The sequence below is a fragment of the Apium graveolens genome, chromosome 4, assembly GCF_009905375.1.
Source record: "Apium graveolens cultivar Ventura chromosome 4, ASM990537v1, whole genome shotgun sequence".
NCBI lineage: Eukaryota > Viridiplantae > Streptophyta > Magnoliopsida > Apiales > Apiaceae > Apium > Apium graveolens.
In genome coordinates this window covers 65,692,217-65,764,305 of record NC_133650.1, presented here as the reverse complement: position 1 = coordinate 65,764,305, position 72,089 = coordinate 65,692,217, and the positions used below count along the sequence as shown (strand labels likewise).

At 37.0% G+C, this 72,089-nt stretch overlaps 3 protein-coding genes and 1 non-coding gene across 5 annotated transcripts; 1 reads left to right on the top strand and 3 right to left on the bottom strand.

Moving 5' to 3' along the window:
• Positions 1-20,091: 20,091 nt before the first annotated feature.
• LOC141716755 (succinate dehydrogenase [ubiquinone] iron-sulfur subunit 2, mitochondrial-like) lies at positions 20,092-21,964 on the top strand. The gene is made up of 2 exons (XM_074518938.1): positions 20,092-20,723; positions 21,619-21,964. The coding sequence occupies exons 1-2, from the start codon at positions 20,092-20,094 to the stop codon at positions 21,791-21,793; spliced, it is 807 nt and encodes a 268-aa protein (XP_074375039.1). The 3' UTR covers positions 21,794-21,964.
• A 2,116-nt stretch (positions 21,965-24,080) lies between these two features.
• On the bottom strand, positions 24,081-27,417 carry LOC141718029 (protein WVD2-like 7). Of its 2 annotated transcripts, none has more exons than XM_074520362.1 (9): positions 27,231-27,417; positions 26,559-27,110; positions 26,077-26,396; positions 25,914-25,973; positions 25,721-25,795; positions 24,960-25,062; positions 24,798-24,860; positions 24,601-24,714; positions 24,081-24,467 (listed from the first exon to the last, which is right to left on the bottom strand). In XM_074520362.1, exons 1-9 carry the CDS (start codon positions 27,297-27,299, stop codon positions 24,330-24,332), a joined length of 1,494 nt encoding a protein of 497 aa, XP_074376463.1. In that variant the 5' UTR covers positions 27,300-27,417; the 3' UTR covers positions 24,081-24,329. The 2 variants fall into 2 exon arrangements, with proteins under 2 accessions (XP_074376463.1, XP_074376462.1); XM_074520361.1 differs by having other exon boundaries at positions 25,914-25,972; positions 26,064-26,396; positions 27,231-27,414.
• Positions 27,418-27,793: 376 nt separating this feature from the next.
• LOC141718030 (uncharacterized) lies at positions 27,794-32,106 on the bottom strand. Its single transcript, XM_074520363.1, has 4 exons — positions 31,926-32,106; positions 28,847-28,954; positions 28,428-28,492; positions 27,794-28,320 (listed from the first exon to the last, which is right to left on the bottom strand). The coding sequence occupies exons 1-4, from the start codon at positions 32,016-32,018 to the stop codon at positions 28,173-28,175; spliced, it is 414 nt and encodes a 137-aa protein (XP_074376464.1). The 5' UTR covers positions 32,019-32,106; the 3' UTR covers positions 27,794-28,172.
• Positions 32,107-52,501: 20,395 nt separating this feature from the next.
• Positions 52,502-52,608, bottom strand: LOC141723048 (small nucleolar RNA R71). The gene has a single exon (XR_012576041.1). It is a non-coding gene; the product is annotated as a small nucleolar RNA R71 (small nucleolar RNA).
• Positions 52,609-72,089: the final 19,481 nt, after the last annotated feature.

The following is a 72,089-nucleotide window of genomic DNA, read 5'->3' as shown; positions in this document are numbered from 1 at the left end:
CATCCTTTCAGAGGGTAATTTGCAAGATTTAGGTCTAAGTGACCTTGGTCCCGAGGGTATTTCTTTTCCCTTTTTGTTCCATTTTCTTAATTCCTTATTTGTCCTTCTTCTTACGTGACTGTATCTTTCTGCAGCTAGGGCAGCTTTGGACACGATCTTCAAGAAGCAGGAGGCCCGTGCTGCCAAGGGCTCTACTGTTGAGACCCACCGCGACAAGCGGGTTAGGATTGGTGACGGCCCTTCAGTCACGATTCAGGAGGCCGTCCCTACCTTTTTATCCCAGAGGCCTCTTAGCCTTGATGAGGATACCTCTCCTTTCACCGTCACTTGGGGCCTTCAGAGGAGGGACACAGTGGTAGGGAGTTCCGAGGCTGCCGCTGTTTGGTCCGAGAATGTGATTACGCCTCGTGACAGGACTGAGATAGTAGAGTCTTCTGATGACCTACAGATTGAGCGTCTGGGTGCTCAGGCCGTGGCTTCTGTAAGCCTCTTCCTTGTCCCCTTTTGACTGTTTTTTAATTCTTTCATACTTACTTACTGTATTATATTCATGCAGATGAATACCTATCTCCAGGATACCCTTCACAATTTGAAGGATGTGAGGACTAGCCTAACCATTGCTGAGAGAGATAGGGACAGGTATCTCAAGGCTTCCGAGGCCAACTTCACTCGTTTCCGTGAGGTAGACAAGGAGCTGGCGGATGAAAAGGAGAAAGTTCGTAAGCTGGAGCTGGATGCTCAGAGGGCCCGGGCTGAGGTGATAGCTGAGTATAAGGCATCTCAGGACTTTCAGGATGTCCTAAATGCTGAGTACGATGCTAACTTCCCGGAGACCTTTTCTAGCTGTTGGGAGCAGATAGTGGAGGAGATTGGGAAGAAGATTCTGGAGGTGACTCTCACCGCCTATCCAGTCCCTGTTATTCCTGGGAAAGAGCCTCTTCTTGATGATATTCCTCTTTTACCTACTCTCACTACTTCTGCTGAGGCCGCAGTTGTTTCTCCTCGAGATGCTGATCCTATGCCCGTTCCTTCTTCTACTGTTACCGATGAAGGAAACATTGATGATGACTTTTTCAAGGATCTTTGAGTAGTTTGTTTTTCTTATTTGGCCCATCGTGGCTTTTTATGTATTGACTTAGTCATATTCGGAACTTATTACCCTTCGGGGTTTATTATGTTATTTTAAGTTATTTCTTTGCTTTTCTACTATCCTTTTCAAGTACTTGTACTGTTAGTTTGCTAGCCTTTTAAAAGCTATCCCCTATTTTCCTCATACTTGTACTAAAATAGATAAGCAAACTTAATCATATATAGTATGCACCAAATAGTTCTATAATAAGATGAACTAAACAATTATAAAATAAGTTTATGGCAACTCTTGGGATTCATCCCTTACACCACTCCTAATAATCCTAAAAAATAAAGCTAAAACATGTAAATCCTAAGCAATCAAAGCTTCAAGGTGCTTTTCAACCTACTTGTCACCTTGACAAGTGAGAATCATGTTTAATGGCTTCACACATAGTAAACCTTCAGGTTTTGTGCATGCTAAGTTCTCGGGACTTCAACACCATCCATAGTCTCCAGCTTGTAGGTTCCTCTACCTTGTACACTCTTGACCTTATATGGCCCTTCCCAATTTGGGGCAAGTTTCCATTTCTGCCCTACACCAGAAGCTTCCACCTTCCTCAAGACTAGGTCACCCAGTTTGAAGAACCTTTTTTTAACCCTTAGGTTGTAGTAGAACGAAGCCTTTTTCTGATACTCCACTATCTTCGCATGTGCCTCGTCTCGCACTTCATCAATTAGATCCAAGGCTAGTCTTTGCCCTTCCTCATTCTCCTCAGCATTGAAAGCTTGAATCCTGGGAGAGGAATGTGACATCTCTACGGGAACAACTGCTTCTGCCCCATATGCTAACATGAAGGGAGTTGCTCCAGTCGTGACTCTACAGGTAGTCCTATAGGCCCATAGTATTGGGAGTATTTCATCTACCCAGTTATTCCTCGACTTCTTGATCCTCTTCTTTAGTCCATCCAAGATTATCCGATTTTCCACTTCCGCTTGCCCATTGGCTTGCGGATGAGCTACAGAGGTAAATCGTAACTCAATTTTGTTTTCTTCACAATACCTCTTGAATTCCTCGTTGTTGAATTGTGTTCCGTTATCAATGACTAAGATGCGGGGAATTCCATACCGGCACATGATATTTTCCCACAGGAATTGTGCAACCTGCTTACTTGTGATTTTAGCCAAGGGCTTGGCTTCAATCCACTTGGTAAAATAATCGATGGCTACAATCAAAAACTTCCTTTGTGCCGTGGCCATGGGGAAAGGCCCAAGTATATCCATTCCCCATATAGCAAAGGGGATAGGTGAGTTGACGGATGTCAGCATCTCAGGGGGTTGTCTAACAACAGGTGCATCCTTCTGACAGCGGTCACACTTCTTCACATATTCTTTGGCATCCGCCATCATTTCTGGCCAATAGAAGCCTAAACGGGTTATCTTATGGGCTAATGCTCTGCCCCCAAAGTGTTGCCCATATATGCCTTCATGTACTTCTTCAAGAGCCAAGCGAGCCTCATCGGGCCTGAGACACCTTAAGTAGGGAACCACGAAAGATCTTTTATACATAATTCCATCTATCAAATAGTATCTTAGTGTTCGAACAACCAATTTTCGTGCTTCAGTAGCATCATTCGGTAACCAACCGGTTTGAATGTGAGCCTTAATGGGATCAATCCATGATGTCCCCAGGCCTATAGGAGCCACGAGCTTAACATCAATGCTCCGTGTTTTCAAAACGCGATAGTATACACTTCCAGAACTTTCTTCCATCTCAGATGAAGCAAACTTTGACAATGCATCTGCCTTAGCGTTTTCCTCCCTTGGAATGTGCTCAACATGGCATTCATCGAATTGGGTCATTACGGCCCTTACTAGGCGGACATACTTAGCCATCGTATCATCTCTTGCCTCAAACTCTCCCTTCACCTGGGATACGACCAGCTTCGAGTCTCCACAGACTTTTAAGTTCTTGACTCTAAGTGTCCCTGCTAAGCCAAGACCAGCTATCAGAGCTTCATATTCTACCTCATTGTTTATGGTTGGGAAGTCTAACTTCATGGCATACTCAATTAAGAACCCATCAGGGCTTTGTTAAATAAAACCTGCTCCACTTGAATTCATTTTTTGATGCTCCATCAAAATAGAAAACCTAGTATTCTTTTTCTTTATCAACCTTCTCTTTATCCCCTTTATCAACTTCCTTGTCTTGAGGTATGTTATCTTTCTGTCCCCCGACTTCTTGGTTGGGTATGGTATATTCCATCATGAAGTCAGCTAATGTCTGGGCTTTTATTGCCGTTCGTGGCTTATACTTGATGTCGAACTCTCCCAGCTCTATTGCCCACTTGATCAACCTCCCACTAGCCTTGGGACTATGAATGATATTTCTCAGGGGCTGATTCGTTAGCACCTCAACTTGATGAGCCTGAAAGTAAGGTCGTAATTTTCTTGAAGCCATTACCAAGGCTAGAGCAAATTTCTCAATAGTTGAATAATTCAACTCAGCACCATGCAGAATTTTGCTGACGTAGTATACAGGTTTCTAGATTTTCAATTCCTCCTTAACCAATATAGCGCTCAAGGCACTCTCAGGAACGGCTAAATACAAGTATAAAACTTCATTCAAAGCCGGTTTGGCCAACAACGGGGCCTGGGCCATATATTTCTTTAACTCCTCAAAAGCCTTCTGGTTTTCCTCACTCCATACAAAGTCCCTAATGTTTTTTAGTGACTTGAAGAATGACAAGCACTTGTCTCCTGACTTGGAGATGAATCGTCCCAGCGCAGCAACCCTTCCTGTGAGCTTCTGAACATCCTTGACAATTTTTGGTGGTTCCATATCTAGGATTGCATTTATTTTATTGGGGTTGGCCTCAATCCCTCTCTTGGAGACCATCAATCCCAAAATTTCCCAGATCCTACTCCGAAAGCACACTTTGTAGGATTCAACATCATCTTGTGGTACCTCAGGACCTCAAAAGCTTCCCTTAAATGGGTTATATGATCAGTCTTTACTAGACTCTTGAATAATATGTCATCAACATAGACTTCCATAGTCTTGCCAATAAGATCTTTAAAAATTTTATTTACCAATCTTTGATAGGTGGCTCCTCCATTCTTGAGACCAAATGCCATAACAAGATAACAATAAACACCAAAGTCAGTGATGAATGATACCTTTGGAATGTCATCCTTATGCATCCTGATCTGATTGTATCCACTAAATCCATCCATGAAGCTAAGCATTTCATTCCCAGCAGTGGCATCTATCAAAGTATCGATCCTTGGTAACGGGAAACAATCCTTAGGACAGGCATCATTTAGATCAGTGAAGTCCACACACATCCTCCACTTTCCATTGGCCTTCTTCACCATGACAGGGTTTGCTAACCACTCCGGAAATTGAATCTCCTCAATGAAACCAGCCTCTAAGAGCTTTTCTACTTCCTGTTTTATAGCTTCTTGTCTTTCTGGAGGAAAACTTCTTTTCTTTTATTTCACCTTCTTCCGAATTGGATCCACATTCAGCTTATGAGTGATCAGTTCCGGATCTATTCCTGGCATATCAGCTGCCGACCAAGCGAACACATCGCTATTTTCTTGCAAAAATTTCACCAACTTCCCTCTAAGGGGCTCCTCGAGCTTGGCTCCAATAAAAGTCACCCTCTCAGGATCTTCGGGGGCTAAATGAATTGAAACCAAGTCTTCTGCTGGATTTCCTCTTTTCTCATCATTCTCTCGAATATCCAGGTCTTCAATAGGAAGAACCTGCCCTCCAACTCTGTCTACCCTCAAAGAGGCCACATAACAACTTCTAGCCAGTTTTTGATCTCCTCTCTCTTACCCAATCCCATCTCGGGTCAGAAACTTCATAACTGAATGATAGGAAGAAGGGACTGCCTTGAAGATATCCTTGTTCTTCCCATGATAGCGTTGTAGGTCGAACTAGCCTTCACCACCACAAAGTCCAACATCTGAGTTGCTTGCCTTGGTTCCTGTCCTATGGTTGTTGGTAACTTGATTATTCCTTCTACGGGGCATTCCACTCCCGCGAATCCATATATCGGCATGTTGGTTGGGGTCAATTGGGAGTCATTATATCCCATCCTTAAAAAGGTGTCATGGAGCAAAATATCCACTGAAGCACCATTATCCACAAGGACCCTTCTTACCGGGTTGTTCCCTATTATCGGGGTTATGACCAACGGGTCGTCATGGGGAAATTTCACACCCTCCAGATCAGAATCATCAAAAGTCATTGTTACTCCTGTCCTGGCCCTCTTCGGGGCTTCCCCAACAATATGCATAACTTCTCGAGCATATGCTTTCCTGGAATTCTTGGATAACCCATCAGCGGTTGGTCCTCCAAAAATTGTGTTGATCACAGGCCCTCGGGGGCGCGGTCCTCTAAAGATTGTATTTATCACTGGTCCCCTAGGTTGGGGATTTCGCCCCTGATCTTCTTGATCTCTCCTTCGGTCATCAAAGTTTCTTCTCACGTTGTTGGTTCTATCCCCTCCTTCTCCAGTGTATTTGTTTTCGAATGAGGAACTCAATTTCATCTTTTAGTTGTCTACACTAATCGGTGTCAGGACCAACATCCTTGTGAATCTGCAATATTTGCTCTTATCTAGCTTGGCAGGATCAGCCTTCAAAGGCTTAGGCCAACGAATATCTCGATCTTTCTCAATCTCCATCAAGATCTGGCTTCTAGGAGCATTCAGCTTAGCGTATTCAGTGAACTTTTGCCCAGGTCCTCCCTTCTTGGGGGTTGAATCAGAGTTTTGCTCGGTTCTAGGATATTTATCCTTAGCAATATATTCCAGATCAGTTTTCCGCTTCTTGCCTCCACTGGGCTCATTATTTAATATGGTCTTCCTCATGCTCTCTTCCACCTTGATGTACTTCCTGGCTCTATCGTGGAGCTGCAACATACTTTCAGGGGGACGTTTGGCCAAGGACATCTTGAAGAATTCATCCCTAGTTCCCTGTTGAAGTGCTATCATGGCTACCTTGTCATCAAGGTCCGGGACTTTCAAAGCCTCCTTCGTGAAACGATTCAGGTATTCTCTCAAGGATTCCTTTGCTCCCTGTACAATGCTCATAAGGGATGCTGAACTTTTCTCATGCACTCTCCCACCGATAAACTGTTTAATAAAAGCCTGACTCAACTCTCTGAAGGACCCGATAGAGTTCGGGGGTAAACGACTATACCATCTTTGAGCCATACCCGACAGGGTTTGAGGAAAGGCCCGACACTTAATAGCGTCATTCACAGGTTGCAACAACAGTGCATTAGAGAATGTCCTGACATGATTAGCGGGATCTCCCGTGCCATCATAAGCTTTGATAGTGGGCATCTTAAACTTCCTCGAGATATGGTCATTCATTATTTCTTCTGTGAATGGCGGGGTAGGATCATCCGGATCTCCAAGGGGAAGAAGATTGATTGGGTCAGCCTTTGGGACAACGACCCTTCTCTGTATCGGACCTTCCAGGTCTATAATAGGGGGAGCATTCCTCCCCCTTGGGGGTAATGGGGGTCTGGTGTGTTGGGAACCACGGACTTAGGGTGTTACTACATTTTACGATAAAGATTACGAAAAGAGGATTACCTTGTTAATGGTTGATTCCACGCTCTTCTATTGTATTCCCAAATTCCCTTGAGCGAAGTGTGGCCTCCGTCTTCTCAAGTTATCCTCTCTTCTTGCTCCTTGGTGGCTACAATATGTTTTCACACAATTCCAAGCAAGAAGAGAATAAGAATATATATAGGCTACAATAGGGACCATGGATAATTAGGTTGGGTCTTCTAATTACATCTTGAGCCTAGCCCAATGTAATTAAATATTAATTCAATCCACTAAAGAATTAATATTTGCACTACCTTTCCTAATACCGTAATTTAATTAATTCGGTTCCAATATTATTTGTTTATTAAATTCCCCATGTTTAAAATATCATATGTCCATTAATTAAATAAATTACTGATAATTTATTTAATTAATATCTTTTATCCTTGATCATCCACTCAACCTTTATTTAATTATGCCAGAATAAATTCCACCTGTAGGGTTTCACATAATTAAATCTTTTTGAGCTTTCAAGGGGACATCATTAACCCGAATATTATCAGGACATGGATTCCTTCAATAAATAATATCCACCATGTATATAATTCCATCACCCAAAATATAATGATATAATTCAAAAGAATTATTTCATATATAAATCAAAGCATGTAAATAATATACACGTGTCAATTACTATTTCCGGATTAAGAACCTAAGCATTAATAATAACATAGAATCTTAGTTCTCCTTTTTAATCAGTATTAAGGGAACAATTCTAAATTTGATCTTGTTCAATATACACAAAGTATACTAGTATTATTTATTAGTCAATATAAACTAATCTAAATAATACTACAGCCATACCAGTGGATTGTCCAACACCACCTGTGCTGTGAACCTTATTATATTATATAACCGTATTTAACAATCTAATATTCTGTATCGCATTTGATACTAGATTGTTCACAATATATAATATTAGACAACATGTAAACATTCAAATGATTCTCAAATAAACTGGCCAGAAATAAATGTACATACTTCAAATAAATATTTTCAGTATACACTAACAATCTCCCACTTATACTCAAAATATTCTATGTGTACATCAGTGTTTATTTAATCCACTATTACATAAAAATCTATGTGTCCATCCATCTGACTCCTATCGCTTCCACATGCTTGTCAAAAACCTTGGTTGGCAAGCTCTTTGTGAAAGGATCTGCTCGGTTGTCTTCTGATGATATGTGAGCCATAACTATATCCCCTCGCTTTACGATTCCTCGTATGAGATGATACTTACGTTCAATATGTTTAGCTGCTTTGTGGTCTCGCGGTTCCTTTGAATTTGCCACAGCACCAGTGTTATCACAATACACCGTCAAGCTCCTAGGCAAATTAGGTACCACATCTAAGTCCAAAAGGAAGTTCCTGAACCATACAGCCTCCTTGGCAGCCTCAGAGGCCGCCACGTACTCGGCCTCCATGGTGGAGTCTGCAATGCATTTCTGTTTTACACTCCTCCATATAACGGCTCCACCTCCCAAAGTAAAAACATATCCCGAGGTTGATTTCCTCTTATCCCTATCTGATTGGAAATCTGAATCAGTATATCCCAAAGGAAATAGATCTGAGGCCTTGTAAATTAACATATACTCCTTAGTCCTTCTCAGGTACTTGAGTATAGTTTTTACTGCACTCCAATGTTCCTGACCTGGGTTCGACTGATATCTACTAACCATGCCTACAGAAAAGCAGATGTCAGGCCTCGTACATAACATAGCATACATTAAGCTTCCACATGCTGAAGCATAAGGAACTGTTTTCATGCTCTCTATATCCTTAGGTGTCGAAGGACACTGCTTCTTAGATAGAGTAACTCCATGCTTAAAAGGTAGAAAACCTTTCTTGGAGTTTTGCATGTTAAAACGACTAATACTTCATCAATGTAGGGCTCTTGAGATAAAGCCAACATCCTTTTCTTGCGATCCCTTATAACGTTGATCCCAAGGATGTATGTCGCTTCACCTAAGTCCTTCATGTCAAATTATTTGAACAACCATGCCTTTACCGATGACAACATCTCAACATTGTTTCCAATGAGTAAAATATCATCTACATATAGTACTAGAAAAACCACTGCATTACCTTCACTTCTCTTATACACGCACGATTCGCTTGGACTTTGATCAAATCCATATGACTGGACTGCCTGATCAAAACGAATATTCCAGTCTCTAGAAACTTGTTTAAGTCCATAAATAGACCTCTTAAGCTTACATACCAGATGCTCTTGGCCTTCCATAATGAATCCTTTTGATTGCTGCATATAGATGGTTTCTTCAAGACTTCCATTAAGAAAAGCTGTCTTGACATCCATTTGCCAAATCTCATAATCGAGATGAGCTGCTATAGATAAAAGAATACGGATTGACTTAAGCATGACTACCGGTGAAAAGGTTTCCTCATAATCGATACCTTCTTTCTGAGTATACCCTTTCGCAACAAGTCTTGCTTTCCAGGCTTTCACCTTTTTATCTAATCCCCTCTTTTTCTTGTAGATCCACTTACATCCAATAGGTTTTATACCTTTGGGTGGTTCCACGAGCTCCCAGACCTGATTAGAATACATTGATTCTATCTCAGATTCCATCGCCTTTTGCCAAAGATCTGCATCTTTGTCTTGTGCTGCCTCTTTGTATGTACAGGGATCATCATCATGTTCACCAGTGACCAAGTCTGAAGACTCACCCAAAAACATGAATCTATCAGGCTGTTGAACAACCCTCCCACTACGACGAGGCACTGGTGCGGTATTAGTGACAGGTTGTACATTATGTTATGGTTGTTCTACTTGTACTACAGCTTCATGGGTATTATTTGTCTCTCCCACTAGTTCCTCTAAAACGACACTACTCATGGGTTTGTGATTCATTATATATTCCTCCTCTAAGAATCTTGCAATGGTGCTAACAATGACATCCCGATTCTTCGGACTATAAAATAAATATCCTTTCATTCCCATAGGGTAGCCTACAAACAACCTTACTTCTGTACGAGATTCTAACTTAGTCGCGTTCTTGTTCAGCACATGTGCCGGACAACCCCATATTCGAATATGTCTTAGACTCGGTTTATCCCCGGTCCACAATTCTAAGGGGGTTTTAGGAACCGACTTAGAAGGTACTAAGTTCAGAAGATAAGCTGTTGTCTCTAAGGCATGTCCCCAAAACGACTTGGGTAAATCCGAATAACTCATCATCGATCTAACACTCTCTAAAAGAGTCCGGTTCCTTCTCTCTGCTACACCGTTCTGCTGGGGTGTGCCTGGTGCAGTTAACTGGGATTCTATCCCATTTTCTGATAAATATTCCCTAAATTCTCCAAGAAAGTATTCGCCACCATGATCTGATCGTAGTGACTTGATACTTTTATTAAGTCGCTTCTCCGTTTTAGCTTTGTACTCTTTGAACTTATCAAAGCACTCAGACTTACGGTGCAACAAATAAACGTACCCATATCTAGAATAATCATCAATAAAAGTGACGAAATATTCATAACCACCTCTTGCTTGGATATTCATGGGTCCACATAAATCAGAGTGAACCAATTCTAACAGTTGTTTGGCTCTATTCCCTTTTTCCTTGAAAGGCCTATTAGTCATTTTACCTTCCAAGCAGGATTCATAAACTGGAAATGGCTCCACTGCCAATGAGCTTAAAGGCCCGTCTACTACCAGTCTTTGAATCCTCCTCAAGTTAATATGACCTAATCTCAAGTGCCAAAGATATGTTTGGTTCAAACTAGAAGGTTCCTTTCTTTTAGTAGAGTTAGAAGATGTGTTGTTCAATTCCCTAAATTACAGTTGCAGTGCAGGTTGACTAGGATTAATTATATACAAATTATCTTGCAATGTACCAGAACATATAATTCGTTTATTCATCATAATAGAAACATTACGATCCAAACAAACATTATAACCATCCAAAGCAAGTTTAGAAACCGAAATTAAATTCCTTCTAAAAGAAGGTACATAAAGAAAATTGTTCAAAACCAAAATCCTATCAGAACCAAAAGATAAATGAATAACTCCTACTGCAACTACTGCTACTTTCGTAGCATCTCCCATGAACACGTATATCTCACCATCTCTAAGCATTCTGGATAGTTGGAACCCTACATAGAATTACAAACATGATCAGTGGCTCCTGTATCTACACACCAAGTGCTCGTAGATATAGCCGCTATAAATGTTTCTGTAACTAGAGAAAGAGACATACCAGTATTGTTTGTCTTCTTAGGAAGAGGACAATCCTGTTTCCAGTGACCTGACTGTTTGCATCTGAAGCACTTTCCCTTAGGCTTTTTCATACCACCCTGAACTCCCACAGCTTTCTGTGTCTGAGCCTTTTTCTTCTTCTTAATATCTTTCGACTTAGAGGAAGAACCTTTCTCAGCCACATTCACTTGAACACTCTGCCGAAATAATCCTTCAGCTGCCTGAAGTTCTGTCAGCAGTTCCGCGAGACTATACTGCCTCTTGTTCATGTTGTAATTCAAGCGGAACTGCTCAAAACTCTTGGACAAGCTCATAAGGATAATGTCAATCTGGGTTTCCCCGTCAAGTTCAGCACCAAGGATCTCTATCTCATTCAGATGCGACATCATCTTGAGAACATGATCCCTTACAGGTGTGCCTTCAGCCATCTGAGTGTTCATTAAAGCCTTCATGGCTACTTGCCTAGCAGCCCTATTCTGATCTCCAAAAAGTTCCTTGAGATTAAAGAGCATATCCGAAGCAGTGGCCATAGACTGATGCTGATGCTGCAAAACACCCGACATTGCTGCCAGAATGTAACATTGCGACATCTCATCATCCTTAATCCACCATTTATAATACTCTTTCTCATCTTCAGGAGCATCAGCAGCAGGCTGTTCAGGCTTGGGTTCATAAGTGCAAAACTTGTACTCCTCAGCAGTCAACACAATGTCCAAATTTCGTTTCCATTCAATATAGTTAGGTCCGGTAAGTTTGTTATCCTTAAGTATGGTAAATAGTGGATTAAAGCCCATTTTATCCTGAGAATTATGCATAAAAACATCACATAAATAAGGGTGCATTAATTATTAAGATCTAAATTATTAAAATTTAATGCACTAACATCTAAACACCATAAGCTTCTGGTACGCCACGATGTGTGACATGTATACCACCTAATTTTGTTTAAATGTTACTTCGGTCCTATTACTAAACAATATGCCACGTTGGGGTGGACTTTATTATTTTTCATAGCTAAGTGTATACCATCATCAAATCTTAAATTATTCGAAATCTATGGAACTTGGTACGCCACGATGGGTGGCGTGTATACCTTCCAATATTCGTAATTTTGCCTTGAATAGAATACTTCAATTCAATATTCATCAATGGTTTGATTTCCAGGTAGTGGAGGAGTCACATCGGTCTCGCTTAAAACCCACAGCCTTACAAGTTCGATGAACCCGTTTTTGACAAAATCGCCCCAAATCAGAAATGAAGAAAATCTGTATTTATTCTTTTCAAAATTTATTAATTTAAGAAGTTTGTTCTAGTAATTTCTATAACATTCTAGACACCACAAATTACATGCCACGATGGGTGACGTATATATAATTTATATTCGTCTTTATGTTAAATTACCTACAACCAATAATGGAGACCATGGGATTTAATTTCATATTAATTACCTCTCCCACTTAGAATTTTTTTTTTATTAAAATTGAGAAATTTTTAAATTAAATGGGGCCCTATGTTGTTATAATTATGTCTAATCATGCATTCAAAATACACACATAATTTTGCAACATATAACATTTAATTAAAACAATAAATAAATTTTATGTCCATGTCGTCCTAATTAAGTTAAACATACAATTTTAAAAGAATTACACACATAATCAACGACACACATAATCAATAAATTAAAGCAATAATTAAAATTTAATGGAAAAAATTAAAATAAATTTTCCACTATTATGGCCCTTGAAAAAAAAATCTAGCTCTCAAAAAAAATCTGCCCCAAGCGCGCCCCGACGCCCCCAGCAGCCCCAGCAGTCCCAGCTGCCGCAGCAGCCCCAGCAGCCCCATGTAATCGCACAGCGGAACAAAAAACTACCGGAATTGATTTCCGATCACACATAACTATTACAAAATACCCGGAACAATTACAAAAAAAAAATAGATCTAATACAAAACTAATTTTGTAAAATCTATTCTAACACGATCAACCCTCGTGTAAATTACAACCACGATTAAACCACGTGGAAACCAAAACAAAAATTAAACACGATTAAACCACGTGGGATCCAAACACATAATTAAAATATACATGGCCATAATAGTGGATTAATAACCTGCATCAAAACCAATACAAGCAAAACACTATATACACGCATATATAATTACGACATGGACATTATATCATAAAACGTAGAACCCATTACCAGGCTCTGATACCAATTGTTGGGAACCACGGACTTAGGGTGTTACTACGTTTTACGATAAAGATTACGAAAAGAGGATTACCTTGTTAATGGTTGATTCCACGCTCTTCTATTGTATTCCCAAATTCCCTTGAGCGAAGTGTGGCCTCCGTCTTCTCAAGTTATCCTCTCTTCTTGCTCCTTGGTGGCTACAATATGTTTTCACACAATTCCAAGCAAGAAGAGAATAAGAATATATATAGGCTACAATAGGGACCATGGATAATTAGGTTGGGCCTTCTAATTATATCTTGAGCCTAGCCCAATGTAATTAAATATTAATTCAATCCACTAAAGAATTAATATTTGCACTACCTTTCCTAATACCGTAATTTAATTAATTCGGTTCCAATATTATTTGCTTATTAAATTCCCCATGTTTAAAATATCAGATGTCCATTAATTAAATAAATTACTGATAATTTATTTAATTAATATCTTTTATCCTTGATCATCCACTCAACCTTTATTTAATTATGCCAGAATAAATTCCACCTGCAGGGTTTCACATAATTAAATCTTTTTGAGCTTTCAAGGGGACATCATTAACCCAAATATTATCAGGACATGGATTCCTTCAATAAATAATATCCACCATGTATATAATTCCATCACCCAAAATATAATGATATAATTCAAAAGAATTATTTCATATATAAATCAAAGCATGTAAATAATATACACGTGTCAATTACTATTTCCGGATTAAGAACCTAAGCATTAATAATAACATAGAATCTTAGTTCTCCTTCTTAATCAGTATTAAGGGAACAATTCTAAATTTGATCCTGTTCAATATACACAAAGTATACTAGTATTATTTATTAGTCAATATAAACTAATCTAAATAATACTACAGCCATACGAGTGGATTGTCCAACACCACCTGTGATGTGAATCTTATTATATTATATAACCGTATTTAACAATCTAATATTCTGTATCCCATTTGATACTAGATTGTTCATAATATATAATATTAGACAACATGTAAACATTCAAATGATTCTCAAATAAACTGGCCAGAAATAAATGTACATACTTCAAATAAATATTTTCAGTATACACTAACATGGTGGTCTGGTGCGCCTCCAAGTCACGCCTCAGCCTTTGAATCTTAGCCTCGTGAGCCCTGATCCTTTCCTGCACTTCTTGGGGATTTGTCCCTTGGGTGCTTTGAGGACGTTTGCTACCATCAGCCATCGGCTCTTTGCCAACACGTCTTCTTCTAGGGGCTACTTCATCATCCGAAGATTCGGAGTCTCTCTCAGTGTAAGGACCAGAAAATTCCTGATCTTCAGGGATAGGAGCCAAGCCTCGTATGTAGGGGGAGATCGCCCTCGTGCTTCACTCCGCCCATCATGTCCACTTCCTCCAACGTCGGGGTAAAGGGGCATCCCATAAGGGGGGTTAGTAGTAACAATAGTTGAATATTCGTACCCGATGGGTCGAGAATTCACAGGTGCATGTAGTTGTTGAACTTGGAGATTCGTACCTTGAGTAGCCGAGGGAATTGTCCCTTGTGGCTGAGGTTCAGTTGCCCCTATCTGGGCTTCTCCTTGCGTGGTTGCATAGGTCGAATGAGGAGGTACCTCCACAGTTGACGAAATCACTTGGGTTGTCCCCGTTAGTGTTCCTTCTTCAAGGGCTCTAACTGTTCTCCGCGTTTTCGCCATGGTAGTTGTTGTGCTTCCCACAGACGGCGCCAAATGTTATGGATAAAAAACTAAGGTTATTATTTATTGTATTTATTGCTAAGGTTCGGGAGCTCAAGGCATTTAATGGCTGCTCTCGTGTTTCGTAGCTTAATTCTGCCTATACGAGATGCCTACGTATCTCTGTGAATTAGAGAATCAAGCCAAAAAATGTAGTTCTGATTGAGGGGTAGATCCCTTTATATAGATGTTGAGAGTCCTTGAATTGGACTAGGGATAGGAGACTTGTTGATCAAGTTCTCAGACTTTGGATAGACTTTGAAGTCCTAGAATAGAGGAATCAGATTCCTAATTGGTGTAGGTGCCCTTGGAGCTATCTTTTATAGATTTATATCACTGATTGGACTCATTTAATGAGCTTTTAATCTCCCTTATTTATTAATTACGAAATTAATAAATAATCAGAGTTTCGGGCCTCGTTAATTGGGCTTCGTTACTGGACCATACCAGGTCTAATTAATTCAACATTAATTATATTTCTAGGCTAATTTTAGGCCCATATCAGATATTAAATTGTATCATTTTTATAGTTACTTAGCGGCTAAGTAATATATTTTTGGATAGTTTTGTAGTTACTTAGCGGCTAAGCAACTAATTTATCGATCCAAAACGATCCAGAATGAACCAATATTTCGTAAATATAAATAGCATATTTCTTATTTCATTTTATTCGTTTATTCATTTACAACCAGTAAAAATACGGTAAATACAGAGAAAAATCCTAGAAACGGATACGTTCCTGAAAATCAAACGCGCAAACGAAGGCGTTACCGAACTCCGATTCAAGTGTGCGATATATCAAAACGAAGCTCTCGGAATATAGAATCATAATCAATCATCAGTTTTTACCCAGAAATCAAGGTATTTTTCTAATTTAATTATTTTAATTCGAATTAATTATAGATTAAATTATGAATTTTTATTCTTGATGTTGTTGATATGATTTGATGAGTCCATCGTGTAGATAATAATTTTCTGGTCAATTTGGTATATTATATGTCAAAAATTAAGTTCAATAACATTGTTAAATTTGAGTTTGATTTTCTGATTTAAAAATAGGGTTTATGTTCATATAAATATTTTAATTCGAATTGGGGTTTTCATTTTGGTTGATTCTGGGTAAAACTGGTTACCACCACTGCATTCAGAACGTTCCCAGGAACCAAACCATGATTTTTAGTTGATTTTAGGAATTGTAATTTAGCAGATCGGAAAACTTAGTTCGGTGGCGGCGGAAATTTCCGTCGCGTTTTCCGGCGAATCAACGACTTTTCTGGCAATTTGTGCATATTCACGTTCTTGGCAACTTCTACTTCATTCCCTGTGATTTTGGATAATTTCTGGGCTAAGAATCGATCGTCGGAAAGCTTGGTGGCCGCCGTTAATGGCGGCCGGCCACCGGAGTCTGAACGGGAAAGACGATAGGGGCAAATTACAATTTGACCCCTGAAGTTTCCCTGTTCTGCAGAAATAGTACTCTATTTTTCAAAACTTTCAAAAATCATATCCTTGTTTTATTATTTTCAGAAATTGTATTCTCTTTTTTTATTATTTTCAGAAAATAATTTTCAATTATTTGAAAATTCCAAAATTCAGTATTTAATTTCTAAAAATTATTTTTTTATCAAAAATTAAATCTTAATTAATTAATTAATTAATTAATATTAGTTGATAATTAATTATTTAATTAGTCAATTAATTTAAATATTAATTTAATTAGTTATTAATTAAGTTTAATTGATTATTTAATTAGATTTAATTATTTAAAATTGATTTAAAAATTCCAAAAAATAGTTCGAGCTTTAAAATTTTATTTTAAATTATTTTCCTGGCTCGATAATTCTTATAAAATTATTTTCGGGTGTTCGAGCCCTATTATTTAATTATAAAATGATTCGGAGACCCGTTTTAATTCTGAAAAATGTTCAAAAATTCATAATAAATCAACCGTTCTTCCGTTTAATACGAAACGAACGCCTCTAGACTTAGAAAAATATTCTGCTTTCAATAAAAATACTTTCGAGACCCAAATCCTTTTGTTTCGAAAGGTCGCTTGTTTTGTAAATCGATTTTGAGTCGTATAGTGACTGAAAAATCATATTTTGACCCGATTTTAGTTTTAAACGTATTAGGTCGAACCTTTTGACGAACCGAGTCATATGTGATATGAATTCTGTGATACGTGAGTTATATGCTTATGTGCTATGTGAATTACGTGTCTACGTGGGTTAAGAGTCATGTGTTTGATTATTATAGTTATGTGTGGGCTATCGTATGGGTAGACGATAGGCTGTTGAAGCGCAGTTCGTTGAGTAATTATCGTTTAGACGATTAAAGATATATCTTTTAATTATAGATGCGGATAGTTAGAGTTGATCAGGACAAGGTATTGGATAAAGAATGGGGGTGGAATGGTATAGGATATCTGGCTTCTAGCAATCGCAGGAGCAGCATAGCAGTGAAGTGTTGAAAAGAAGGACAGTGATGTTTTGAGACAGAATGTCAAAATAGATGCGTCATTGCAAGTGTGACTAACTGCTAAAATCCAAAGTATCTCTATCATCACTTATTGTTCAAGTGATATTTATTTTGAAGCTTATTATGCAAGTATTACTTTTCCTATTCTCAGTTCAAAATAGATAAATGTTTTACATATTGCTGAATTAAATGATTCTTTTTATGTAAGTACTCTTCTGCTATTCTATGTTTAGAAAAGCTAAGTGATTTTATTTATCAAATGAATGGATTTATAAATATTTTGGGTGTTGAGAAAAATGAGTTGGTTTTGTGAGTATTCCTGCCCAAGTAATGGAGAAATAAAAGTTTATAAGGGTGTCAAGTATTATGACCCCTTTCAATAAAATATTTTAAGATTGGATGGTTGCGTAAGAGGCCATGGCGGCGGTCCAGCGGATATTTAGGTATTATACAGGATATAATACCATTAGGCCGATATGTGCCTTGGGTGCCCCATTTATTTAGTTGGATATGCTTCGGCATACCGGTGTTGCTCCGCGACTGATCACCGGCGGCAACACACTGTCGTTCGAGGATTCCAATCTAAATTAATATATTTCTTTTGATAATCTTATAAGGAATAATTTATCAACTGTTTCTGTTTTGGAATAATGGTAAAATGCAGTTTTGATTCAGATTCTGATTTATGTTGATACTTACGTTGTTGTTAAATATCAAAGGTGGTATTAGTATAGATGATTGATGTTGACTTCAGTAGGGGATGTTGTGAGCATCAAAGTTCGTATTGATATCTAATTTGATATGACAGCAAAATAAGTATTAATTTCAGGGGTTCGGTTTTGAGTAAAGTTTATGATTCAATCCATAATCATTGTTTCATGTTATTATGGTTTACGATATTTCCGTAAACACTGTTTTACGAGTTTTATTCTCGTCAAGATTCAAAGTATTGCCGAAGCATTTCGCTCGAAAATATCATAACGATTATGAATACAATTAAGGAATCAATTCTGGGGTTCCTCAACTAAAATTTTATGATTCAACAATTATGATTTTAAATATTCTGCTGTAATGCAGATGTCAGTTTTATATCAAAACGACCCTATATATTACAATGATCTTGCTGAGCATTTCTTTCGCTCATACTTGCCTGTTTTCAAATTTAACCTCCAGTGAGGATTAACTTGCGCTGTTTAGCTGCATAATTCGAGAAAACAAAGAAAAAGCTTTTGGAAGGTGATTGGTCCAAGGTTTGCGGGCTAAGTGTAAGTTTTATTGTGTAAGGTTGTTTATATTATATTATAGTTGTGTATTTTATAGTTGGGCCTAGTATACTTCTTTTCGAAGTTATACTAGGGGGTTTAGCTTTGAGTTTGGAATTTGTTGAAAAGAGTTTTAAAAGAAAGTGAAAATTTATTTGTGGAATTTGGATTTCTTGTTTCTAGAACTGTAACCTTAAAAGATCTTAGATTAGTTTGGGGTCATAAATGATAAATATCTTCCGCTGGCATTTATTTATTGATTAAACAGATTAATGTGAATTGAGGTTTCATCGTGACGATCAAATCCTCTGACCCCGGATTTGGGGGCGTTACACCTTCTATAGATTTTTTCGCTTTCTAATATCTACAGCTTGGTAGAAAAGGACCAATCAAGCTACACAAATCATTTATTTGTATCGCATATTGGGGTTCATGGAATCAAAATAGTTAAGAGATGTAATACATACAATCTTGTAAAGTGATACTCTCTAAAGTGAAAATTTCTTTAAATTAATAAAATATCCCGGTCCCGACTCGGAATCGATATTAAAAATTAATTACCCCTTTATTGTGATAACTAATTTTTTTTCAAAAAATTTTTGTGTTAAATATCGGTCCCATTTTTTGCATAAAGCGATCTTTCAATTAAATACATATATTTCATGTCCCCTATGAATCAAAAAAATATTTGATGATACTAGCTTGTTTTGTTTTAGGATTGATTGTCCAATAACTTTTACATTATCTAATATCTTCCGAATTTTCTTCACCACATCTTTGTGCTCGCCTTTTTGTTGCAATAAAAATGTCTTTGTAACATTTGAATAACGCTAGATGTCGAAATTTTAGGTATCTCGAATAGATTCAAGTTGGATGGGATTGAATGGTTATTTAATTTTTTAGAAATTCAAGAAACTACTAGTTTTGGTTAGTTAGTATAGAAATGTATTAAAAAATCCTTTTTTTTTATAATTCTAGTTAGTTGAATATAGACATATAAAAGGTATAATGTATATTAGTAAATAAAATTAAAATAAAATTAATTCTATACTAAAAAATACAAATCTGTCTTATATAATAATTTCTCTAAATTGATAATTTTTACCGGATCTAAGAGTTCTCCTCAGAGATATAAAATAAACAGGAGTACAAATGACCCAGTTAAATTTCAAACAGATACGATAGACGAAAAATTGAGATATGAAAAAAAGCCAAATGTCAAGAAAGCCTAACCTAGCTAGGCGTCCAGGTGGTGTTTCAACATATTACCCCTTGGTCCCTGGACATCAGGCTGTTCAAGTGGATTCTCCACCCGATTTTCAAGTACAGCCTCTCAACTGTTCTGTTTCCACAATTACCCCTACCGTGCCGATATTATTACATTCAGCTCTGCACATCAACACTTGACCATTTTAATCATTTCATGCATTATCCAACACCAAAACATCAACTTTTTCATTCCACCTTTCTATGGCAACAACTTTACTCCGCCGAGCAGTAGCTACATATAAGCCACAGCCAGCATCCAAACTACTCAAATTCCAGGCTTGCGCGTCGCAATCCACCAGCAACAAATTAAAAACATTCGAAATATACAGATGGAACCCCGAAAATCCAACAAAACCCGAAATGAAAAGCTACACTATCGATCTTAACGAATGTGGACCTATGGTACTCGATGCACTCTTCCTCATTAAGAGCCAGCTTGACGCCACGCTGACTTTTCGACGATCATGTCGTGAAGGCATCTGTGGATCTTGTGCAATGAACATTGATGGTTGTAATGGTTTGGCTTGTTTGACAAAGATTGAATCAGGACCCTCCACCACCATGATAACACCATTGCCACATATGTTTGTAATTAAGGATTTAGTCGTCGATATGACTAATTTTTATAATCAGTACAAGAGTATTGAGCCGTGGCTGAAGAGGAAGACGGCGACCAAAGATGGAAAAGAAGTGTTGCAGAGTAAGAAAGACAGGGAGAAACTAGAAGGAATGTATGAGTGCATATTGTGTGCTTGTTGTAGTACTTCTTGTCCTAGTTATTGGTGGAATCCTGAGTCTTATTTAGGCCCTGCTGCTCTTCTTCATGCTAACCGGTATGTTATTTATTTTCAACTGTATGTGTAATTTGAAAATTGCACTATATGTTTGGCGTTGCATAGGCCCGTATCTGCTTCTGTAGTTCCATGCATGCTTTTTGTATTTAAACAGATTAATTAAGCATAATGTCTCTAGACATCGATAAGAGAACTATGTTTCACAGACTGCATAAATATGATTAACAGAAGAGTTGCCTAATTAATCCAGGAGAAACTAGCCATCACGTGCAAAATATACAAGTATACCAAACATAAAATCTATCTAAAAGTAAACTCTTGATAGTCGCGCGGTAGCTTCAACAAGTAGTTAATTAGATTCGATAACACATCCTAAGTAGTTAAGCTTTCTCAATCAACATACGGAGTCATGAAGGGGCGGCACCATTTTATGCAGCTATAATTCTTAGACAGGCCCAAGTTGGTAAGGCTTATCCTATATTGGTTCCCCGGGTTTAATTCTCCCTCGTCTGTAATTCATCTAGGAATGGATAACTTGTGAGCTTTTCTAATATAATAAGCACACACCATAGACCATAAAATTTTTGTAAAAATAAATAGATTAAGCATCAACAGCGGCGGAGATCTACTCCAGTCGCCCCCCAGTAACAGAATGAGTGCTGATTGTGCCTCTGCTTGGACTAATATACCATGGTATTCTTGAACAGCACAGTCACAGACACATATTTCTCCAAAATTATGCTAATTAAGTTAGGTCATTTTATAGTTTGCTAGATCACGACTAGGTCTCAACATATCTTTCTAATTAACAAACCTAGGAAATGTTGTACTACAATTGGAACATATAGTATTAGCGCAGCAAATCAAGTATTTCAAGTTGCAGAAGCTTCAAACATGCATATTATTGAAATAATTTCAATTTTTTTTAATGCAGATGGATTATGGACAGCCGTGATGAGTACACAAAGGAGCGGTTAGATGCAATATGCGATGAATTCAAATTATACAGGTGCCACACAATCTTAAATTGTGCCCGTGCCTGCCCCAAGGGACTGAATCCAGGAAAGCAAATTAACAACATCAAGAAACTCGAGGCTAAATCTGTATAAAGTAATTTCATGTAAGTTTAAATAGAATAATAACAATTCATAACTCAGTTATGATCACGGGGAGGATACAAGCTGTTAGTTTTAATAATGTTCAAATAATCCAGGAAAGCTGCTTATGACTTTAGGGCATAATCACTGCAACTTCTTTATCAATGAAAAGACTAATTTGCACTTTGCATCCTAAAACTTTGGCCGAATCTCAGTTTAGGTTTAATATTTTAAACTAAAACAGTTTGCACCCCAAAGTTTAGAAACGCCATCATTATGACTGTGTTTGGTTGAATGGAGGGGAGAGAAGGGAAGGAATTTTAATAGAGGGGAGGGAAGGTGAGGGAAAAGATATAATATTAATTCTATTTGGTTGAAGGAAGGGAGGGGAGGGGAATTAACTCATTTTTATGTTTGGTACAGGAGGGGAAGGGAGGGGTTTATAATTAAAATTACATATAAGTCCTTTAGGATATATGTAAGTGTTAAGAAGGTGTAAGGTTATTTTTGTCAATAAAATTTCTCCCCTCCAAAAAACCCCAAATTGGGAGGAAACAAAATAAGACTCATAAGGGATTTTAGGCCCCTTCATTTCCCTCCCCTCCCCTCCCCTATAAAAATATAAAAATATGAACCAAACACATTTTTTATTGTAGGAACCCTCCCCTCCCCTCCTCTCCCCTCCCCTCTATTTTCTTCCAACCAAACAGGGGCTTAATGTTTCTGACGTTAAATCAGACGTTAAAGTTATTGTCAGAGCGGTATTTCTGGTAATACATATTTTTAAAAGTTTATGCAAACGTAAATTACAGTTTGCACCCCATATTTCATCTTGAATCTCATTATAGGTCTATAACTATATACTGTAACAGTTTGCATCCCAAAATTAATTTTAAACAAAATAAATTTATCTGAAATAATTCTATTTTCTTTTACCAAGTTTTGGTATAATTTAAAATGAAGTATAATAAGTCGAAGTATAATATTCCGTCCGCCCCACCCCAATTCTTTACATTGGGGACCGGGGCTCGACACGCATTTTAGACTCGTATAAAAAAAAGTTGTGTCAATTTTTTTTTTACATTTTTTTCTTTTAAATAAAAATATAATTTTCAAATTTTTATACAAAAAAATAATTTAAAAATCAATTATGAAATTTTGATTTATTATAGCCTCAATTATGGGACGAGGGAGTATTATATTAAGAAAAATGAGTAAATAATCATTAGTTAAATAAAATAAGCGTAATGGGAATAAATAAAGATAGTCAGATCCTAATACTTGAAAATTAATTTAAACGGTCATGATTATATATTATTTACTTAAATCCATAAATAACTTATGATTTTATAATTTGTAAATTTTGTAAATAAAGTAATACCGTATTATGAAATTCTTAATCAACTTTCTCTATATTTTGGTTCCGTTTCTAGTTATATTATAACTGTGAAAAAAACACTGAATTAATCATTATTTTGTGACTTTCGTGTGAGCAGTAAAATTTTATAAATTGTCTTTTAGAACTTATAATATAACCAAAATAATAAATATTCCGCGTCAAAAAATTATATACATTAGACCAAATTAACTAATGGTCCAGTTTTAAAATTCTAATGTGAACATAATAAATAATATAACTCGATTGTTTTTTTAAATTACAATTATTTTTTATGATAATACGAATTACAAAATTCTAGGATGCAAAGTGAGATTTGAAGAAAATATTAGGATGCAAATTGAAATATAAAAGTGTTACCAAAAATGCCCCTCTGACAATTAACGTTAATGTCTGAGTTAACGTCAAAAGTGTCAGAGGGATGCAAAAAGTCATCGTTTTTTAAATTTAGGATGCAAACTGTTAAGGTTAAAAGTAATGGGACCAAAGTGAGATTCAGCCAAAGTTTTGGGATGCAAAGTGGTAATTAGTCCAATGAAAATTACGATTTGTTCTAGGATGATGCTTATATAGCTGAGGTTTCATAATGATGTTTCTGTTCGAGAGGTGTATGAGCCAACCGCACAAGATTTAAAAATGACAGAGTGATGAGCAGATGAACTTTTATATATCGAGTATTGTATTGGAAATAATGGATGATGTTGATGTTTGGTTTTTGGTTGAAGACGATAATGTGGTTGCTTGCACATTTGGTTGGCGACTCTATTAATTTGGGACTGTACAGACTTTATTTTATTTATTGCTATTACTAACGTACGTGTGTTCTTTATGTGCGTTATAAGTCTACATGAAATAAACTATGCAAATATTGATATTTTACCAGGTAGTCAAGTACAACACAGGAAAATGGAAATAGATTAATGGAAGTGGTAATTACGTTGCTTTGATAAATTTTCTTCAAACTTTACACTGTAATAGTTATAGATCTATATAGAGAGGGCAAATCAAGTTTAGAACAACTGAATAATCAGTAATCACTGATTCCGGCACATTACATCGAAAAAGATAAACAGCTCACCAGCAGCGTGATTTTCACGACTCAAAGTAGTTATTTGTCATCGTGTTGAATATTAATGCAGATTGTTTGGGAACTCATGCTTGAGTATTTTTCTTCAAGAAGTTCCTCAAGGAGTTGCTTGAGGACTTTGTAAAAGGATTTGTGCCTTGAATTGAATTAAAGTTAGCCTTCTTCCCTACTTGTCTGGGAGGCTGAGGGTGCATCTCTGGAGTCTGCAGTAATGCAAGGAAGAAATTATCTGAAATTTCCTGTTTGTCTTGGAAATAAAGATTTTATATTTGTCAAATACAAAATGCCTCGAAACAAGTTTTTTTTGTCAAATACATGATGCAATCAAAACAATACCTTCATTGTTTGTTTCTTCTTTGATGTTTCTCTTTCCCTGTAAAAATCAGGCAGAGGTCTGGCTCTGAAACAGAGGCTTGGACCAAATTTACCAACTTCTATTTCTGCTTTTTCCTACAAAAGATTATTATAAACATATAGATGATCCCATAAATTACTGTAAAGGCTGTTTCGCACACAAGAGCTTTGCGAATCACCTTCAGTTTTGCTTGCCTCTGAACATTCTGCGCCTCCTTCTCATTAAATCTGTCTTCAAGCTTCTGAAAGATGGAAAAATCGATAATTGCAGACGATAAGTTATTTGCTCGTAAAAGAAGCAAACAAGCAAACATACCATTCAAGTAAAATCGACCCTGTACCTGTTTCCTTCTTGCAGCTCTTTCCTCAGTCCTCAAGGTAAAAGGAGAAGATAATGTCGAAGATTGTAGTTTTTTACGACAAGCACTCAAGGATTTGGAACAGCTGCAATTTAAATCTAATCATCAATAGTAATAATAGGTATGAGCCTTCTTATAATAAAATTTACACCTACAAGATTAAGTACTTTGATATTCCGACTCTTCAGTTCCGTGTCGGAGTGTGGCTCAAATATTGAAACTTTGACCAATTCAAAAGACCACGTATGAGATGAATTTGTGATGCAAAAAAGAACAAAATGAGAAGAAGAAACGGAGAGATCGCAAAAGAAAAAACAGAAAAAGGAAAAGAAGAATATGCCTAATTTTCAAAGACGTTTCCAAATTACAGTTAGTTTGAGTAATATCGTCAGTTTTCAAAATGGAAATTTTGTCTGATACAGTTACATATACATTATGACATGTCCAAAAATGGGGCAGTGTCTCCGGGTTTCCAGTTAAAAGAAATTCCAATACCAACACACAAATATGGGTCGATTAGCAGATGGTTCGAGCCTCACCTGAGGCCCATGAGTATGGATAAACGAACTGCAATTCACCATAACAAGAATTTTTGACAATAGACTGTTTGTTTGTGAGCAGCAAATAGAAGTTTTTTCCTCATAGTTAGCAATGTGCAATATTAAGTGTAAATGAGCATTCAATGACAGCCCATTCGTTGTTTATGCAGCTAAATAATGTAAGGCAAGTGATATAGAACTAACACTGAAGATAAAAGGTGCCATTTTGGGCCAGTTGTTTTGCTGCCAGAGGCTAGAGGATCAAGCAGTTCCTTATACCTGATAATTAGATATAAAATAAAAATGGTGTGATCTATTAGATAAAAATAAATATAATCAACCCTCTCTTATAATATCAAACACAATTTTCTTAACATATACTGATACAATGATATACCTTTTATCTTTTGTCAAGGGTGTTACTAAAGCATGTTTTGGCATTCCACTCATTGGTGCCTGCAGATGTACAAATACAAATACGATTATTAATTCAATAATTTACAAATCTAATGCCGAACTGATTGTAGAAGATCAACAAAGAACTGACCGGAGTTTTCAATGGAGTAGGACAATCTTTATTAGCCTTGTAGATATTAATATCAGCTTCTGAACTTTCAATCTTTCTGGCAGCTGTGGTTGATAATTTTTCAGGTCTCCTCGTCGGAGTAAAATTAATAAACCTGCGCAAAGATTTTGGTGTTGATCTCTTTTTATCTATAGGCTCCATTGTAGACCTAATTGTGGCCGGAGTATAAGAGTTCTCTTTTCTAGGGTGCAGTGGTGGCATAGATTTAGCAGGTGTAGATGTCACTTTACGGAACACTGATGATTTCAAAGTAGAAAGAACTGGCCTTTTCTTCCTTTCCATTTGTACAACATCCTGAATTAGCATTGAAAACATTAACACATGCATGTATACAACCTGTAATACTATCGCAGGGTATGGTGTGCGAGGATCAGAGTCACGTCACCTGCCTTGCCTTATTAAAACTGAAAGGTAGTAATTATAGAAAAAGAAATGCGATTGCAACAAAAGTTTCACCTTCAGCAAAGAGTTATCCAGCCTAGAAACCATATTTTTGTCCTCGTGATTCTCTGGTGGGTCAATTGATCCAATGTTCATTGCAATTTCCCCTAAAACCTTGGTGTCCATATCCATCACGGCTACCTTCTCAAGTCCCAATTCATCAGGAATTGCAGAATTTGCATTTGAATTTGAATCATCTTCATTAGCACTGACCATAAAATTCTCCTTTTCGCTGTCATTCTTGATCAAGAGTTGTTCTTGTGATTCAAGACTACACTTTCCTGTATCAGGATTGGTATCAATGCATCCAAATTCCTGCTCAGCGGTATTATTGGCAGCATTTTCTTCCTCAAGCAAGGCGGCAGCTTTCTTTGCAGCAGCAATTCTCTTGTAATGAGCTTCAAAGAAAGCCTTCTTTTCTGCCACTGACCCAGGTTGAGCATATCTCTCCGCCTCTTCAACGTGTCGATTTTGAGTAAAAGTAGACCATTTTTCCCATGACAAAGAGGAGTCTGTCATGAACCTCCCAAATGAAACAGACTCTCCAAGGGCATGCAAAGGATTCTCCTACAGAACAAACTTGTGACAATTAACATTTCTCGAAAACACGAATTACCAAAAAACACTAAACATAACTAAAAGATCAAGACTTTACAAAATAATGTAGATGAAGAAAGATCAACTAACCTGATGTGTTTCATCAGAGATGCCAGAAGTATAAGAAAAAGGATGCATGACACAAGCTGCATCTCCCATTTTTTATTACAAGACAAGAACAGAGAAGTAAACAAGACAAGAGTCTTAAAAATATATATCTCAAGTTACAACAGCCGTTACACTTAAGTTTGAGTTAAGATTTTATGGGACTTTATTTTGAAGCATTTGAATTTCAAATAAAAGGAGTTTGTTTTCATGCTTTAACTAAAAGAGAAGTGTGATACAAATTTAAAACACCATGTGGTAGGGTAGGTTTTGGTTACATAGGGCTAGTTAGTGCCTCATTTTGAGGCCGTTATTCAGTCTTTTTCCAGCTTGGGCTGGGTCCACTTTGTTTGAAAAAGTGATAATACATTGTTCCAGTTATATTTAAACTGACAGGGGCTTGATTGTAATTATGGTCACAAGAGTTTGAATAGTTATGACTTGTGAGATACCGATGATCAAAGACATAACTTTCAATCACTAATCTCAGATTTATTTATTTCCAAAATAGTCATTGTTTACGAGTATAACTGTTCAAGATATAATAATCATTCTAATTAAAGCTAATCTTTTAGATTTGTAATAACACAATGACACGGTCACCTCCCAACAGACTGAACTGGTTGTACCAACTTCACTTTGTTCCCAGTTACATCATACTCATTTCTAACTGCTTGGACAGCCAAAGCTAAACACACACACCATGTGTGTCCAACACTCACTATACTATTTTCTTCTTTGATAATTCCGTATACATGTTACTCTCTGCCAATACTATGAGTAGTTCTTCTAGTGATAGTATGTCTCCCGCATTCAGTTGAATGGAAGTCTCCATTTCATTGTAATTTTTACTTCAATTCATTAAGTTTACAGCTCAAAGTAGAATTGTAAAGAAACCATATGCATCATGGGCTATTGACTTGACCACTACTTTCTTCTAGGTGGATCCCGGCTCAGTCCATGCTTCTTCAGCGTTTTGATATACTTTCTCATCAGTGTAAACTTGTTGCTCCCAATATGATACAGATAATCCCAAGTGTATATCCCAGTTTTATGAAGGTCGTCAAAAAGCAACCTACAACAGCCACCAAAGTAAACATAATCATCGAATATGAAACACGACATATTAAGTATCCCATAGTTAATACTTGTCTTGTCGATGCAAAAGTGGCCCTAGATTACCTTATCCCATAGTTTCCTACAGGTTCACCAGACATGATACACACATGGCGTCGGCCAAATATCACCTGCATAAGGGTTGGCATAACTCAGTACGCACGCCCTTAAGTATACTTTAAGTAGATTTTCTCATAGAGGACATAATTGATGCCATTTACATAAATAAATATATAAAAGGCAAAGTTTCCTGGTAATTTTATCTATATAAACACGTATAACATCCCAAAACCTCAGCTGGCTGCTTAAAGCAATACACTTTACCTGGATTGGTTTCCAAATTTTGAAACAATTACCATGTCAAATTGCTTCCAAAAAGTTTATGATAAAAGTAACTTTAAGGGAGAATAACTATAAATTCCAATCGTATAAATGGAAGAACCTTATCATGCTTGCTCACAAGATCGGTGCAGAAATTCAATTACCTTTTCACCTCCAACTGATCTGATCTTACTGTCAGCAGCTGGGCTATATATTCTTAAGAATTCGGCTGACAAATTGTACACGCTTCCATCGGCATATTCCACTTCTACCTAGCACAAAAATGTACACCCAGGCAGATCAATCCCAAAATTACAATAACGGTCAATAAGAAGTAATTATTTTTGATACTACAACAAACTAAACATCTTGATCAAAATTGCAACAATCATCATACTAATAGAAAGAATATCCTGATTCTTTTCATTTTAATCACAGTTGCAACAATCACTATTCTAGATGAGAGAACCAAACCACTAGTAGGTGCTAAAAGGCTGCTGCAAATCCTGCAGACTAAGATCCATGGTGTTTAAACTTTAAACTAGGGATCTAACAAAAGAAATTTAGAACCAAACATGAATGAGTTCTACTGTAGAAGCTTTCAACGTAGAGCCCGGGACAAATGTTAAGTTGGGGTGAGATATTTATGATTTTGTGAACTGACCTAACGTCCTGAATAAGTCAGTCAACTTACTTAGTGTTCTACACTACGGGAACTAGATTTGGATGAGTGCATTTGGCAAAGTTGGGCTGTTCACTTCATTGTTGGTGCTAAGTCCATAAGAATCAGTACTGAGAAGCTGTCGCGGAGCTCTCAACTAAGTTGTTTACTTCCGTGAATGTTAAATAATACTTCTGTTGAGCAGATAGCAGCATGGGAAAAGCACTCTGCTGCGGAATTCATAGGAATACGTAGAAGTCGTATTAAAAATATTTTTTTTCTTTCGAGTATACCGAGGCTCCTCCAGTTGTTCTCCAAAAGGAGACAACAAAAGAAGCCAGACCCGAAACAGGTCAACTGGTAAATCCAGAACCTTCCTTAAGGGCCGACTGGAGATTTCCTTTTTTTTCTGAAAATTGATTGTTCGATATGCGAGGCAAACCTAGACCAGAATTGCTATATATAACAAGGAGTGTTGCAAACCGGACAGTACACAACTTGGTTATGGAAGATATGGCACTAATGGCAAGTTACTACTTACTACATATCTCAATGAGAGTTATGCGAGCACGGCCTGTTTTGGACAGTAGAGGAGTTGGAACAACCCTATTCTATTAGTAGCCTCGCCTTCGGCTCCATACTGATTACGCCGGCCATAAAGGGACATCACGACCATTTTTTCTGGTAAAACAAGCACCGGCTAATAGACTTCTCGAGCGATAGGCTAAATTAGTAGGTTGAAGAACGAAGTCTCTAACTTCCAAAAGGTAGATGATATTGCCATATCATCCCTCTCCCCTGTTGCATCACACCCTCTTTTATTGGTTTAACAATTTATATATTAGGTTTTAGTCTTACCAAGTCCAAAAACCTTCAGTATCTAGTTATTGAAATCTAAATGTAACTTCCAACAGTAATGATCTGTGAGATGAACACCAATCTCTCTTGGTAGTGAAGTTGCCTCTCCAAGAAGACAGCTCCAGCAGAGAGAATGTGATGGAGATTATGTGCATAGATCTGAGATGAGTCACTTTTGAGTTTTGAGCAGTGTTCTAGAAAGTGGATTAAGTGGACACTTAAGCACAACCGGACCATAAAATTCTTCGGTTTTCTACAAAGCAGGTCTTTAAGCATTTTTAGGATTAAACAGCCTACCGAGCGGATTAAGTGGTCAAAGAGGTTTATAGACTTCGGATTTTTTTAATTTTCGAAATAGAAATATTTCTTATAAATAAAAGTATAACTGTGATTAGAAATAAAAAAAAACATTTTTTTAGTTTAAAACATTTTATATTTGGATTGTTATTACTTAATTGTTCTATGTTTTTACTCTGCATATACCAGTATTAAAAAAATTGAATGTATATGTATATTGTGACCCGCTTGGCGGCGCTTAAAAAACTACAAAATGGCCACTCAGACGATAAAAGGTCCTTCGGCTGCTTAGTGTTTTTAGAACACTGCGTTCAGACGGATTCTGTAACTTATTTATTCAAAAAAGTCTAGATTTGTAGCAGAGACTCCAGTTCATTTACAGGGAAAAAGAATTACTATGTAAAGATTACACATGAACTGAAAAACACAATAATTCAAAACTTGTTGTGCACACCGGTAGTCAATATGTACAACAAACGATGCTTAGTTTCTTGGAAATTCTCCTTGAAGAATAAGATAAATATTAATGATCAATTCCTCCACAAGCCATCATTCCACATAAGTTGCTGTCAAAGAAGACTGTTGTTATTTATTCTCTTCCATGAGCAAATGTGTAACAGGCAAAAGGAATCTCCCTCGTTTAATTATGAGTCGTCTGGTTGTAAAACTTATACCTAAAGATTAAAGTTCTTGAACAGTGACTTCCGCAACTAGGGGACATTGTGAGGTAATAATGAAGATAACTATGAATTTCTAACAATAATAAACTTAATAATGGTCTAAATGAAAGTTGGAAATGTGCAACTGATTTTCTTATCTGAACTACAAGACACTCCAAGCATATCTTGTGCATAAAGCATGTTAGTTTAATCAAATGGACTAGTGTCTATAATTTTGCTCAATTCTGGTCTTTTACTTCGCCACTCCCTCTCTTTTTTGTATATGGTTGCCTTGCCCCTCACTGAATCATGCAACAAACTTATACTTCCTATAGTTCTACAACATCTTTGAACATTAGCTCGGAAAATATATTTCATTGTGAACACAAGGAAGAAAGAAATAGAGTCAAATCAACAAGATAATCAATGTTTCTACAACGATACTGAATCACTAGTGTAGTTCAATCTTTACATAATAACATAAACATAGTATTAACTAACACATAAAAAGAACTCGAAAAACAAATCGATGTCACTAATTTCTCCTCTAAACCTCATTTCTAGGTTCAAAACATGAATAAATGAAATGGGTATGTGAGAAAACACAAAATAACTACACATAAATTCATAAGAAAATACATATATCAGCTAGAGACAACCACATTTCAAGAATAAAGAAAGAGGTAATGTAAAGGTGAAATCTTGAAGTTGTAAAGCAAACAAATTTGAAAAGGAGGGAGAGAGAGAGAGAGAGAGAGAGGAGCTTACAGACTTGGGAGGTTGTAGAGATAGCTTGGTGAGACGAGGGCAGTTGGAGGGCGTGTGTATGTATCTTTGTATAGCTCTCTGAAACTGCCTCATTATTCCTCTTCTTCTTCTTCAGTTCTGAACAGGTTCCAATTGTAATTTTGTTTCAAACTGCTTATGACTCATCTTTGTTGGGCATGGGTATTGGGCCTGTTCACCGTATAAAATTTCTGCATATCACGTATTTGAGACAGGTGTTTATTCGATTCGGATATTACAGGATTTATAATAATTTATAAATTTTATATGATTGTTATATATTTTAATTTTATGTTAATTTTAGTGGAGTTGTTTGAATTTTTTTGAATAAAGTCTTAAATTCTTATTGATTCAAATTCTTCAAAATCTCGTAATTTTTTCTAAACTTTCAGAAAACATATAATATACTAACATATTAATCAAAATTTACCATTTTATGTAATATAAAAAATTCCATGGACATTAAATACTATTAAAATAATAATATAAAATTGAGGGAAGGACTTTCGGATAACAAATAAAAACCAAAAACAAATCTTAAGCAAAAACCTTACAAATTGGTATCAAAGTCATCGGTTCTTGGCCACAAAAATGACACACAAAGACAAGGCCACCACTAGAGCCGGCCAAACGAGCGATTGGCTCGGCCCGTTCGCTACTCGGCTCGCCAGAAAATCGTAAAAGTTGCCCCGCTACGTGCCGAATCATTATTCGACTCGAACCGGTAAATACAGCGAACCGAATACGAATAGGAAAGCTGAAAACCGTAACCGGCCCGGAACCGGACCGGCCCGAACCTGTTAATTCGCCAACGAATAGACAGAGACTTGCACGCGAATTCCCGGTTAACCGGCCACCAGCCCGCGAATTATTCATTACAGGGGTTTATGTTTAATGGTTTTTAGTAGTATAATTGTGACATTACATCTGTTTTTGAACAAGAAGAGTGATGTCTTTTCTGTTTTTATGCAAAATTTTGAATTTTTTAATCTTCTTATAGTGTTTAAATTTTCTTGTGCTACAGTTTGATTTAATTAAATTTTTTCTTTCTATTTTCTTGTTCGGGTAATTATTCGAATATTTTGTTAATTATTGGATTTTTTTGTAAGCATATTAAAATAATTAATTATAAATATTATTATGTTGACAAACTGAGAATTTTTCAAAAGTTACATAATTAAATAATAAATATTATTATGTTGAACAACTTATTAAATAAGAAAAAGAAAGAAGATGGGCAAACTGCAATTCGCGGTTAACCGCCTACTTCCAGCCAATACAAATTCTTTTTTTATTCTGTTTAATCAATTTGTTATTCGCCTATTCGCCTCTATTCGCTGAACCGTTTTATTCGCGTGCCGTTCACGAGTAGTCCAACTATGTAACCGGCCCGGCTCGGCCCGGCTCGGCCCGGACCGTATATCCTCGCGGGCCGTTCACGATTTCAGTTGTTAACGAACCGGCCCGTCCAAAATTCGGCCCGACCCGCTCGGCCCGCTCGTTTGGCCGGCTCTAGCCACCACCTTACAAAAACATGAAAAATCAATCACCACCCTGGAAGTCAAGATAAGTACGGCTAAGGCGGTGCAGATCTCCAATCAAGCTCAAATGAGGGAAGTGAAGAATCATATAGCAGCTTTAAAACAGGAGATGCATCAACGTATAAATGAAATAACTGAAATGATGAAGATGAAGTTTCAACAAAGAAAAACCCTTGAAGTTGATGCTATTTCAACCTGCAAGACCCATGAAAATAACACCCCTATAAGTGTTCAACCCCAACCTCCTACACACTTAGCAAACATTAGTAGTCATTTTGATACTGAAGATCTAAGTGCTATGAAAAATATCAACTGGAAAGGAGATTCAAACCGAACCCCAATACCACAATCACTGGACATGGACACCAAAGATATACATACCTCTATTAGACCAGAAACAGATATATACTGATTCCCACTCCAACAACAGTACTAGACCCACTCACTAACCCTTTCTTGTCTTAGTTACAATATATGCAATCCACCTTAAACCCCTTTGCCCAACCTCTTTATCCCCATTTTACGCAAAAATCCATCTCAACACCCTTATTTCACCAACCTGTCCCCCACACTCCTATACCTCAAATTCAACAGACAGCCACATTCTCTCAATTTACTCCCATCACACATACACAACAGACTCGGAATGGTTCATGGTTGAATTCCAATGAATAAAACTATTACAAAACCCAAAAACTAGATTTACCCAGATTTTAAGGAAAGGATCCCATGGGATGGCTAAACAAGTGTGAAAAAAAATTCAGTTAAACTAAACCAATGACATGAGGGCCATAGTGCTTTGTGTTGCCCTTTCATATGAATGAAGAAGTTGACATTTGGTATAGAATGTTGAATGAGAAAAGCATAACTTCTTGTAGTCAGAATTCTCTAACCTGGTATGCAACAAATTTTCCAAGGTAGGATATGAAAACATAGTTGGTCAATTTAACAAGTTAACATAAAATGGGAAGGTTGATGATTATATCAATCAATTTGATGAGCTCAGAATCTATGTTATGATAGGGGAGGGATTTCACAGAGAATCCTTCTACGTGGATAACTTCATCGGTGGGCTGAAAGAAGAAATTTTCCAATACCCTTACAACCAAAAATCACAAACCTTGCAAGAAGCAAGAGATATGGCCAATGAATAGGAAAATTTCTTGAATGTGTTGGATATAAGGTATAAATCCTCCAGTTCCTCCTATTAGAAAAATAACTATCAAAAATCTGTGTTGACCCACTCTGCTCCATCAAACACTCCAGAAACCACTTAAAGTTCTGGAACTCTTGGTAGTGAAGGATTCGAAAGGTTAACATTGGATGAACTCAATGAGAAAAGGCAGAAAGGCCTATGTTATCATTCTGATAGTAAATACGAACCTAGGTACAAATGCAAAAAAAAAAGTTATTTGTGATGCTTGATAAGGAAGAGTGTCCTGGGAAAAAAATGAAGAAGACAACAATTTTCTGTGAAAGTACTGAGGTGCACAATACAACTAAAGAATCAGAAGGTGATGACAAGGTTTCCTTATAAGCTATGAATGAGTCAAATGGAGTTTGCACTCTTAAACGGCAAGGCACTATTCAGGGCAAACATACGCACATACTAGTGGATAGTGGTTCCATTTATAATTTTATTTCACTCAACCTAGCAAAGTAACTAAAACTCAAAACACATCCATGCTCACCCTTTAACATTGTGGTAGCCAATGGAGAGAAGATCAATTATAACACAATTATGAAGGGTTTTTAGCACATAAACGCAACGAAAACGTAAATTTAAATCTTAAAAAAAAAACCGAAACCCTCTGCGGGATCCATGCGAAAAATAATATTTAATTCGTAGTTCAGTATGTTTACCTTAAGAAACTTTACGTTAATGGAAAGATGGAGGTCTTTAATAGCGATCCAAGAACGATGAACGGAAATCCCTAGCAGCTGCTCCTCAAGTGTGAAGCACTCCACCGGTATCCACCAAGATTACAATGTGATGGAGGAGGAAGAGGTTGAGAGAATTAGTTGTCTCCCTCTTGTTCCACTTTAGAATTAGGGTTAATTATTTGGGTTGAGGTAAATAGGGTTTATAATAGTATATTTATAGGCAAAAATTTTAGCTAAAAATTTTCCATAAAATATTATTATTATTAACCCTCTAATTGATTATTCTTATTAAGCAATTAACTAATAATTAAAACACCTATTAATCATTAATCCCTTTTCTAAACACTTTAGAAAAATAATTCTCTCACTTGATTTAATTTCCAAAATTAAATTCTTAATTAATAATATTAATAATTAATTAAATCTCATTTAATCAATTATTAAATCTGCTAATTAATTATTTATTTCACAAATAAATAATTACCAGCCATTATTAATTAATTTCTCCACCATTAAATCATTCTCTTTTATGGTGTGACCCTGTAGGTTCAATATTAAGCCGGTTGTAGAAATAAATAATAATAAAACTATTTTATCATTATTTATATAAATTCTCTAATTCATTAAATATGATTGATTAATAAATTAATCATACTTATTCTACATCGTGAGGGATATTTCTCAGCATATCGCGATTATCCGGATAATACAAATTCACTGCTTAGAATACCAAGAACCTATTCAGTGAGTAGTTACCGTACAATCAATTCCTTCTACCCTGTAATGTCACAATTAAATACAAGGCATGGAACTTGTGTCAAGCCTATCTTATTTAATCATTTGCTTTCCCATTCACTATGCTTAGTTCTATTTAATGTAAATTAGAAACTCCTTTCTAATTTCATTCACTCTGGCTAGAGATTCCTGAACTAGCATAAGTGGATCAGCATTGAACATTCTCTTCCTTCACTGGAAGGGGTAGATCATTTATTGATCATACACTATCTTCGTGTACAAATTTCTATACCCAGTAGAGCCCTTATAATTATCCCTGGAGACTAAGAACTAAACCAAAGCATAGTTCAGTGTACACAAGATGACTATGATGACCTCAAGTCTAAGGATACTTGTACAACTATCACTATGTGAACAACTGCTGACACGTGAGTGAACTCCATCAGTTGTTCAGCTGTGTGAGTCATGTTCAGTGAACTTATTCTATAATAAGCACCTACATACTAGCTATAGTGTCACCACACAAATGTCTATGAGAACAGACATCCTTCATAATGAAGCAAGCATAGTATGTACCGATCTTTGCGGATTACTAGTTACCAGTTAGTAATCCTACGACCAGAAAATATTTAAGTTTAGAGTTATCATCTTTTAGGTCTCATTATTATGATCTCATCATAATCCATAAAAAGCTTTACTCTAAACTATGATATATCTTATTTAAACACTTAAATAGATAAAGCCCGCAATAAAACCAAAACAAGTCTTTTATTAATATCAATAAAATCAAAACAGATTACATAAAAGTTATTCCTAAATCATCATACATGATTGGACTTAGGACACATCTTTTTCAATCTCCCACTTGTACTAAAGCCAATCACTCTGGTATCTAATACCCATCTTGTCTTTATGACGATCAAAGTGACTTTGAGAAAGTGGCTTTGTGAGTGGGTCTGCTACGTTGTTATGTGTGTCAACTCTCTTGACGCCTCCTCTTTCAATATAATACAAGAAATGTTACCGCGCTCCCACTAACCCTTTTGTAGACACATGGTTCATCCATATTTTTGATAAAACCAAACTCTTTGATTGTCTCATCAAAACGAATGTTCCATCTACGAGAAGCTTGCTTTAAACCATATATGGTTCGCAGCAGCTTACACACTAGGTGTTCATTTCCCTTGGAAAGAAAACCCTCTGGCTGTGTCATATACACTTCCTCTTCAAGTTTCCATTGAGGAAGGTCGTTTTCACGTCCATTTGCCAGATCTCATAGTCGTAGTAAGCAGCAATCGCAAGCAAAATCCGAATTGATTTTAACAGGGCTACAGGCAAAAAAGTTTCATCAAAGTCAATCCCTTGCCTTTGTCTGAATCCTTTTGGAGCCTGGCCTTATAGGTCTCCACCTGCTCATCTGCTCCAATCTTTCTTTTGTATACCCACTTGCACCCAATAGGCTTAACACCTTCAGGCGCCTCAACCAGAGTCCATACTTGGTTGGTATACATAGATTCCATTTTGGATTTCATGGCACTATGCCATTTCTCTGAGTTAACACTACTCATAGCCTTATTATAGGTCACAGGGTCGTCATCATCAATGATTGGCAACTCATTGTCATTCTCAATGAAAAGGCCATAATACATCTCAGGTTGGCGAGACACTCTCCCTGACCTACGAATGGGCTGTTCCACAGAAGGTTGTTCAGTCTGAACAGGTGTTTCCACTTGATCCGTAGTAGTTTGTGCTTCTTGAACTTTATCAAGTTCAATTTTGCTCCCACTGTTTCCTTCAAGGATAAACTGCTTTTCCAAGAAGGTAGCATGTCTGGAGACAAACACCCGATGATCGGTGTAAAAGTAATACCCTAAAGTCTCTTTACGATATCCCACAAAATTACATTTTACAGATTGAGATTCCAGCTTATCTGGGTCAACTTTCTTGACATAAGCTGGACATCCCCAAATCTTAACGTGTTTAAGACTCAGTTTCCTTTCCTTCCATATCTCATATGGAGTTTGAGGAACAGATTTGGAAGGCACCTTATTTAGTAAACATGCTGAGGTTTCCAATGCATAACCCCACAGGAATACTGGAAGATTCGCATAGCTCATCATGGATCGAACCATGTCTAACAAAGTTCAATTTCTCTTTTCAGATACCCCATTCAACTGTGGAGTATATGGAGGAGTCCACTGGGAGACTATACCATTTTCTTTGAGATAAGCTAGAAACTCTCCATTCAAGTATTCACCACCTCGATCTGATCGAAGAGTTATAATACTATGTTTGGTTTGTTTCTCCACTTTATACTTATATTCTTTGAACTTTTCAAAGGCTTAAGACTTGTGTTTCATCAAATACACATATCTGAATCTAGATTGATCATCTATGAAAGCAATGAAGTATGAAAATCCACCCATGGCTTGCGTAGACATTGGTCCACATACATCTGTGTGTACCAATCCTAGCAAATCTGCAGCCCTCTCTCCATGTCCACTAAATGGAGATTTGGTCATTTTACCCAATAGACAAGATTCGCATGTAGGATATGATTCAAAATCAAAGGGGTCAAGTAACCCTTCCTTATGCAATGTCCGTAGTCTATTTTCACTAATATGACCAAGTCCGCAGTGCCACAAGAAAGTGAGATTTTCATCATCCCTTTTTCTTTTATTAGTATGTTTAATTTGTAGTAAATTATGCTCTATGTCACATACATACAGACCATTGTTTAAAATACCACTTCCATAAAGAATGTTATCTCTAAGAATTGAACATTTATTATTCTGAATAACAAATGAAAATCCAGCCAAGTCTAACATGGAATAGAAATAATATTCCTTACAATCGAGGGAACAAAATAACAATTATTTAGAACAATAGTCTTGCCCGTAGGCATATGTAAATGAAATGATCCTACAGCTTCAGCAACAACTCTTGCTCCATTTCCCATCCGTAGAATCACCTCCTCTTCTTCAAGAGTCCCACTTCTCCTTAGTCCTTGCAACGAATTGCAAATATGAGAACCACATGCAGTATCTAATACCCAAGTAGATATTTGACTTAGTGACATATTAACTTCGATCATGAACATACCTGAATCAGAAGCGGTAGTCTAACTACCCTTCTTCTTCTTCAATTCTGCAAGGTAAACCTTGTAGTTCCTCTTCCAGTGCCCCACTTTGTTACAGTAAAAGCAAACAGCTTTGCTCTTGGGGTCTTCAGTTTTTGGTGGAACCGGCTTTTTCTCACCTACTTTCTTCTTCTTGGAAGGGTTCTTCTTCCTTTTCTTAGGAATTGAACCTTCACCAATTAGAAGAACAGAACTCTTCTTAGGGGGAAAATTCGATTCCGCAGTCTTCAACATGTTGTGGAGTTCAGGCAGGCTGACATCCAGCTTATTCATGTGAAAGTTCACAACAAACTGCGAGAACGAACTCGGAAGTGATTGCAAGACCAAGTCTTGGCTCAGCTCCCCATCCATGGCAAAACCAAGTTGTCCAAGACGTTCAATCAAATTGATCATCTTAAGTACTTGGTCATTCACAGATGATCCCTCAGACATCCTACAACCGAACAGCTCCTTCGATATCTCATATCGAGCTGTCCTCCCTGCCACATCATACAACTCTTGTAGATGCATAAGGATAGTGTGAGCATCCATATGCTCATGTTGCTTCTGTAGCTCAATGTTCATGGAAGCTAGCATGATGCATTGAGCAATATTTGCATCATCTATCCACTTACGATACACAACATGTTCATCATTATGTGCATCGCTAGCAGGTTCAGTAGGCTTAGGCGAGTCAAGCACATATTCCAGTTTCTCAACCGTGAGAATAATTCTCAAGTTTCGAAGCCAGTCAGCAAAATTAGGACCAGTCAACTTGTGAGCATCTAGTATACTCCGGAGTGATAGTGCAGAAGACATAACGAATATAGTAAATCTGTAAATGATGAACACATAACAACACTTAGCAAATATTCAATTTCATTTCAAAACACTATATGAATCGGGTCTTTATTCATAAGTGGCTCCTACTAGTTTATCTAATTTATACAACCCCTAAGTGAAAATTAAGCGTTCATAATGCTAGTGGGAATAGGGATCCTACATTCCATCACACAACCTCAGCTGTAGCACGAAACGTCATGTGATGTTCAATAGGCAGACAACTCTTGTCAATTACATCTTATGTTATTCCCTAATAAAACTTTAGCCTCTTGAATAATTGAGTCACGGCTGTAGCACGACAAACTCAATATTCTAAGTCAAGTCTAACCCAACATTTCGTACAATTGAATCAATCTCCAACGGCCCACGGCTGTAGCACGTAACGACCTTTAGATTTTAATTCAATATACACATCTTTATATAATAGACAAGTATTTCTTATTTCGAAATCAAAGCCCTCGGATGTAGCACGAAACGACAATGATTTAAAAATAAGAACTACTTTCTACCATGTTGGAAGGCTTTGACCGACACAAGCCCGTTGTGTCATTGGCCAATTACTACTTGATATTATTTAATTTTAGAGGGATTATATTATGTTACAATCATAATAATATTATAAAGAGATTCTTCCTTTTAAATTAAATATTTCAAATCAATAATCGATAATTAGATGATTCCCAGATCGGGGGGAGCATTGTCAAGAGGCGTCACTTAATACCCCTTTCTTACATATAGAAATCTGCTTTTGACAGAATCGTCCTTTCTCTCAATATTGAAAATTCATATTTAATTACGTGTTTCATAAATACAAGAATCTCATGATTGTATTCATAATATTATTGTTAAGGCTAGAAACGATTCCTATTCTAGATTTTCTAGAGCACGCCTTATATTGATTTAAGTTCACCTAAATCTATCATCGCATGGTAAACATAGGCATATATCTCATATATAAAATTAAATAAACAAGTAAATATAAAGTGCAATAAAGTAAATGTGTTTGGTTATGGCCCCATCCTATGTGATCTTTATCAAGCTCATGATAAAGATCAAGGTCAATCTAATATGGTGATGGAAATAAATACAACTACTTATTACATAAGTCTTCTTCTTTGTTTAGACTTCTTGTATGCCTCGTCTTCTTCTTTGTATCACCTCCATTGGATAGCCTCTTGAGTCTTCAATTACATTACATAAATTGAAAGTAAAACTAATCTAATGAACTTACAAGAATAACTCGAGTTACATTCGAGATTTATGATTACAAAGATTGACGACATGCAAGTCATATTTAAAACCAAAACCAAAACCATTACACTAAGGTCGAAAGGCCATAACCATCCACCATGCTCATACAACACATAAAAGCATGTTAAAACACATAATCTGATATTAACATATCATATTATCCATGATCTAATCATAAAAAAAATATGACAAAAATCAGAAAAATCAGAATCAAATCAGAAAAATAAGAATCACTGTTTACGGGCAGTAAACGAGGTCAAACGCCTTACAGACGAGTCGTTGATAGTTTAGCTATCAGTTTTGTTCAGACGCTCGTTTACCTATGGAATAGGGTATTCGTTTGCGTAAATCGGATACCAGACCCAGATTTCAGCAAATCTGCAGCAGCCAATTCAGAATCCGTATCTAATATGATTCTCATAATTAGAACAAACATAAATCATGTATATATCAGTATATATACAGATTACATAATCATCTTATGATTATAAAACTCACATGAATATCATATATTCAAAACCATACATATATAAGCATATTATATCAACATCAAATCATGGCGAATCACGTACATGCTCATATATCGAAAACAGTTAAACACATAAACGAATTAAAAACTTTTCGCAAGTAGCTCTGATGCCATTGAATATTTTTTAGCACATAAACGCAACGAAAACGTAAATTTAAATCTTAAAAAAAACCAAAACCCTCCACAGGATCCATGCGAAAAATAATATTTAATTCGTAGTTCAGTATGTTTACCTTAAGAAACTTTACGTTAATGGAAAGATGGAGGTCTTTAATAGCGATCCAAGAACGATGAACGGAAATCCCTAGCAGCCGCTCCTCAAGTGTGAATCACTCCACCGTAATTCACCAAGAGTACAATGTGATGGAGGAGGAAGAGGTTGAGAGAATTAGTTGTCTCCCTCTTGTTCTACTTTAGAATTAGGGTTAATTATTTGGGTTGAGGCAAATAGGGTTTATAATAGTATATTTATAGGCAAAACTTTCAGCTGAAAATTTTCCATAAAATATTATTATTATTATTAACCCTTTAATTGATTATTCTTATTAACCAATTAACTAATAATTAAAACACCTTTTAATCATTAATCCCTTTTCTAAACACTTTAGAAAAATAATTCTCTCACTTGATTTAATTTCCAAAATTAAATTCTTAATTAATAATATTAATAATTAATTAAATCTCATTTAATCAATTATTAAATCTGCTAATTAATTATTTATTTCACAAATAAATAATTACCAGCCATTATTAATTAATTCCTCCACCATTAAATCATTCTCTTTTATGGTGTGACCCTGTAGGTTCAATATTAAGCCGGTTGTAGAAATAAATAATAATAAAACTATTTTATCATTATTTATATAAATTCTCTAATTCATTAAATATGATTAATTAATAAATTAATCATATTTATTCTATATCGTGAGGGATACTTCTCAGCATATTGCGACTATCTGGATAATACGAATTCACTGCTTAGAATACCAAGAACCTATTCAGTGAGTAGTTACCGTACAATCAACTCCTTCTACCCTACAATTTCACGATTAAATACAAGGCATGGAACTTGTGTCAAGCCTATCTTATTTAATCATTTACTTTCCCATTCACTATGCTTAGTTCTATTTAATGTAAATTAGAAACTCCTTTCTAATTTCATTCACTCTGGCCAGAGATTCCTGAACTAGCATAAGTGGATCAGCATTGAACATTCTCTTCCTTCACTAGAAGGGGTAGATCCTTTAGTGATCATACACTATCTTCGTGTACAAATTCCTATACCCAGTAGAGCCCTTATAATTATCCCTGGACACTAAGAACTAAACCAAAGCATAGTTCAGTGTACACAAGATGACTATGATGACCTCAAGTCTAAGGATACTTGTACAACTATCACTATGTGAACAACTGCTGACACGCGAGTGAACTCCATCAGTTGTTCAGCTGTGTGAGTCATGTTCAGTGAACTTATTGTATAATAAGCACCTACATACTAGCTATAGTGCCACCACACAAATGTCTATGAGAATAGACATCCTTCATAATGAAGCAAGCATAGTATGTACCGATCTTTGCGGATTACTAATTACCAGTTAGTAGTCCTACGACCAGGAAATATTTAAGTTTAGAGTTATCATCTTTTAGGTCTTATTATTATGATCTCATCATAATCCATAAAAAGCTTTACTCTAAACTATGGTATATCTTATTTAAACACTTAAATAGATAAAGCCCGCAATAAAACCAAAATAAGTCTTTTATTAATATCAATGAAATCAAAACAGATTACATAAAAGTTATTACTAAATCATCATACATGATTGGACTTAGGACACATCTCTTTCAAATTATGGAACCTATGAGATGGTGTATGACAGGATAATAGTTTAAAGTTAAAATGCATGTTATTCCACTAGGGGGATATGACATCATACTGGGGGTTCATTGGATGAAAATGGCGAGCCCTGTAAATTTTGATAACACCAGAGGCAGCATTACCATTAACTACATGAACAAAAGGATTTGTCAACAGAAACCAGCATTAATAGCAAGTGTAAATTTACACCTCAACAAATTTGAATTGAAGTATCACAAGGAAGAAGCCTATTTCCTAGTATAAATATCCAATCAAGATGAGGGATTCCCTAAGGATGACAACCTGCCTAATCAAGTTTCAGCTGTATTAAAGGAATATAAAGATATTTTTGCATCACCAACAAGCCTGCCACCAAGAAGGAGTCATTCCCATCACATCCCTCTCAAACCAAACTCTGGACCAGTTAACTCTTACCCTTATAGGCGCCCCATAGCATATAAGGAAGAGATTGAAAGAATAACCAGAGAAATGCTGGAAGCTAGCATTATCAAGGCTAGTACCTCACCCTTTGCATCACCTGTTCTACTAGTAAGAAAGAAGGATGAAAGCCAGAGACTAGTGGTAGACTACAGAGCATTAAACACTATTACAGTAGATAATATATTTCCTATACCCATAATTGAAGAACTCCTTGCATAACTCAAAGGCAGTCAGGTATACTCTAAACTTGACCTCAGAAGTGTATACCATTAAATTCGAGTACATGAAGGTGATTCCTATTAAACTGCCTTTAAAACACACCATTGCCTATTTGAGTTTCTTGTTATACCTTTTGGCTCAACTAATGCCCCAACTTCTTTTCAAACTCTTATGAATGAAGTATTTGCTAATTTTATTACGAAATTTCTACTTGTCTTTTTTAATGACATACTAGTCTACAGTACAAACATGACAGAATATGAACAACACCCGAGGTTGCTCTTTGAAAGATTGAGAGCTCACAAACTCTTTGTAAAAAGGAGCAAATATGTCATGGCTTGCTCTGAAGTAGGCTACCTGGGATATATAATTAGCAGTCAAGGGGTTGCATATGATAAACAAATAATTGAAGCCATGGTGAACTGTCCATTTCTGAAAACCATAAAGGGACTAAGAGGGTTCATAGGGTTGACTGGCTACTACAGAAGATTTGTAAAGAATTATGGTATCATCTATAGGCCACTGACTCAATTGCTAAAGAAAGATAATTTCAACTGAAATGAAGAAGCTATTGCAGCCTTCAACAAACTTAAAGATACGATGTCTCAGACCCCTATCTTGGCTTTACCTGACTTCTCCAAACCACTAGTGATTGAAAAAGACACTTGCAAGGGTGGTGTGGCGGCTGTCATGATGCAAGATGGCAATCCAATTGTCTACCTTAGCAAGGCTTTGAATCAGAAGCACTTGTGCCTCAGTACTTATGAGAAGGAATTGCTAGCTATCATTATCGCTACCAAAAAATGGAGATCATAGCTGCTTGGTCACCCCTTCATCATCAAAACAAACTATGAGTCACTTAAACACCTGATGGAACAAAAGATAACCATCAGTCTGCAACAGAAATGACTTTCAAAGCTCTTTGGATATGACTACATAGTTCAGTATAAGAAATGGAAGGAAAACCTTGTAGCTTATGCCTTCTCAAGGTTAAATGAAGACATTGAACTCATTATCGTGGCACATGTCTTAAAGCCTAAGTGGAAGTGGGAACTCGAAAGCATTTTAACTACCAACCAAGAAGCCATGGAGTTGATGGCTAAACTGACTCTTGACCTCCAAGTTGTTGAGGGTTATACTTTTCTCCAAGGAGAGCTAAGAAAACAGGGTAAACACTATATGGGAAACAACAAATAACTAAAAAGGTAAATCTGTGAAGTCCTCCGCAAAAGTATAGAGGGTGGACGTTCTGGTATATCTGCAACCACTTAAAGAATTGAGAAGATATTTTATTGGCCATGACTTCAAGCTGATGTCACAACATTCATTAAAAGAATGTGACAATTTCCAGATAAATAAAGTAGAACATGCACTACCCCCAGGGTTATTACAGCCAATTACCATTCCAAATGGAGCCTAAGAGGTGATTACCATGGAATTTATGGAAGGGATCCCTAGATCTAAAGGCAAGGACACTATTTTGGTAGTTTTTGACAAATTCACAAAATACTGTTACTTAATTACCTTAACACACCCTTTCACAGCAAGTAAAGTAGCTCAAGAAGTCATCCACAATATAATCAAATTACACGGTCTCCTGACTGCTATTATCTCTGATAGAGATTATATATTCCTTAGTAACTTCTATAAAGAACTCTTGACTTCTAATGGACATCAAGTTGAGGATGAGTACTGCTTATCATCCTCAAACGGATGGGTGGACTGAACGTGTGAACCAATGTGTGGAATTTTTTTAAGGTGCACAGCTAGTCATAAACCATATACTTCATGTTATTAGTTGTTTATGGTTGAATGGTGTACAATTAATGATACCCACCACACAGCCCTGGGAATGTCCCATGTCGAAGCCCTGTACACCTCCTACTATCAACTACCACTATGCAAGAACCAAAGGTCCTGAAGTCAATAACTATCCGAGGGATAGATTCTCTTCTCAGCAATTAATTAAGGATAATCTCCTTAAGGTCCAAGAATAGATGAAGTGGTATTACGATAAAAGGCGAACTGATTGAGAAATCAAGGAAGGAGATGAGGTTTTTCTTAAATTGCAACCCTATAGACAACTCTTTATCAATGACAGGAAGAACCATAAGCTATCAGCAAAATATTATGACCTTTAAACAGTTACTAAACGCGTTGGAAATGTGGCGTATCATTTGGCATTACAGCAACTTCAAGAATCCATAAAGTCTTTCATATATCACAATTGAAGAAAAAAAATGGTGCAAAGAAGACAATTTAAACTGAATTACTTGAAGCTGCAGACACAGGCGTGATTGAATCTAAGCCGGTGGCCATTTTGGAACGTAGATTGGTGAATAGAGGCAATAAACCAGTAACCATGGTACTTATTCAGTGGCAGAACGGGTTACCTGATGAAGCAACCTAGGAATTTTGGGAGCAATTATCTGCTAAGTACCCAAACTTCCATCCATGATGACAAGGATGTTTTCAAGAAGGGTCTATTATCATGATTCAAGGCGGGATTATATTATTGTTTCAAACTGATGCTACGATGTTGTTTCAGGTTCATAATTAATGTTGCGTCTTTAAATTGGGATAGGCCCAATTGTAGTTCTACGGGCCCAATGTTTAAACTATTAGTGGAGTCTGTTATATTTTAGTCCAATTAGTAGTAACCACGTGTCCAACTGGTGGCACAGAAAGAATGTACTAAAAGCTGATTCTGAACTTTTGGAAGTATGTTAAATGAGAAATCTCTTTTTATTTTTGTCATTTAATTATCATCTTCTTCCGTAAGAAAAAGCAAAAACAAATCTTAAACCAAAACCCTACAAAAACCTTATACCTCAACATTCTCATAATTTATTACGGATACGAAAGGCAAAGGTATGCTCCAAATATGGGCGCCCGTGACTGATTCTTTAACAAATACCATCAGATATTATTGTATTTTTAAAAATTCAAATTAAATTTTATCAGTTCTGTGGACTTTTTAAAATTAAAATTGAATATTCTAATATTTCAAAAAAATTACAATCCTCACTGAATACCACCAGATTTTAAAGTGTATTTTTAATCCAAATTGAATATCCATTATTTTAAAAATCCAAAAAATTCCTTTAAAATTATTAGGGGTGAGCAAACAAAAAATGATAAATCAAAACTGGACCTAAAAATTGAAAAATTGCATCAAAAAATGGAAATAAAAAACCATAACCGATAAAACGATTTGGTAAAAAGCAGTTACGATTATATCCCTTTAATTGAACCGTTTATAATATATATATACACACACACATACATATATATATATGTGTGTGTATTGATATGAATGAAAAGTAATCTGCAAAGACACATCTAATGCTGAGTTAATTGTGTCCTAAAATTGACTGGTCAACCCCGTGACGCCACGGCGAGAAGTAGGTCCTCATGGTCATGACCCGATATGAGTCTTGATAGTCCGAGCAGACTATGACAGCCACGACCCAAATTGAGTCGTGTAGCCCACGGTCCAAAATTAGCTATGTGATAGGCCTACGAGCAGACCTGGAAATGAGGTCCATAATAACAACAACATAGTATCCAACAAGGAAACGGACTCCTCCTAGGAAGGATCCAGAGTCCACCGTCTAGGAGAGTCCTACTTACCATCTAAGTAGGAGACTTTTCCACCAAGTCTCCCTACCCTAGTCTAACCCTAGACTCAATATCTATATAAAGGGTTCTACTCCTCAACCTAGAACTACGTTTTTGGCTTGATTCTCTAGAATACAGAGATACGTAGGCATCTTGCGAGGACAACTAGTCTCCACTACGAGAACAACCATAAAATCTCGAAGTTCAACAATCATAACATTAATTGTAATCACAATCCTAGTTTTAATTTCACAACATTTGGCGTCATCTGTGGGAAGACAACAACAACCATGATGTTTTGCAAGACATGTCTGTACAATAACAAGACTAAGTCAAATTGACAACCCTAAGTAAGTTGTATGGTAATATATGTTTGCTTTGTGTATTGTAATACTTAAGTCTGTAAAAATGTTCAAGGGAAGACTGGCCTATTTTTCTATAAACAGTATCAAGCCTAAGAATTCTATATGGAAGAAGATCAAGATGATCATGCCTCAGAAGAATTATGAAGAAGGTTAGAGTTGAATAAATATGTTTTGGGAAAAATATTTTAAGTCAAGTTCTCTACAAGTCACAGATTAAGTATTATAGAAAAGTCATTCGAGAACTCCAGAATGACTTATCGGAAATTCAGAAAAGCTACTAGAGAACTCAGAGATATCGACAAGCCAAATTGAAGACATGAAGATTGGAGATATCGACAAGTAATTTCTTCACTAGAGAACTCTAGAGATATCGATAAGTCAAAATATCACTAGAGATCTCTGAGATATCGATAAGTCAAAATATCACTAGAGATCTCTGAGATATCAATAAGTCTATTTCCCACTAGAGAACTCAGAGATATCGATAAGCCAAAGTGAAGACATGAAGATGAGAGATCTCGACAAGCTAAATTCTCTTATAGAGAACTCAAAGACCTCTACAAGTCAAAATTACTGTAGAATGATTAGAGATCTCGATAAGCCAATATACTTATCGAGATGTCTAGTTCTCTACATACCAAACTGGAGATCTCGAGGTAAAACTTAAAGTACAAAGTGTAGACCACTTCAATATCCAAGATTATCAATCAACAGAAAATCCTATCAGTTGGATTGACAAGTCTACAAAAAGCAGCTTGAAGAGTATAAGATCAAAGGCAAAGATTAACTGGAAAAGTAAAGTCACAGGCGTGCAATATTAGCAAGATACACTAATCCAGAAATAGAAAGATTTGATAATCTAAAAATAGGGTTTAGTACATGTTGTTGCATGTTGTGTAATAACCAGTGTTTATTGATCTATAAAGTAAACACTTGATGCTTTATCAGTTGTAATAATTTAGATAAGAAAAATCTTGTATTCTCTCAAGGAAGAAGCTAAGCTCTTTAGCAACAAAGAGCCTAGAAATTTTGTAGCAAAACATTCTTAATTTTAATATAAAGTTAAGTGAGTTTTGAAAAATTTGTGTGCACTGTTATTGCTTGTTTAATTTCAGTAGTAACACATCTTACTACAAAATTTAATTTACTTTGTTCATAATCATAAACACTTCAAGAAAAGCAAATAAACACAAAAACACATTCACTTGACAATGTTATGTACAACAACATTGTCAACTGTGACACTACTAAGCAGATCTGGGAAAAGATAGAAATATTGTGTGAAGGCACTAAGGAAGTTAGGTCAAATCAAAGAAGGATACGGATTTCACAGTATTAGGGTTTTATGGCTTAGCCAAAAGAAAGTATTACTGATGTGTTTGAAAGGTTTAACAAGCTGATTAATGACTTGCAGCTGCATGACAAATACTATAAAGCTGAAGAAGTGAGCTTGAAGTTTTTTCTTACACTCCCTGATCATTTGGAACATAAAATTTCAGCAATCAGAGAAGGGATAGACTTGAGCAGAATAACTGTGGAAGTTCTATATGAAATCTTAAAATATATGAACTAGAAATGATTCAAAGGAAATCATTAAGAGCTTGTCAAGGGCATGTTGTAGATGGTTCAAGTGCTCTAATTATTAATGAAAGCCAGACCTCTAATGATGAGCCAAGATCCTAGACTCCAGTTGCCTCAACAAGTGAGCAAATAAATAATGATTCACGGGAACAAGTCATACTGTAATTAGAAGAAGATGAGTTCTACACCCTGGATGAACTTGATGAGCTAGATCAGTCAATGGCCTATCTGGCAAGAAAGTTCTCTAACATTAAAGTAAAGAAACCAAGATTCTTCAAGGGTAAAGGACAATCTTTCACCAAAGACAACAGCTGGAAAGGAAAAGGGAAGTACACATTTGATAGCAAAAATGGTTACAAAACTGGATCTGTTAACAGATTAAAGATAAGGTGCTATAACTGTAATGAGCTAGGCCATTTTGCTATAGAATGCAGGAAACCCAAGAAAGCAATGAAAGACAAAGCTTATCTTGAACTGGAAGTAAAGTGTTGAATGGCATTTATGACACTTTATTATGCTCTAATAAGCTTTGAATTGATGCATTTGTACTCAAGTTGTTAAGTGTTTTAATGTGTTTTCTAATGTTTTTGCATTCCAGGCATTATCTAGGTAATCAGGTGAATTAGCATTGTTTTGCTGCTAATTTGGTGTCAAGGTGGTGTTGGAATAAAAGCTCGTGGAAAGCCGACTCGAAGCAGGAAGGAAAAAGATGGAATCTGAGTTTTTCCCAGAAGGACAGTGCGCCCGCGCTGTGATAGCGTGAGGCCACGCCATGCTTCCAGTATGACAACGCGCCCGCGCTGTGATAGCTCGCGGCTGCGCCGGTGCGAAAGTTTTGAATCCTGATTCTAATGCAATTCCAATTGAGAGACTTCCAGATTGATTAGGGCTGCTATATATATTCAAATAAGAACATTTTCATAGAGAGACGTACCAGAGCGCAATGAGAGCCGTAAGAAGACCGTATTAGCACAATTCAACAAAGACGAAGAAGATCTTGTTTTTACTTGTGAATCTTTATTTTAAGTTGTACTTTGGATGCTAGTTTTCTTACTTGTGAACCTTTACTCTTGTTTAGTACTTGGTTTTATTATTTAAGTATAAAGACTATGTTTGTTATACCATGCTTTCATCGGAACCTACATTGAGGATGAGTCCGATTATGGGCTAATCGTTATCGTGGGGTTATAGCGGATTTAATTATGGATTTCTTTAGTTAAATTGTTTCGATGCCTTAGTGTGTGGTGATTGTATGAGAACCTAGTATTGGTTGGGCTTATTCATCTTATAAGAGTCGTGAACTTATAAGATAGCGTGTTAATTCTTAATGAAGTGACAGTGAATTGAAAGATTTAGAACTTGCCATGCTAGCATAGGTTCATGTGTTATTGTTATGCATGATTCGTAGGTAATTTTACCCATCTTACTTGCCCTATGTAATCAAGATAGATAACTTGTGCTTAAAATGTTATGTTGTCAAATTCTATAGACATATAGGGTCTCAATATAATTGGTGTCTATTCAGCTTCTATCTCTTTTGTGGATGTCTGGTAGTATGGTACTCGTGCAACGAAAGTTGGCGTTTATCAGTTTCGTGTTATCTGATTAGTGTCATCACCATTGCATGCTAAAGTTAAGAACAATAAGGCTATTGAATGAAGTATTTAATAAAGTTAGAATCTCATGTTTGTCATATATATTAATTCAATCAATCTTATTCCCTTAGTTATAATTGTTAGCTTAATTCTTAGTTATAACAACCCAAATTGTTATCATCTTAGCATTGAATAATAACCATACATTGTTGCTTAAGTGCATAAATTAAATAGTTAACCAACGCCAGTCTCTGTGGGAACGAACTATAATAAATTATATATTACTTGCGAAAGCGTATACTTGCGTGAATTATTAGCGCGTGTTTAGCGACTAACAAGTTTTTGGCGCCGCTGCCGGGGATTACAGTGGTTGTTAAAGTTCATTGACTCGGACATTGTTACTTATTTGTTTCCTTGTCTTATTTCAGGTACTCTAGCGAGGATGGATGCATACGCGTTCGCGTACTCGTAAGAGAACACTGAATAAAGCCGAGGAAGAACTTGTGATGGTTCGAAGGGAAGTTTTTGAGGAAGAAAAGAAGGTAAAAGAAGAAGAAGAGAAATTCGAGGAACCAGCTTTAGTTGAGATGGGTGATCAAGCAGAAAATCCTAAGGCTTTGATGGACTATTCTCAGCCTAAGATTAATGACATTCAGTCAAGCATCATCAGGCCAGCCATCAGGGCTAACACTTTTGAGAACAAGTCAAGCACGATTCAGATGATACAAAACTCAGTTCAGTTTGGGGGTTCTCGTACTGAATACCCCAACATGCACATCAAGGATTTTATCGAGATCTGCGACATGTTCAAATTCAATGATGTGACTGAAGATGCTATCAAGCTGCGACTCTTCCCATTCTCTCTGAGGGACAAGGCTAAGTGCTGGTTACATTCTCTACCAGCAGGGTCTATCACCACTTGGGAAGATCTTGCTCAAAAGTTTCTCACTAAATTCTTCCTTATGGCGAAGACTACTGCAATCAGGAATGCTCTTACTCAGTTTGCTCAGCAAACTGAAGAATCTCTGTGGGAGGCTTGGAATCGATATAAGGAGATGATAAGGAAGTGCCCACACCATGGCATGCATGATTGGATGATTATTAACTGTTTCTACAATGGATTGGGTGCTACTTCTAGACCCATGCTTGATGCAGCATCAAGAGGAGCCTTGTGGGCTAAAAGCTACGATGAAGCTTATGAACTTACTAAACTGATGGCTGCTAATGAGTACCAGAATCCTTCCCAGAGATTGACTCAGAGAAAGGTAGCAGGAATTCTGGAGTTGGATGTAGCAACTGTTATAGCTGTCCAACTTAAGGCTTTGACGATGAAGGTGGACACTTTGGCTAATTATGGAGTTAATCAAATTGCTAGTATCTGTGAGCTTTGTGCTGGTACCCACGAGACTGATCAGTGCGCAATTTCTAGTGAATCAGCTCAGTTCGTGAGCAACTTTCAGCATTCGCAGCAACTTGTGCCAGCCACTTATCATCCCAACAACCGCAATTATCCTAATTTCAGTTGGAGCAACACTCGGAATGTGGTTCAACAACCTTATCAGCAGTATCCAGTTAAGCAGTACAACCCCCCTAGTTTTTAGCAACCGCAGTATGCACCAAGACAACAACTCCAGCTGTAACAAGCCAATGAAAAATATGAATTAGAGGAGTTGAAACTTATGTGCAAGAGTCAAGTCATTTCTATCAAGACCTTAGAAAATCAAATTGGGCAAATTGCCAATGCCTTGCTTAATCGTTAGCCTGGTACACTACCTAGTGACACTGAAGTGCCAGGAAAGAGGGAAGCTAAGGAGCAGGTAAAGGCAATCACTTTAAGGTCTGGAAAGGTCGCAAACCCGAACAAACTCAAGTGTTGACTGAAGAAGCAGAGGTTGAGAAAGAAATAGAGCGACAGGAAGTAGAAGTGGAATCAAGGAAGACTACTGTTGAGCACACTCCTCCTGAGGGTAATACAGGGGAGAAACAGATCTATCCTCCACCGCCTTTTCCCAAGCGGTTGCAGAAGAAAAAGCTGGACAAGCAATTTGAGAAGTTTCTGGAGGTGTTCAAGAAACTTCATATCAACATACCTTTCGTTGAGGCTCTTGAGCAGATGCGTAGTTATGCAAAGTTTATGAAATGTATTCTCTCTCAGAAAGTGAAGCTAGATGATTTAGAGACAGTCGCTCTTACGGAGGAATGCAGTGTTGTGCTGCAACAAAAGTTGCCTCTGAAGCTTAAAGATCCAGGAAGTTTCACTATTTCGTGTACTATTGGAAAAATGTCTTTCGACAGATGCTTATGTGACTTGGGAGCTAGCATCAATCTAATGCCATTATCAATCTTCAAGCAGCCGGACTTACCTGATCCAAAACTGACTTATATGACCTTGCAGTTAGCCGACCGTTCTCTTACATATCCGTGAAGTATTATGGAGGATGTCTTGGTCAAGGTTGATAAACTCATCTTCCCTGCTGATTTTGTAATTTTTAATTTCGAGGAGGATAAGAAGATTCTCATAATCTTGGGAAGACCTTTCTTGGCAATTGGCCGAACCTTGATAGACGTGTAGAAGGGTGAGCTTACGATGCGAGTGCTGGATCAGGATGTAACTTTTATTGTGGAATTGGTTGATTCTGTAGTTACTTCAGAACTTGATCAATTTTTAAGGTCTGATGCCTTAGAGAAAGCCTTATTGGGAAATTCAGATAGTGAAAATGACGAAGGTGAAAAATAATTACAGTATTTGAATGCTTCTCCCTGGAAGATGAAGATAGATATGCCTTTTAAATCCCTTGGAATGGAGGAATTAAACAAAGCTCCTAAACTCCTCAAGCCATCTATTGAGGAAGCTCCCACTCTTGAGCTTAAGCCTTTAACTGAGCATTTGAGGTATGCGTTTTTAGGTGATGCATCTACTTTTCCTGTTATTATTGCATCTGACCTTTCAGGTAGTGATGCGGAAAAGCTTCTGAGGATTCTGAGAGAGTTCAAATCGGCAATTGGCTAGACTATAGCAGACATAAAGGGAATCAGCCCTTCTTATTGCATGCATAAAATTATGCTAGAGGAAGGTAGCAAGCCTACAGTCGAGTAGCAAAGAAGACTTAATCCAATCATGAAGGAAGTATTGAAGAAGGAAATTCTTAAGTGGCTAGATGCAGGGATCATCTACCCTATTTCTGACAGTTCATGGGTAAGCCCGGTTCAATGTGTGCCAAAGAAAGGTGGTATTACTGTGGTAGCAAATAAAAAGAATGAGCTTATTCCTACTAGAACAGTCACGGGGTGGAGAGTTTGCATGGACTACAGGAAGTTGAATAAGGCTACAAGGAAGGATCACTTCCCTCTTCCTTTCAATGATCAGATGCTTGATAGATTGGCTGGGCATGATTACTATTGTCTTCTAGATGGCTATTCGGGTTACAATCAGATTTGTATCGCTCCAGAAGATCAGGAGAAAACTACCTTCACTTGTCAATTTGGTAATTTTGCTTTCAGACGAGTTTCTTTTGGTCTGTGTGGTGCACCATCCACATTTTAGAGATGTATGATGGCCATCTTTTCTGATATGATTGGCCAGAATGTGGAGGTGTTCATGGACAACTTCTCTGTATTTGGCGATTCTTTTGATGAATGCTTGCAAAATCTTAGACACGTTCTGAAAAGGTGTGTTGAGACCAATCTGGTTCTCAATTGGGAGAAATGTCACTTTATGGTGCGTCAGGGCATTATTCTCGGGCATAAGGTTTCTAGTAAGGGTCTAGAGGTGGACAAGGCCAATGTGGGGGTCATTGAGAATCTTCCTCCACCTATTTTTGTTAAGGGAATTCATAGTTTTCTTGGTCATGCGGGTTTCTATAGGCGTTTCATCAAAGACTTCTCTAAGATTTCAAAGCCATTGTGCAGTTATCTAGAGAAAGATGTCCCTTTCAAGTTTGATGATGAGTGTCTTGTAGCTTTTGAGACTTTGAAGAAGAGCTTAATCACGGCACCGGTCATAATTGCACCTGATTGGAATGAACCTTTTGAGATGATGTGCGATACAAGTGACTATGCTGGAGCAGTTCTTTGACAGAGGAAGAACAACATATTTCATGTGGTCTACTATGCTAGTAAGAATCTTAATGGTGCTCAACTGAATTACACTACTACGGAGAAAAAACTTTTGGCTATTGTCTATGGTTTTCAGAAATTTCGATCTTATCTACTTGGGACTAAGGTGACAGTTTTCACTGATCATGCTGCAATTAGATATCTCACCTCAAAGAAGGACTCGAAGCCTAAATTGATTAGATGGGTTCTTTTGCTTTAAGAATTTGAACTAGAGAACAAGGACAGAAAGGGGACTAAAAATCAAGTCACTGATAATCTCTCGCACTTAAAAAATCCTAATGCTACTTCATTGGATAAGACATTGATAAATGAGTCTTTTCCCGATGAGCAGCTGTTTGGAGTGCAAGAAGAAGAACTGTGGTTTGCAGATATTGTGAACTACCTGGTGAGTAATATCATGCATCCCGATTTATCATCTGCTCAACAGAAGAAATTTCTACATGAAGTGAAGTGGTATATGTGAGATGAGTCATTTCTTTTTCAACAGGGAGCTGACCAAATCATCAGGAGATGTATTCCTTACAGCGAAACGGGGGGGGGGGGATATTGCGAGATTGCCACTCAACGGCTTATGGAGGACAGTATGGTGGAAAAAAGACAGCAGCTCGTATTTTTCAAGCAGGATTCTTTTGGCCGACATTGTTTAAATATGCTCACCAGTTCGTCTTGAAATGTGATCAATGTCAACGTATGGGTAATATGCCCAAAAGGGATGAGATGACTCTTAATGTGCTTCTCGAGGTTGAAGTCTTCGATGTTTGGGGAATTGACTTCATGGGGCCATTTGTCTCATCTTGTAACAATCAGTATATCTCGTTGGCGGTTGATTATGTGTCGAAATGGGTGGAAGTTAAGGCGTTGCCAACAAATGATGCGAAAGTGGTGCTTAATTTTCTTCACAAGTAGATATTCACAAGGTTTGGAACTCCAAGAGTCATAATCAGTGATGAGGGGTCGCATTTTTGCAATCGCAAGTTCACTTCTATGATGAGAAGGTATAATGTGAATCATCGCATTGCCACGACTTATCATCCTCAGACAAATGGTCAAGCTGAGGTGTCTAACAGAGAGATCAAGCGCATTTTAGAGAAAGTTGTGTGCCCGTCGAGGAAAGATTGGTCTTTGAAGCTTGATGAAGCTGTTTGGGCTTATAGAACCGCATATAAGACTCCATTGGAAATGTCGCCGTTTTAGTTGGTTTATGGTAAGGGGTGTCATTTGCCTGTAGAGCTCGAGCATAAGGCATATTGGGCTTTGAAGAAATTGAATCTTGACTTGAATGCGGCTGGAAAGAAGAGGATGCTTCAATTGAATGAACTCGATGAGTTTCGACTTCAAGCTTATGAGAACAACAAAATGTATAAGGAGAAAGTCAAGAGGTGGCACGATCGAGGTCTAGTGCTCAAATCATTTGTGCCGGGGCAACAAGTTCTCTTGTTTAAATCTCATCTCCGTCATTTCCCCGGGAAGTTAAAGTCAAGGTGATCAGGGCCCTTCATAATCAAAACTGTGTTTCCGCATGGAGCGGTTGAAATTTTTAAGAATGATCCGGGCCAGGCTTTCAAGGTAAATGGTCAGAGTTTGAAGCATTACTATGGTGACATGGCAAATCGTGAGGTGGTTAGTGCTGTTCTATTGTCTGTTTGAGCTCAAGGTTCTACATCAAGCTAGCGACGTAAAAGAAGCGCTTCTTGGGAGGCAACCCAAATTTGTTGTACATTAGTAATTAGAGGAAGCAAGAAGAAAAGAGAAAATCAGAAAAAGAAAAAATTCAGGGCTCACTTCAAAAGCTTGGCGCGACCGCGCTGTCCTAGCGCGCGGCCGCGCTGATTTCACAAAAATATGGCGCCCCTGCGCTGTTACAGCGCACGGCCGCCTCGATTTGGCAGAAGTAGCACACGCCCGCACTGTCTCAGCGTGCGGCCGCTCTGTCTCAGCGTGCGGCCGCTCTATGTCCCGACTCAGAAAAAAATAAAAGGCAGTTAAGGGGGAAAAACAGGAATTTTGTTCCAAAATCAATTCCCAACCGAATTTTACTCCCCCACATCCCATAATTCCCTCTCCAAATCAAACCCATTACTCCCATTATTCCCATAATCAAAACCCACTTCTATTCCATATATAATTCTTTTTTACCACCTATATATACATACACCTCATACACAAACCTCTTCACCAATTCATAAATTCTCAAACACAAATTCTCTCTCAAACACAAATTCTCTCTCAAACACAAATTTTATTCTCTCTACTCACTTCCAATGGCACCCAAGAGACAAAGAACACAAGTCAACAGCAGCACCTCCGATTCATCAAGTGTGGGTGGTGTAAGGCCAAGGTTCTCTACTCCCGTGGCTGAAGCGTAGTACACAAGGCTTCTTTCGAAGCCAATCATAAGGAATGAGGTTTTCTGCCATCAGGGAAGGATGGTCAGCTGTTGGAGATGATTCTTGAGATGGGTTGGGTTCCTATTTGTGAGGCACCCACTACTGTGCCCATGAGTGTTGTTCGCGAGTTCTATGCAAACGCCAAGGCCGAGAAGAATGGCTTCATGGTGGTTCGAGGGAGGACGGTGGAGTATAGTGTAGAGGCTATCAGGACTATGATTGAGCAGCCCGCGAGGAAGCCCGGGCAGGACACCTGGAATGATAAGACTCAGAAGACTTTGATCTGGATCTTATTATTGCTACTATGTGCCATCCCGATACTCACCGGAAGATCAAGAGGGGCACGACCAAGTATTCTACATTCCCGGCTTCCAGAATGAACAGGTTTGCCCGTGCATGGAACACTTTTATATGTGCTAACATCATGCCATCTTCGCATGTGCATGAGATTACTGTGGAGCGTGCACGGCTGTTATGGGGCATTCTTCAGGGCGATTATATAGATTTGGAGATGGTGATTTATCAGGGGATTCTGAAGTTCTTGAGGGGGAGTACTACGGGTCTATTCTGTATGCATCCGTGGTGACGAAGCTGTGCATGGTATTTGGTGTTCATTGGCCCACACATGAGAAATTGAAGATCCCGAGTACTCCGATTGACAACACTACTTTGGTTATGATGCAAGAATAGGATGCAGGCAAGCCCGATCTGAAGGGGCTTGGTTATACTTTTGACCACCTACCTGGTGGGAGGCCAGCTTCTGGGGCCACTCAGGCGAGCAGGACTACATGGAGATCTCATCTAGGAGATGAGGCAGGGCCATCGCAGTAGGCACATGAGGAGGAGGAAGGAGCTGATATGGGAGCTGGCATGAGCATGACGCAGTACAGGCGTTTGGCGAGGAGGATGGATGCGATGCATGACATCCATAGTAGGTTCGCACGTGATCTCAACCAGGCACTTGGGACAGCTTTTAGAGCCACCGGTGTTGATATCCAGTGGCCAGTTTTTTGTGAGGATTCCATGTATCCACCTTCGAACACACCTGGCACTTCACCCGTTGAGGGTGAGGAGCCTGATTCTGATTAGGTATGCCTGAATTCCTTACTATTACCTTCACTAAGGACAGTGAATATTTTAAGTTTTGGGGTAGTAGTTGAAGGAATATGTTTTTGTGTGAGTCTCATATAGTTGCATGTTCATGATAGTTTAGTTCATATAGTTTGCATATTTTATAGTTTAGTTCATGTAGTTTGCATATTTTTCCATATAGTTTTTTTTAATTTTTGATAGTTTTATGTTATTTTGTTCATATAGTTTTCATGCATTTGCATTATAACATGATCCCTTAGATAATTTTTCCAGTTGACTTGTGATATTGATGATAGTGTAGTGATGTCGTGTTTAGAGATGTTAAGTCGTATTAAGTTGATGTGTATGCTGGAGACACTTGTATTTCACTAAGCCTTATAGGTTGCTAGAGTGCTAGATTATAGTCATGGTTTGTTTGTTTGTCAAGGTGTAATCGCTTGTTTATATTTAGAATTTAGGATATTCTCTTAATAATAAAAGACATGGATATTTAAAATTAGAGAAAATTGGATTTCATTGCTAGTTATGTGGCTAGGTGTTAAATGGCTAGTAGCCGGTTCATATTTATATGAGTAGTCTAGGGTTGAATGAGATGGAGCGAAACACACTCATTCAGAAATTTGTTGGAAAAAAAGAAGAAAAAAAGAGGAAAAGAAAAAAGAGAGAATAAGTGTTATGTATAATTGATCACGAGTGGGCTCTTTAGTACTCGAGTTATAAAGTTCTTAGAGGATTTTGTGCCTAGTGACCTAAGGTTTTTATAGTCTGGGATCCGCTAACTTAACGCTCACTACATGGGTACTATTGTATAAGTCTTTTGTGGACCTCACTTATTGCACGATCAAATAAGCATATATGTGTTGTTTCATTCTGAATAAAAGCATGAATCCGTATAAAACTCCAATATAAGAATTGAAGGGTTATAAATTATTTTGAGTCTAGCTTTTATTCTATTTATAAACTTGTGATTGTTTTGATAAGTAGTGAGTCATGATTGTCGATCTAGTTGTAATAGTATATCTGTAAGCATCTGCACACATGCACGTCTCTAGTTTGTAAGTTGATTTGTATGATTTAATTGATCTTTATGCGAGTAGCTGCATTTGTTGATATGTTGCTTGTTGAGTGGTAGAGTTATTCTATTGGGATCATTGCATTCATGTAGTTGCATTCATGCATTTTTGTTTCTTGTTCTTTGAGTCTGTTTATGCTTGAGGACAAGCATCGATTCAAGTTTGGGTGTATGTTGAGTGGTATTTATGACACTTTATTATGCTCTAATAAGCTTTGAATTGATGCATTTGTACTCAAGTTGTTAAGTGTTTTAATGTATTTTCTAGTGTTTTTGTATTCCAGGCATTATATAGGTAATCAGGTGAATTAGCATTGTTTTGGTGCTCATTTGGTGTCAAGGTGGTGTTGGAATAAAAGTTCGTGGAAAGCCAGCTCGAAGCAGCAAGGAAAAAGATAAAATCTATGTTTTTCTTAGAAGGACGGCGCGCCCGCGCTGTAATAGCGCGCGCCCGAGCCAGGATTGCAGAATGACAGCACGCCCGCGCTGTGATAGCGCGCGGCCGCCCCGGTGCGAAAGTTTTAAATCCTGATTCTAATGCAATTCTAATTGGGAGACTTCCAGATTGATTAGGGCTGCTATATATATTCATATAAGAACATTTTTATGGAGAGACGTACCAGAGCGCAAGGAGAGCCGTAAGAAGACCTTATTAGCATAATTCAATGAAGACAAAGAAGATCTTATTTTTACTTGTGAATCTTTGTTTTAAGTTGTACTTTGGATGCTAGTTTTCTTAATTGTGAACCTTTACTCTTGTTTAGTACTTCGTTTTGTTATTTTAGTATAAAGACTACATTTGTTATACCATGCTTTCATCAGAACACACGTTGATGATGAGTCGATTATGGGCTAATCGTTATCGTGGGGTTCTAGCGGATTTAATTATTGATTTCTTTAGTTAAATTGTTTCGATGCCTTAGTATGTGGTGATTGTATGATAACCTAGTATTGTTTGTGCTTATTTTTCTTATAAGAGTCACGAACTTATAAGATAGTGTGTTAATTCTTAATGAAGCGACAGTGAATTTAAGGATTTAAAACTTGCCATGCTAGCATAGGTTCATGTGTTACTGTTATGCATGATTCGTAGATAATTTTATCCATCTTACTTGCCCTATGTAATCAAGATAGATAACTTGTGCTTAAACCGTTATGTTGTTAAATTCTATAGATATATAGGGTCTCAATATAATTGGTGTCTATTCAGCTTCTATCTCTTTTGTGGATGTCTGGTAGTATGGTACTCGTGCAACGAAAGTTGGCGTTTATCAGTTTCGTGTTATCTGATTAGTGTCATCACCATTGCATGCTAAGGTTAAGAAGAATAAGGCTATTGAATGAAGTATTTAATGAAGTTAGAATCCCATGTTTGTCATATATATTAATTCAATCAATCTTATTCCCTTAGTTATAATTGTTAGCTTAATTCTTAGTTATAACAACCCAAATTGTTATCGTCTTAGCATTGAATAATAACCATACATTGTTGCTTAAGTGCATAATTTAAATAGTTAACCAATGCTAGTCTCTGTGGGAACGAACTAGAATAAATTCTATATTACTTGCGAACGCGTATACTTGCATGAATTATTAGCGCGTGTTTAGCGACTAAGACAAAGTATGAAGCTCTTCTGAAGAAACAGCAAAGCAAAGCTTATATTGCAGAGGGAAAGAGTTGGGATGATTCTGATAATGATGAAGATGATAAAGTTGGAAATTATGCATTTATGGCCTTGGAACAAGGAGAGTCATCCTCATCAAAAACACAGGTACCAACTCTTACCACCGTTGATTTAAATGTGAGTCAATATAAGGAAAATGTAGAAAAGATGAGCACAAAAAATTTTCACATTCATACAAGTATGGTTACTGCTAATGAAGAGGTTAGCAGACTAACAAAGATAAATGAGAAACTTGAAAGTGAGAAACAAGAAACTGAATTGTTGCTGGTAGAGCTTGAAGCTGTGAAACAAGAAAATGTGTAACACCCCCAGATCTGGGGTCGGGGATCCGGGTCGTCATGAGTTCCATTTCCCTTAATAACACCCAATCTTAATAATTACTCAACTACTCTGTACTGTGACCCCACAATAAACACACACACCACACGTTATAGTCTCAGAGATGAACATCCAAAAATAACCACAAGTCATTTTATTCCACAATTATCTGCCAATACACCTTAAAAGGTTTTCTGAATAAATTTACATTTCTTTGCCATTATTACAATTCATAAATATAAATAAATCTGGTACATCAAAAGTTGAAAGCCTAGCCTATTGGTAGTTCCTACCTCAGCTACGGCGGCATCAATGCTTCTAGAAAACTGCGGAACGTCTCCTAATCGCTTGCGAATCGGGAGCTTGGTTCTGTTCATCTTTTCTATCTGTTGTTGTGTGATGAAAGAAGAAAGCAAGGGTGAGCAGCAAGCCCACCAAAATAATATGTATAATGATTAATAGTATATGAGCCTTCTCATAGTACTCATGAAAGTCTTGGTCAAAAGAAATGAACCAAGTTGATATCTTAATGCGATGAAGTCGCAAAATATTCAGTATATATACATATATACTTTTCAAAATCTTGGAAGTCCTCTTCCATGCATAATACACACAGAGTTCCAGTGTATAACTGTATAAAAATACTGTTGCAAGGTGATCTCATATATCTAACCTTGTCTCAACATTTTTCTGAAAATCTTTGTCATGCATAAGATAATCATTTACTAGATATAAGTTTAAAAGATGAAGTTACAAGATACTCTAATATACTTATAACTTTTCCAAATACTACTTGAACTACCACCGTTCAAGTTATAATTAGTTCAAAAGTTCATCACATAGATGAGACTACAAGATAATACTTGAATAGATTCAACCTTTAAAATATCATCAAAATAAAATGAAGTTATGAGATACTTCATTTGATGCAAACATCATTTTGAAAACTTGACCCTGCCAACACTCAACAATCGCCCAACCGTAGCCTTTCTATCGAAGTGCTCTGGGTAGTGTTGCGGAAATATCCAATTGGATGATGAACTCATTACGGGAGTTTGCCGCGCCAGGAAGACCACTTACGATGATCAGTCGTAGTAGTACAACCCCACCATTTTCTACATGTAGAGGAGAACCTGTCGGATTTACTTGTCAACCGAACACTGAACTCCTAAGGAATGGACCGCCTTAGCGGAACTTCCAGGCCATTTGGGCCAATATAATAAGGCTGGGCCGGCGCCACTCGACCACTTACGCCACTCCTAGTTCAGATGAAATCCATGACTCTGAAACGTAAAGCTCGTTCCCCCTTTCGCCAAGTAGAAACTTGTTGATACGGCTCCACCAAGAAGTCATATCTAGTTGGAAAGGAGAACTCACCGATATTTCCCAGGCGATGCCTGTTAATGGATTAACTTGTTCCAAGAATTTTACTTCCCGAGTGTTGGGTAAGTAATCGATTCATTTAACAAAACAGCAACCTTGTTGCGAATATAAAATACACCACAGAGCCGGATCCCTTAGGTTTTTGAGCGAGTATTCAAGTCCCCTTAAAATGGAAGATCTTGAATTTGAAAACAAGTTTTGGGATCTGCTCTACCTTTTAAATTCATTTTGAAGACTCGAAAACATTTTTAAGAATATTTGGGGTAAAGCTGATTTAATGAAGTAAATCAGTCCCCATTATATTTAGAAAATGTCTGAATATTATTATTTAAATAATATTCCCATAAAGAATAATTTTTATAAAAATAATCGAAGTAGAAGTATTAAAACTTATACTTGAAATGGATATCAAATAACCAAAGATATACTTATATGAAAGTACTATCTTTATTTGAATAATCGAAAATAAGTTTGACTATTGACACCTTATTCTTTAATAAAATAAGGAATATATTTCAGTAATAAGCGGAGTCATAATACCTCGAATGAATATTATAAATAATATTCATTAAATAAAATAAAGGAGTCATACATCCTCAAATGAATATTCAAATAATATTCAATAATAAAATAAAGGAGTCATAAGTCCTCGGATGAATATTCATAATAATATTCATTAAATAAAATAAAGTTATCGAATAAACCTTATTCGATTAATAGTTTTGAAAACTATAACCATATATTTATATAAATATATATGTATATATATACATATATACAAAATCTACTCGGGATCCTCGACTCCCGGTTTAGAAAATATTTCCACCTTTTGGGTCCCTATACTAAGGGTATATGCAAGTTACCGCTATCCTCTAGCATAGGTATTATCAACTGAATCAACAATTATATATGGAAAGAATATGAAACAGGCATGCATATATATACCATAGAAGCATGCTTCAATATATTGCAACATTTGCTAATATAAACATCATGCATCTATCGCAAGATAATGCATATACATATATACATCACAACAACAGTATAACGGGTAAAAAACTTGCCTGAGCGACTGGGGGTTACGAATGGCTCGGGACGAGTCTGGTAACCTATAAACAACAAGTTGGAATTAAACCAAAGTCACTTTTAAATCTATACTTTAACTAACTTAGACTCTAACGCTTGTTTTGCGCTTACTGATTCTCTTAAGTCACTCGAGTACCCTCGGCTCCACCATTTTTAATAATTTAACCTTTACGATTTTTAAGGCGATTACTTTGCGAGTGTCTTACCAACTGCCTAACACACTTACCATAAATGTTTCATACATTAATTAACCCTTTTTGGTCTTTAACCTATGTTTCAAAGTAAGGCGAGGGGAAAAGTTTCGTTCGCGAAACGCCGTTACTTGAAACGGTCGTTTCTCCTAAACCGTGCATCGGAATCGAACGAACTACATATCAAAACGAAGCTCGTAACATGAGCTATCTAAACATGGCAGTGGTCATAATCTAGCAGGGGGTTCTCGGGTCCTAATGTTATGCACAAAAACAGTCCAAAGAAAATCGGACGTTACGACGGCTATGTTTACGCGATTACCAATGTTTAAACTACTCCAATTAACCACCAACCAACTCATAACCATCAATACAACAAAACTTCACCTAAACCATACCATATCAGTCCATAATCTCCAAGGTTTTCAACTCAAACAACCACAATCAAGACCTATGAACTATAATCAAGCTTCAATTACCAAAACACTTCCAAATCAAACCAAACTACTAATAATCACAATCCATGCTTCTCATTTCACAACACCAACCATTAAACTTACTAACAAATAAAGTAAAGGCTAGGGTTTGAAGTTTATACCTTCCTTGGGAGGTGTTAAGTTGCTAGGAAGCCTTAGGGAGCCTCCTACAAGCTTGATCTTTCCAAAGAAATCAAGAATAAATATTCGCAGGTAGATACTCTACTTAATTAGTCTATCAATGATAACTTATACACTACCACGACCCGTTTAGTGGTACTCAATCTCAACATCCATTCCAATACAACTCTCACGGTTGTAATCAGCTCAATACTCGCAGAATCATTGCTGCCTTACTATGGTCTACCACTGACCTACTGTAGTCATTCATTTTCCATGAAGTCTTAATATCTAACCATACGGAGTCCATACATGTCGTATCTAATTCTTCTAAGGAGTTAACATGATCACCGTTCATGATTCATGAAGAACACTCCTGAACTTGACATACTTTCATGACATGAAGCAGATAAAATTGCAGAAGAGTTTCAATCAAAGCAACGATAGCAGGTTAATACCATTCTTAATCGTATGCCTTCAATAGAAGACTTAACTCCAAGGTTCGTTTAGTCCTTTTTGAAATATGGTCCTGGATTATTCTCAAGAGAGGACCTTCTAAGATAGATAGCCCGCTCATGGCGATTACACGAATTAAACCCTTACCAATTACTATTACGGTTGGGTATTGCACAGTCATCAGAAGGAATGTCAATCTTCCAAACCATAATACAACCTTCACAGTTTTAACCAACATCACTGTATTCTTTTGGCACACGCGCCTATAATTATCCACTTACCTTTAAAGTGTTGGCCACCTCTTTGGCCTTTCCTGATAGTAAAATTTCCTTACAGTCAATGTCATTTTAACCACCTCCAAATAAATTTTCTACCTTATTTCAATCACAGCTTATGTGAAAATGCTTTTCTTTAATATCTGATGAGTAAATAAAAAAATCACCATTTTTCCATAAGTTATTGCCTCAGTCTTTAGAGGCTAATCACTGTCAAGACTGACTCTTAATCATACTTAGAACATCTTTCATCATAAGTCCTAATTGCCCTGAACAATTTCGACCATTACTGGTTCGATCCATACTTTCTCGTGGTTTAACACGTGCCCCACTTGGCAACATTATAATTACGTCATATTTCCTTTATCAACATTTCTATTCTTGAGAATTTTGAATATTATCTTTCTCCTTGTAAAACCTCTAAGGTTATCCTCCAATCGTTCCTCCTGTATTCCCTAGATACAGGGCATATCAAGATACCATTTATTAATACCAGAATCATTGTCTATATACTTCTGAAAAATTTCTCCACTGATTCTTAAAGGTTGTTGTTACCTTAACACTTTCCCAATCATTCTGTCAAAACTCATATTGTCCCTATTAAGGGTGAAATGCCAACCTTTATGCATTCCCCTAGGATTCATTTTAAGTTACCGGTGTTCTATCCTTAATTCCACCTTTAAAAGGTACCTGCATCCTTCCATGGATAAATCAAGTCATATATCCCTGATAAGGTTGTCTTATTCAATCATTCCCACCTCGATAATATATGCCTAGTTTCACAATAACACCTGTATTCAAAATGAGGTCAATCAATATGGCCTCCAAAGATAACAGCGGTTGTCCGCTTGTCTCGCCTAATTTGGTAACGATAACAAGGATGTTCTGGAGGATATTGGTCGTGTTCAACGTGAACTTCTTCTTAATAATTCCTTATTTACTTTTGTTGTTTATCTCAACAGTCACCTCAATATTGGGATATCTTTCATACCTGGCGTCTCCCTTTCTGGGTATCAAGCCACCGGTCTTACACTTCACATCTTTGAAGGTCACTTCCTTCATCCAATTTTCCTAATTTTCTTACTTCCTTGTCTCCTCAGTCTATCCGCGTCTCATTATTTATCCTTCGAACTATCTCAAGGTTTCCTCGAATCCTCCCAACTTAAAGGGGGTACAATATATGTATCTCTTATGCCTTCAACCATCAATTTTAACTCATGGTGAATCATCCTCATCCTGACAATTACATACTTTTCTAATTCTATTGCTATGAGTCTTTAGGGTTTCTTCATACCCAATTCCTTTATCATTCCTCAAACTCTATTACCTTTATATCCCTTTCCACTTCAGTTTTTTTTATTTATTTTCCTTTCTCTTATCATTATTTCATGAACCAACACAATATAAGCATTGATTTCAAACATCCCGTCATTCTGGATTCGTGTCCTCAGAACGAATCTTGATAACTTTTATAACTTAGATTCATAATTCATCATACTCGTCTGCCTTTGTTCTGGCTCTAAAGCTTTTACACTATCTCCTTATCTTTGGGAATTACTTTCCCGAAAACAATTGGCTGAACTTTAATCAGTTTATTATAATCTCTTGCTCCGTGCCTTCCTTGGCCTTTCACCAGCGGGTGGTCTCTCTCTTAGGAGGGTGAGTGATAAAAACAGTCTTTTGTGATTCGTCAATCATTTAGAATCTCAAATGATTCCTATATTTCCTTTATCCAGGCCCTTGCCTCGACTGGGTCAACCTGTTCCTTAGAACTCTGAGAGCTTAGCGACTTAAAGGTCATGAAAGAATTTCCTACCGCATTGTTTCCTCAAGGTGGTGGTTGGGGATAATAGTCTAAGTTCTTTTTAGACAGGTCCATGAATTGCCGTATAGGAGTACCGTCTCGGGTCTCCTTTCCTTACTCGACTTTCTGTTTCCTTAGTATGAAATGTTTCAACCTTCTCCCATAATCGGGGTTATCTTATACATTAAAAACCTTGTTTTCCCACTTCATTCTGTTATGGGTTCCTTCTATCTTGATGGCGTCCTCCCTGACTATCACATTCAGGGTTTGCTCTAACTCTTATTCCTCAAACTAGCTTTCATCTAAGATCTCATCTTTAAGCTCTTGAACATTTGGAACCCAAATTCTGAAGGAATACCTCATTATTCCCTTCTCATCTTTCTCGGTATTAATCTTTTATCTAATTGTTGGCTCTTTGCCTTCCTTCATCACTTTTTCTGGCACAATATGTTCTTTTCCGATAATTCGGTCTGTATTGCAATCTCAAATAGCTTTTCGGTACCGACTTCGGTTACCTTCACTTCTATTTCCATTTTTTTTTCAAAGTCTCTTATCAACTTTCCCAAAGACATTATCATCTTGAGTCTCTCCTTTACACTAAGGGCATCAGCCACCACATTGGCTTTCCCCCGAATGATAAAGAATCTCCCAATCATAATTCTTGATTAGCTCTAACCGCCTCCTCTGGCGTATGTTGAGCTCTTTCTACGGGAAAATGTACTAGAGTACTTATGGCTTAGGTAAATCTCGCACTTCTCTCCATACAAGTAGTGCCTCCAATATTTAGGGCAAACCTATGCCACGAGCCCAAGCTCATGGGTGGGGATATCGAATTTTTATATTCCCTTAATTGTCTTGACGCGTACGCGATTACCTTGCTGTGCTGTATAAGAAGCACCCTAATTCCTTATGCGAAGCGTCACTACACTACACAAAATCTCATTTTCCATTGGCAACGCCAACATAGGGAACGTCACCAACCTTTGCTTCGGTTCTTAAAAGTTGTTCTCGCAATTCTCTGTCCATTTGAACTTCTCAGTCTTACGAGTAAGCCGCGTTAACGGGGCTACTATCTTTACAAACTTGAACGAACCTCCGGTAGTGACCGGCTAATCCTACCTCTGGTAGTCGACCCAACTAGGGTCATCAATTCATCAGTAGTCCTTTATCCAATCTCGTCAGGATCCTCCATGGGATCCTCCTCAGCAACTATCCCTTCTAGGACAACATCCTCAACCGCTACATCCTCAATATCAACATCATCCGGTCCTGCGTTAGGACGCTCTATTGGATCCACAATCTGATCTCCAATTAGTAATAAAACATCATCGTGTTGATGTTCCTCAACTTCAGGGTTCGGAGTCCCGCTACCATATACGATAATGAACTACGCTTCTATCGCTACATTTATAAGGGTTCCCATAAGGGTTTTAACTGTCAGTACTACGTTAGGTAGTCCGACTATGAACTTGGCAAGAGTTCTTATTATCTTAGTGAACTTATTATCTTAACGTCCCATCATCTCTGAGGTTTATAACGCTTAGCTCTGATACCATTTCTGTAACACCCCCAGATCCGGGGTCGGGGATCTGGGTCGTCACGAGTTCCATTTCCCTTAATAACACCCAATCTTAATAATTACTCAACTACTCTGTACTGTGACCCCACAATAAACACACACACCACACGTTATAGTCTCAGAGATGAACATCCAAAAATAACCACAAGTCATTTTATTCCACAATTATCTGCCAATACACCTTAAAAGGTTTTCTGAATAAATTTACATTTCTTTGCCATTATTACAATTCATAAATATAAATAAATCTGGTACATCAAAAGTTGAAAGCCTAGCCTATTGGTAGTTCCTACCTCAGCTACGGCGGCATCAATGCTTCTAGAAAACTGCGGAATGTCTCCTAATCGCTTGCGAATCGGGAGCTTGGTTCTGTTCATCTTTTCTATCTGTTGTTGTGTGATGAAAGAAGAAAGCAAGGGTGAGCAGCAAGCCCACCAAAATAATATGTATAATGATTAATAGTATATGAGCCTTCTCATAGTACTCATGAAAGTCTTGGTCAAAAGAAATGAACCAAGTTGATATCTTAATGCGATGAAGTCGCAAAATATTCAGTATATATACATATATACTTTTCAAAATCTTGGAAGTCCTCTTCCATGCATAATACACACAGAGTTCCAGTGTATAACTGTATAAAAATACTGTTGCAAGGTGATCTCATATATCTAACCTTGTCTCAACGTTTTTCTGAAAATCTTTGTCATGCATAAGATAATCATTTACTAGATATAAGTTTAAAAGATGAAGTTACAAGATACTCTAATATACTTATACCTTTTCCAAATACTACTTGAACTACCACCGTTCAAGTTATAATTAGTTCAAAAGTTCATCACATAGATGAGACTACAAGATAATACTTGAATAGATTCAACCTTTAAAATATCATCAAAATAAAATGAAGTTATGAGATACTTCATTTGATGCAAACATCATTTTGAAAACTTGACCCTGCCAACACTCAACAATCGCCCAACCGTAGCCTTTCTATCGAAGTGCTCTGGGTAGTGTTGCGGAAATATCCAATTGGATGATGAACTCATTACGGGAGTTTGCCGCGCCAGGAAGACCACTTACGATGATCAGTCGTAGTAGTACAACCCCACCATTTTCTACATGTAGAGGAGAACCTGTCGGATTTACTTGTCAACCGAACACTGAACTCCTAAGGAATGGACCGCCTTAGCGGAACTTCCAGGCCATTTGGGCCAATATAATAAGGCTGGGCCGGCGCCACTCGACCACTTACGCCACTCCTAGTTCAGATGAAATCCATGACTCTGAAACGTAAAGCTCGTTCCCCCTTTCCCCAAGTAGAAACTTGTTGATACGGCTCCACCAAGAAGTCGTATCTAGTTGGAAAGGAGAACTCACCGATATTTCCCAGGCGATGCCTGTTAATGGATTAACTTGTTCCAAGAATTTTACTTCCCGAGTGTTGGGTAAGTAATCGATTCATTTAACAAAACAGCAACCTTGTTGCGAATATAAAATACACCACAGAGCCGGATCCCTTAGGTTTTTGAGCGAGTATTCAAGTCCCCTTAAAATGGAAGATCTTGAATTTGAAAACAAGTTTTGGGATCCGCTCTACCTTTTAAATTCATTTTGAAGACTCGAAAACATTTTTAAGAATGTTTGGGGTAAAGTTGATTTAATGAAGTAAATCAGTCCCCATTATATTTAGAAAATGTCTGAATATTATTATTTAAATAATATTCCCATAAAGAATAATTTTTATAAAAATAATCGAAGTAGAAGTATTAAAACTTATACTTGAAATGGATATCAAATAACCAAAGATATACTTATATGAAAGTACTATCTTAATTTGAATAATCGAAAATAAGTTTGACTATTGACACCTTATTCTTTAATAAAATAAGGAATATATTTCAGTAATAAGCGGAGTCATAATACCTCGAATGAATATTATAAATAATATTCATTAAATAAAATAAAGGAGTCATACATCCTCAAATGAATATTCAAATAATATTCAATAATAAAATAAAGGAGTCATAAGTCCTCGGATGAATATTCATAATAATATTCATTAAATAAAATAAAGTTATCAAATAAACCTTATTCGATTAATAGTTTTGAAAACTATAACCATATATTTATATAAATATATATGTATATATATACATATATACAAAATCTACTCGGGATCCTCGACTCCCGGTTTAGAAAATATTTCCACCTTTTGGGTCCCTATACTAAGGGTATATGCAAGTTACCGCTATCCTCTAGCATAGGTATTATCAACTGAATCAACAATTATATATGGAAAGAATATGAAACAGGCATGCATATATATACCATAGAAGCATGCTTCAATATATTACAACATTTGCTAATATAAACATCATGCATCTATCGCAAGATAATGCATATACATATATACATCACAACAACAGTATAACGGGTAGAAAACTTGCCTGAGCGACTGGGGGTTACGAATGGCTCGGGACGAGTCTGGTAACCTATAAACAACAAGTTGGAATTAAACCAAAGTC

Bases quoted from the DNA above. Each gene is read 5' to 3' on its own strand.
- LOC141718029 (XM_074520361.1), bottom strand. From the start codon at position 27,299: ATGGGAGATGCAGCTTGTGTCATGCATCCTTTTTCTTATACTTCTGGC. The intron at 26,397-26,558 runs GTGAAACTTTTG...ATGCTAATTCAG, and splicing joins TGGATAACTCTTTGCTGAAG to GATGTTGTACAAATGGAAAG. The intron at 25,973-26,063 runs GTCAGTTCTTTG...GTACATCTGCAG, and splicing joins CTACTCCATTGAAAACTCCG to GCACCAATGAGTGGAATGCC.
- LOC141716755 (XM_074518938.1), top strand. From the start codon at position 20,092: ATGGCAACAACTTTACTCCGCCGAGCAGTAGCTACATATAAGCCACAG. The intron at 20,724-21,618 runs GTATGTTATTTA...TTTTTAATGCAG, and splicing joins GCTCTTCTTCATGCTAACCG to ATGGATTATGGACAGCCGTG.
- LOC141718030 (XM_074520363.1), bottom strand. From the start codon at position 32,018: ATGAGGCAGTTTCAGAGAGCTATACAAAGATACATACACACGCCCTCC. The intron at 28,493-28,846 runs GTAATTGAATTT...ACCCTTATGCAG, and splicing joins GATCAGTTGGAGGTGAAAAG to GTGATATTTGGCCGACGCCA. The intron at 28,321-28,427 runs GTAATCTAGGGC...TGGCTGTTGTAG, and splicing joins GTAGGAAACTATGGGATAAG to GTTGCTTTTTGACGACCTTC.